The sequence below is a fragment of the Centruroides vittatus genome, unplaced genomic scaffold, assembly GCF_030686945.1.
Source record: "Centruroides vittatus isolate TY-2023 unplaced genomic scaffold, ASM3068694v2 contig_272, whole genome shotgun sequence".
Lineage (NCBI taxonomy): Eukaryota > Metazoa > Arthropoda > Arachnida > Scorpiones > Buthidae > Centruroides > Centruroides vittatus.
In genome coordinates, this window is record NW_027121732.1 from 146761 (window position 1) to 218849 (window position 72089).

Below are 72089 nucleotides of genomic sequence, written 5' to 3' on the forward strand. Positions count from 1 at the left end.
TTCGATTACAAACATATTAATAAACTGGATTAAAGTAAAAATGCCCGTTTTTCGACGCTAAATTTTTATTAATTAATTTTTTAAATTGGTGCCGAATTGACCGAGGGAGCGTGATTTCTATTTGACTGAGCAAGCGCGTGACGACGGGCTAGCTTAAATGTTGAACATTGGAGTACTTTATTATCCTTGATGTGACAGAAACCAGCTCCCACACCATTTTTTGATTTGGAGACATCAGTATATATAATGGAGCATTTGTTAAAAGTGTATTTGACTACTGCTTGTGCATGTGTGTATGACGGGTGAGGGAGGGCGCGGAAATCGGCTGAAGAGTCTATTTCATAATGTTTTGTATTTATTATTAATCTATTTGTTTTTATTGTGTTGTTTAATTCCATTTTACTTTTTATAAGTATGTCTATAGGATTTGTTATTTTTTCGTCCGATGGTTATTTTTAAGTTTAAATATTTACAGACAAATTCACCCAAGTAGGAGCTTTGCTTTGCTGACGACTCCTTCGTCAGCAAAGCAAAACAGTTTGCAATGTCCTGGTAGTTTGATATCAAATATTGTGTTCGTTAGGAAGTTCCAAAAGCCTGACCCACAGGCAGAGCCTCGGGGGCAGTCTAGGGAGATATTCCTGGTATAAGTGTTATTGTTGTGTATTAGTGTTGTGCATCTGTTTTTAAAGTAACTAACTGTTAGATCATATAAATTTTTTGGGCAGTTATATCTACTTAATGTGTAAAGTATCTTAGGAATCCAGGCATAATCAAACGCTGCAGAGATATCAAGGAATATTACTAAACAGTAATCTTTGTTATCTTGACTATTTTTAATTATTTTGGCAACTGCAGATACATCAACAGTACTACTTTGCGGGGTAAAACCAAATTGTTTTTTATTAAGTATGTTATTTTTGTGAAGGTGATAATTTATTCTGTTTATTAGTAATTTTTCCAAGATTTTTCCCATAACTGGTAGGAGACTGATCGGCCTGTAGTTTTTGGATTCACTGAGAATTTGGATGCCAGTTTTTGTAATTAATTTGCATATTGCCATCTTCCAGGCATTTGGAAAGATAGCTTGTTTTAGACAGCTATTGTAGATATTGTGCAAGATATTGGGAGTTATTTGGAATACTTGCCTTACTACCTCTGGAAGAATTTGGTCATGCCCGGGCGCCTTTTTGTTTTGAAGTGCTTTTATTACATTTTGGACCTCGTGTAACTGAAACAGGGAGTCATTTTCCTTCAGATATGGTTGATTAATGCAGAGAAGAATTGAGCTATGATTTCTATTGTCTGTGTTTTGCTCATTCTTGGATAAAAGTAGTCAAGTATTGTTTTTGCTTCATCCTCGCTAGTCATACATTTATTTCCATTTTTATCTTTTAATAATACAGTTTGTTGGTTAATATTGCTTTGGTGTTTTAAAAATTTATATACTCTGCCCCATGGGTTTTGATTTCCTACATCAGTACAGAATTCTTTCCAAGAGTGTGCTTTAGATTGTTTGATTAATTTTGATATTTATTTCTTAGCTGGGTATATGCTTGTCTTAGTGTCTCTCGTTGAGATTGTTGTTTGCAGCATTGGTACTTTCGCCTTGCAGTATCTAATAGTCTCCTCTGTAGTGTTAGTTCGCTAGTCCAGCAGAGAATTGATTGTTTATGTTTGGAGTATGTAGGGATATTTTTATCACAGCAATGTATGATTTTCTTCATGTATTACTCGACTATTTCGTTAATAGGTAGGTCTAATTGTAAATTATGTCTACTGCTTTGTGCTTCATTATTGTAATCCAAGTTAAAGCTATCCCAATTTGCCTTGTGTATATTATATTTTTTTAGTTATTGCTGTGTTCCTTTGATGTTTTCTTATGAGAAGACTAAATGTAATATATCTATGTCATGATAGTGTTTCTGTTAGCAGTGTTCACTAATCTGTAATATGCTGGCCTATATTCCCAGTGGTTAGTGTGAGGTCGATATGGCTAGAACCCTGGTGGTTATAGAAAGTAGGTGGGCCTTTAGTGTTTTGTAGTGTGATGTTGTTGTTTAGTAAGAATTTGAGAAGTGCAACGCCACGGCCGTTTCCAACCCTGTTCCACCAAGCTGTAGATCTGCAGTTTGAGTCTATTCCTATTAGTAATGAGTAGTTTGCTTTTGTTATAAGTTATTTTATGTTTGGAATCTGCTCGTTAACATTGCCACTTGGTCAGAAATAGGTGGAGTTTATTTGTAATTTCAAATTATTAATTTACAAATAAATTGTGATCATTATCTCATTGCTGAGCTCTTCTGTTAATGTAGCCCGTACTTTAGGGTTGCAAACAACAATGGCTATGCATTGATTTTTTCTGTGTACTTTGAATCGCTGTGTACTTTGAAAGCCCTTGATCTGATCTGTATGGTATGGTTCTTGAATTATCGCTATATCTGCACTGTTTTATGTGATATATTTTACCAGGTGGTCCGTAGTACAAGATCCTCTATCCAAGTTAATTTGTATGAAGTTAATTGAGTTTTTCTTTAATATTTGCATACTCTTTCTTTAGTTACCTCACACTGGTATTTAAAGACAGGACACTTGCGATTCCTGGCTTCATGATTGATATTAACTTTATCTTGCTCTCTTCGACATGATTTGTTATATTTCTCGCAGTTAATGCATTTGATCTCGTGTAACTCACACTCACATTCACGTGAAGTATGATCTGCTTTTGAACAGTTAAGGCAGTGATTTCCAGTGTTACATTCATTTCCAAGATGTCCATATTGAAAGCACTTGTTACAGCGCTTGAAGTTATAAAAGTCTCTTATCTTTGAGCTGCTCCAGCCTATTGAGATTATGTGTCCATTGTCTTTAAGTTTAAATATTTACGTTTGTAATTACTATGATTGACGTTTGTAATTATTTGTAAAACGAGAAATATCCGTGAAAAAAAAACGAGAAGCGCGCAAAAGTGTGACCTCACGCTAACAGGACCAATTGCCAATCCTATCATTAGGAGTTAAATTCCTCCATCATATCTAAGGATGGAAGAATTCAACCACCCCAAAATTTTCTGAATTGAATCCCACACACCCCAATTGTCTAATTGGATATCCTCTGTAGGGTTCTAAGAAATTTATGTTTTTAAATCAGAATGCCTCTACATCTATTATAACCCCAGGTTTATCTAAAATAATAAAATTAATTTTACATAAAATTCCAATACTAAACACAGAACATTCAAAAAAAACTTACTATTCATTTTTCGCTTGATTCCAACAATCGATACTCATTTTTAGTTGATTCCAACACGATTTTTCTGTAAAAAGCTGATGAACGCTAGTGGAGTCTTTATTTATAGGAGATTACTTCCTATTCAACATGTTTGACCTATCCACATTTTGTTAATCATATACTCCTGTGTTTATTACCCAGGGGTAGGGGATTTCTCCCTCACCCATCAACTTGACACAGCATGTTATTAGATGTAACGACCTTTCTATCGTGTTTTATCCTATATTTTCGGTAAAACCCGATAATTTTATCGAAAATTTAGTCTCAATAATGGCGAGTTCCAATGACCCAACGGTATAAAAATCTGTATTACATTCTGTTTATATGTTAGTATTTTAAGAAACACGCTATATATTAGTAATATGCAGATAAAAAATGAAGTCATTCTGAGGTCGATAACCAGACATCTCATGTCGACCTTCGAAGATGGATGTTCTGTGATGACCTCAACAGCTAAACTACATCTGAGATGTCACCTCCATTCCAGAATGTAATCTGCTTTTTGAAATGTCACCTACTTTTTAGACATGACCTTTAATTAAATACATATTTTTATGAAAGTCTGATTGTTAATAAAATTAATTTACTTCTTTAGAATATAGAGTTGTTTTGTGGGAATGGGCTGACATCTAAAACGATTGTGACCACAGTATTTTTCTCTGTTTTATTGCAGACACATCATAATTTGAGATTTATTGTAATTAAATAAAATGCGTTAGTATTATTTTTACTGACAATATCAAGCTCTTTATTCCTCTCTGTTTTATTTACAAACACTATAAATTTAACAGAAATAATCTATAATTTTAGAAAATGCATGAATAATCTTTAGATATTGCTAATAAAAATAAAGCAACTCTCCATGGTTGATGACACTCCTGTCTGACCTACTTTTTAAAACCCTCATCAAGAAAGTTTATTCATTTTTATATAATTACTTTTTTAAAACTAACTTGGCTTTTATTTAAATTATCTTTTTTATTATTCAATTTACCTTTCATGGGTAAAATATTATGTTATTTAAATATTAACCAAAAAGGTTAAAGTAAACAATTAATATTTTAAGGTAATATTGTTATTGTATAACAACTTTTCTTAAACATTTAATAAAATAAATTTCAATTTCTTTAAATTTATAAACAAACTGTTCAAACTTTTCTAACTAAAATTTATTGTTGTATATTAAATATTTTTTATTAATAAAAATTTAAGATTTGTTTTAATTTTTCACATTATTTAGTTTTGTTTTATTTGTTGTTTTATATTTTTGTGTGCTCTAGTTCTTGTGGGAGAGAAAGGAGGCCTGGTAAGAAGAAATTGTCTAGGGACCCAAAGTGAGTTAATTAATTACACCCAGATTCTGTGAGATGCCCTCCAGTGGAATTTTTTGTCGCATTTTTAATGAAATTTTTCAAAAAATTTCAAAAAATTTAAGTTCTTCAATTTCATCGAGCTGTGAAAAATGCAATAAAAAACATTTTTATTGCGCGCCGAGTTTACTCGGAAAAATGTCGAAAAATTGCCGGCATCTGGCATACTCCACACCACCTTTCGAGTAGGAAAAATTCCGCGAAAAAACACACTCACGATAATCGCTATCATTGATCATTGTCATTGCCAGCATCTTTTTCACTATCAATTCTTTTTCTCCGAATAACTTTTTTTATTTCAAGAAAAAGATCGATTCTAGCCCGACTTTGAAGCGGGATGTCACAACTGATTATTATACTCAGCGAAATCTCATTATACTCTAAGAAAAATAACGTTGTCCCGCGAGAAATAACAGTGACAAAAATTTTCAAAATTAATTTTACTAATACAAATTGCGTTAATTGTACAACTTTTGTTTCTTTCGTAAGAATTTCATTTAGGTATTGTCGCAAATGCATTTTTTTGATGAAATTTCTAGAATATTTTTAGTTATAAATAAAAGAATTTACAAATTCGACATCATGTCGTAAATTGCCGAATTTTCTATGGTCCACCCATTATTTTTTTGCTTGCTTCATTTCATGAACAGAAAACATTTATATCTAAACTATCAGCAAAGAATTTTGATGGATTGAATAATATTTTGAGCGATGACAATTTTTATATTAGGTGATCTAGTTAAGTCTAACAAACGATTATATCACATTAAAAATTAAAAATAAAATTAATATATAAAGATCTAACAAAACTATCTGTTAAATCTTAAAAACAACATTCTTGTGAGTAAAAGGGAATAAAAACTTTGTCACTTGGCCGATTTACGACTCAGAAAGAAGCAATTGAAAATAGAGTCATAAAACAATTAACGTTTATTTACTTTCGCGGTAGGGGATAATGCGGGGTCTGTGGACAAATTTTCTTGTAGTAGTATGAAATTTCAACTGACTTCACTTGAATGAGTCATATTTCTTTCCCATTTACAAATAAACCCATTGCCAATCGGTGAAATAAGAGATAAATTATAGCGAGTTGAAATTTGATATGTTTATTTTTTGCATTTTACGTATAAAATTACATTAAATTCGACACAAAAAAGCATTTGTGTCAATATAAAAATATTTTCACTATTTAAAAGTAAAGAAAATAAAGAAAACTAAGATGTAATAATAATTTTTGAAGCGAAGCCAAAAATATTTACAATTTTAAGATAAAAAATGGAGTCTGTTGGACTCCTTGTGACTGAAAGTAAGTCGAAAAAATCATGTTACTGCAGCCCTGTCAATTCTTCTACTAAAACAGAACAGTCTAAAAGAATCATGTCTTCCAATGGTGGAAAGTAATTTTTATTTTAAAAATATTAATACCAAATTTAATTTTTTATAAACTAATTGTAGAATTTGATTTTGATTTCGAAAAAAAAAGTAAGGAAAGAGGTTTTAAACCAAAAACCACTTAGTCTGGTGAATGCAAAAAGATGAAATTCGATTTGGATCTAACAGCTGATAAAAGTAAGCAGATAAGAATTCCAGATTTTAAGATTAAACCAAAGATTAGTCAAACCAAAAAGCTAGAAATACAGGAGTTTCAGACAAATTTATACATCTGTCACAAAATCCAAGGAATCGTATTCACCAAATACCGTATTTTACAGAATATAAGGTGCACTTTTTTCTTCGAAAAATTGCCTCCAAAATTCAGGTGCGTCATATAGTCCGTAGCGTCTTATAGGTATTTTTTTTTTTTTTAAATTGCTTAAAAATTAAGGTGCATCTTATAGTCCATAGCGTCTTATAGTCAGTAAAATACGGTAAGTATATCAACATGATAGAAACTATAAACAAGCATTTGATGCAATGGACAGCATTTGGAGAACTATATGACATTTTAATTATGTTTGATAAAGAAGTTCTACATTTAATAGTACGTTTTTATTAATTTGTTGTGAAACCGTGTTGTATTATCTTAGAAGCGTTGAACACGAGATTGTGTTAGTAACAATCACATGGTTTTTTCCACCTTTATTTAATTGAGTAATTTCTTCACAATTCAAATGATGATAACTGAGTTCTTATTTCCCCAACTGAAAATTGTGAAGAAATTACTCAACTAAATAAAGGTGGAAAAACCATGTGATTGTTACTAACACAATCTCGTGTTCAACACTTCTAGTATGTTATTATCATATAATTTTAAGTACTGTATATAGAAAAATTTATTGTGTTGTGATATTTATTGTATAATACTTTTCAAATTACGATTTAAAAGTACAGTGGTGCCTCGTATAACGTACGCCTCGAATAACGGACGCTGCGAACAACGGACTTTCTGTTTGGCCGTTACGTGACTCGAGCAGCGGACTGGCTGCGAACAACGGACCTTCCGGCATAATTGGTGACTGCTCAATGGGTGCGTTCTTTAATAGCTCGTTTTCTCAATATTCGTTCCCCGTAGTAGCGGGTCGCTCTGCGTCTCCGCTACTACGAGAGTGCGCTTCTGTTTGTAGGCATTTAGGAACGACGGTGAAAGAAAGAAAGATGGCAGCGCCCGCACTATCGATAGTATCGTGATGGAGGAATCAATAATTCTAAAATATGAGCTTTTAAAGGCAAAAGAAGGATCCCAATTGTAAAATTTAACCATAAAATGGATTATTTGTTGAAAGAGCATTCAAAATAGCCACGAAAAAAATAGAATGCCAGCTACCATTCGAAAAAAATTCGTAAAGACACTTACATCACCGCGTGCGCTAACTTGCGCTTTCATAATTTCTAAATTTTCATTCATAAAACCACATAATGGACCCGGAAACGAAACTATCTGAGCCATGCAGGACGCCATGTTGCTTTCCACCTTAGACTACTGCTACAAGCGACAGTGGCGGACCGCCCCGAGCGGCACTTATAGGGGACGGCAAAATTTTACAATAAATAATAATATACCTAAATAAGGGGCGGCGAAATTTTCCTCCCACGCTACGCCACTGACAAGCGGACGTTTTTGCCGTTCCATGGCGCGCGCTCCCACCGGAATTTTTAAACGGATGTCGCTCGCGCAGAGTTACGCGGAGAAATAAAAGAACGCACCTGATGTTCATTTTTTTAATGATACAGTACGGTTATTTTATGCTGCGGAACGAATTAGATGTTTTAACATGTATTTCTATGGGAAAATGCGTTTCGTATAACGGACGTTTCACTTAACGGACGTGCACCTGGAACGGATTAAGTACGTTATATGAAGCATCACTGTATATGGTTTAATCTATATAAATAGAAATGTAATTTCTTTTGTTCCTAATAGCTAATCTCCGAAAGTTCTTCACCGATTGCTTTGAAATTTTCACACAACGTCCCATTCGAATACGGGCGTGTTTTTATATAATTTAGATGTCGAAATTCCCCCTGGGGAAGAGGGACAAGATTAAGGATTTTATATCCAACAGATGGCGCTAACTCTGCAAATACGACAACCTAGTTTGCTTTACTGTGAGGCATTATTTGGATTAACTAAAGCAGATCGTCAACAGAATATACACTAAAAAGGAATTTTTCGATATTCCCCTTCGGGGATGGGATAAAATTAAGGTTTACCATGAAGAACTCCGCTTCTATTATACTATTTTAGATGCGGATTTTTGCATTTTTGATTGCGTTTTAATAGGGTACCTCAACAGAATATACATTAAAGAGGGATTTTTGATTTTCCCCCTGCGGAGGAGTGGGACAGGATTAAGGTTTTCTGTGAAGAACTAGACTTCTATTATACTATTTTAGATGGGGTTTTTTGCGTTTTTGATTGTGTTTTAATAGGGTACATCAAGAGAATGTACACTAAAGGGGTTTATCGAAATCCCCCCGCAGGAAAAGTGTTATACATTTATGATAGATCCATTTGGACCCACACAATGCGTGGCTGGGTCCGCTAGTAGTATAATATAATCATAAGTTTTCTATACAAATTTTATTGTATAATGGTTTTATCATATAACATTAAGTATATAGAAAAATTTATTGTGGTAATATAACACTTTTTATGTATATAGAAAATATTGTTGTGTGATTTAATAATGATATAATCGTAATTTTTATACACAAAATTTATTGTATAACAGTTTTATCATATAATGGTTTAATTGTATTATTTAAATTTTTAGTTTCTATAAACAAAAATGGCTTTCACATTTTTATGAAGAAAAAAAGCCTTTAAAGAGAATTTCAGAACTTATAGCGCATTTACCTCTAATTATACAGATCCTAGTATTTTACTTGAAAATATCAGGTACTATTTATAATATTTTGACTAATGATGATTTAATTTCAAGGATGAAATTTTTATTAAATTTAAAGATACAATTTATAAAATATCCAGATAATGAAAATTATAACGTATCAGCATGTGTTTTTCTCCAGTCGAATAAAACATATTTTATCTCAGTATATGATCGATGAAAGCTTAACAATTGCTTTCGATACAATTTTAAACTTCATCGATCAGTTTATAAAAAATGGATCAGGATGGATTATTAAGTAAATTATATTTTTAGATATTCATTTAGGAATTTATCAGGCTGAGAGTGGGATGTGGTAATATCATTCTTTCAAAGCAGTAGTGTAGTGATAATTACTGTTTTTATACTGTATAATTGCAAGTTTGTATCCAAATACGAACAACAAAAATTAAATTTCTTCGTATAGAAAATTTTCAAAAAAAATATTTAAATACAAATACTCTAAAATTTCCTGTAAATATTAAAAACATCCCATCATTCGAAAAAAATAATGGTTTAAAAATTCAGGTAAATTGGATATGAAAAAAATTAATTTATCCTATTTATATAAGTAAATGTCAATTCAAAAAAGAAATTAATTTGTTATTGTATAAATCCCATTATTTTCTAATTAAAAACTTTAACAGACTATTGTCAGAAAAATCAGGAACATGAAAATTTTGTAAACGATGTCTTATAAGCTTTCAAAAAAGCCATACTGTAAAAGAGTATGTAAAATTATGTTCTAATTATAAATATCAAAAAGTTTCTACCCCAACTGGAGAAAAGATAATTGCTAAATTTAAATGTTATGAGAAGCAATTATATAATCCCATGGTAATTTATTCTGATCTTGAATCAAATAATACTAATCAATTCTAGAAGACGTTCCTGTAAACGCCGTAGATCTAAATTCTAGTTTCACTAAAACTATTCAGATTCATAAACCTATATGTTATTCTATCGTTATTATGGAAAATGATGATGCTTTATTATATTCTTATTTTTATTGTGATAAAGATTCTGTTAAGCATTTTTTATTTGATATCCACAATCAATTAAATATTTTATTAGATAAAATAAATAGTTATGTAGAAATGAATATAGATACTATTCCTGATAATTGTAGACATTGCTGTCATATATGTGAGAAGGGTTTAATTACAATGATATAAGAGTAAGAGAACACAATCATTTAACAGGTAATTATCATGAATTAACTCATACGCTGTAATTTAAATTATAGATTTAAAAAATTTATTCCTCTTATACTACATAATTTTACAGGTTATGATTCCCATTGGATTTTCAAAAATATCTCTTCTAAACTATTTTCGAGAATTCAGGGTATTTCCGTAAATTCTGAAAAATTACATTTACATTAGATCATTTTAAATTTATAGATAGTTATCAATTATTAAATTCTTCACTAACTACTTTAACAAAAAATGCAAATTATAAATTTCTTATTTTTAATAAACTTTTTTATAATAATGAAAACAAAAATTTATTATAAAGAAAAGGAATTATTTCCTTATTCTTATTTTAAAAAAGAAGATATTTTATACACGAGATGTTTACCATCAAAAATATATGTTTATAATGAATTATCAAAAGAAAACATTAGCGATAATGATTATGAGCATGCAAAATTAGTTTGAAAAAAGTTTTGTTGTAAAATTTTTAAAGATTAAAGATTATTTAACCACTGTGCAATGACCAACATATATATCTGTCAAGGGCGATTGTGTGGCAGTGGTGAGGGACAGGTATACCTGTTAAATTCTCTTCACCAAAAACTACCGCAGAAAAATATTCACATAAAAAATGAATTATGTAACAATAAAAAAAGACTTCTTTACTAGACATAACTGTTTACAAAGTCTTTTTCTGAAATGGTAATGAGAGAAAGATGTGTGAAAAATACTTTAAAAATTTCCCACGTTTATTCTCCACTACTTTGGGGTAGCACTATACCTGACTATCCCACTGTTGAAAGGTTAAAATTATATCAATAAGTAAACACGTTATTATTAGCTGATATATTCCAAAATTTTAGAAAATTAAGTTTAAGTATTATAATTTATATACTGTATATTTCATAATGGCTCCAATCTTAACCTGAAATTGCATATTGAATGACAAAAATTAGGTTACAATTATTTAAAAATATTAATATGTATCTATTTATTGAAAGAGGGATTTGAAAGGAGATAAGTTTTACAGGAAAAAAATTTACAAAAAACAAATAACCCTCTAATCCCAAAAACCTATGATAAAAATCAACCCTCATAATTATATTGTTTCCATAGATGCTAATAATCTCTATGGATATGTGATGACTTCTTATTTACCTGTAAATAATTTCAGATGGTTATTGCAAGATGAGATAAATGCTTTAGTCATTCACAATAGTCCTGATAGAAATAATATAGGATATATTTTAGAGGTTGATTTCAAATATTAACCAAATGTTCATGATAGGCATAATGATTTACCATTAGCTCCTGAACATGTTAATATTCTCTATGATTTATTATAAAATTATCAAAAATCGATATTAACTGAATTAAACTTAAAATATAACGATAATAATAAGAAATTAATTTCTACTTTTTTTGATAAACAAAATTATGTAAATTCATTATAGAAATTTGGCGTTTTATATAAAAGAAGGGTTAATATTACCTGAAATTCATCGAGTGCTCGCATTTAACCAAAAGGCTTGGCTTAAAAAAGACAGAAATTGACAAATGATTTTGATAAATCTTTTTTTAAAATTTATGAATAACAGCTTCTTTGGTAAAACCTGTCAGAATGTTCGCAAACATTTAAATTTAAAATCCGCCATGAGTGAAAATTAATGTCAAAAATATTTATCTCAATCATCTGTCAAAAATTTCCAAAATATAAATGATAATCTCATGATTTTTAAAATGAAAAAAATTAACTTGTGTTTGAATAAACTAATTTATATAGGTTTTTGTGTATTAGAATTAAGTAAATTACATATGTATCAAACATTTTATAGAATATTTAAAAATAAATATGGTGAAAATCTGAATTTATTATACACAGATACAGACTTACTAACACTTCAAATTTATACAAATAATTTATATGACCACTTTAAATCATTTCCAGACATTTTCGATTTTAACAACTACCAAACACACATAAATTATTTGATGTCACAAAAAAAATAAACTAGGGTATTTTAAAGATGAAATATCATCAAAACCAATAATAGAATTTAGTTCATTAAAACCAAAATGTATTCATATATTTTTGATAATCAAAATAAAAAAACAGATAAAGAAATTAAAAAATCAGTTATTAAAACTTTCAACCTCAAAAAATATAAAAAAGCTTTATTTAATCCAGAACTGTTGAGACATCAACAATATGGGATTAAAACTAAAAATCGTGTTCTGACAACATATTTTCAGAATAAAATATCACTTTTACAGTTTTATGATAAAAAATTTATTTCTGATAATGGCATAGATGTGATATTATTCAGACATTATAATGTTTAGGTTTTAATTCTTCCAGAATCTATGGTATCATCCACTTTTCAGAATGGTTACATATTATTGTACAAGAGTAAATGAAAATTCAAAAATCTGTTTAATACATGCTGTTTCAAGTAAAACGTATTTTTGTTTTAAAAAAGCTGTGAATAAAGCCAGATTATTTAAATTACCAGAAAATAAAAAATGGTATGGTAAATTTTTTATAATAACTAACCAAATAACAATACTACTATGTAATAAAAATTTTATAAAAAGTGGTTGTGTTAATTAAAGTAATTATAAAATGTATTAGAATTAATTGTAATAATCACTATTCTACTTTTTAAAAAATGTTGTAAAAAATTGGTATTGTAAACCATACTATGTTTATATATATATATAAAAGTATATCCTAATACAATTTTTTTTTCTGATAGAATACAAATACGTTATTCTGTTTAATTGGAAAAAATCCTCGAGTTTACCAATGGATGAAAATAACATCCAATGTTTCAAAAAATACATTAAATAAAAAAATATAAGTCAAAGAACTGATTTAACTTGTGACTTTATTTCTGTATTTGCAGACAAGTTAAATTAGGAATTAATATGGAAAAATTATATATTTACTACTACATTCATTGAAAAACATTAGACATGCAAAATGGTATTTAATTTCAAAACATCAAGTAATAGACAAAGAATTTATAGAAAATTTTTTTTGAAATATCATAATTGGAATATAATTGCAAAATTTCAACTTTTCTCCAATAATTTTAAGAAATATATTCATAAATTAAATATGAGAATAGTTTTAAAATGTCAATGATTAAAATACGATACTATATGAAAATTTAAAGGTTATCTTTACTGGGATATAGTTTCTCATTATCAAATACTGGAGGAAGGTTATATTCACAATTTCAAAAAATTATCTTTTCTGGTGCTATGTTCTAAAATATCAAAAACTCAATCAAAAATATATCTCACTGATAAATCACAAAGTTTGCTAGTCTATATACGTCACGATATTAGTAACATCACTGATGATATAATAGAAGAATTAAATAAATTGAATAAAGATGAAGAAGAAGAAGAAGAAGAAGAAGAAGAAGAAGATTAACATAATTTGATGAAGAAAATCTGTAACACTATATTAATTAAAATAAAAAAAATACATAAATCTGTAAGGATGTGGACTAATGTAGCCTCGTGTCAAAATGAAAGAACAAAGAACACCACTTAACACGTCACCCAACTTAGTTCATGGTACAGACTGTACAGTAGAGGGCGCGATTTTCAAATTATAATCTATATTGTATCAGTCTTTATTTTTTATAATTTAATTTAAAACATATCATTACTTTACATTGGATTATAAAATTTAATTTGTATAGAATTTAAAGTGTATCGAATCTATACCAGTGGTCGGCAACCTTCCTGACTTCACACACCACTAAACTCACAATTTTGAATCCCGCGAACTACTATCGTAAATTTTTTTAAACGATACAAAGTGTGTAGTACACTCAAACCTGTTTTTGTGCGGTCTTTTTTTGTGCGATTTGTTTTGTGCGATTTTGTATTGTGCGGTATATGAATTTCAATCAAATTGGTATACCACACAAAAATTATCGCACAAAACAAATCGCACATAAAAACATTGCACAAAAACAGATTTGAGTATATAATAATGATCATAAAAGTTTATTTTTACTATATTAATATGAAACTCGCATGTTTAATTATAACAAATTAATGCAAGCCTAAAGTTCATTGCTGCATGTTTGAAATAAGTTTATGGATTCTTAGCGCTTTTCCACGAAGAATTACAATCGCACTCACAATATTGTTTATTGTTCATTATTTATTGATAACAGTCATTTCGTATTTGGTTTCAGATGCAAATAAAAAACCCCAAAGAGTGAAAAAGAGCAACTAAGCATTTTGCATTTTTTTCACAATACATCGTGTAACCTTTACTTGAACAATGTCCAAAATTCTTAACGGACCACCCAAATTTTCTCGCGGACCACCGGTTGCCAACCGTTGATCTATACTACTACTACCTTATCAAATGACTAAATTAAATTATCATTATGCATTAACAGATTTCTTTAAATATTTATTTCGATAATATGTTGTAATATAAAAACAATTCCAATAATTTTAAAAGATAATACACGTACTTACAGAAATAAGTTTTTATAAATACCATATTTTTCTACTGGTGATGTATAGCTATTTATCTATCTACATGACTAATATGTGTTCTGAAATAACAGGCTATCCTTACAGACATAACAATGCATAATTAGTTGTACTTGTTTATTTTACACCCATAGTTATATAGTCAGAAACATCTGAAATAGAATTTCTGTAGATTTCCAAATCTGAAAGTCAAACTGATGTAACTGTGGAATAGCGTATGAAGTTCTATTTGATGTTAAGCCAAAGTGAACAGAGTAGAAAAATTTATCGATCAGTCGTAATGGTGAAACAGTTAATTTCAATAGAATAACTGTAATTTCTATAGAAATAAACGATAGAAAAAAAAGCTAAATAGTTCCAAGTCGCGCGAGTATTGTATTAACTGTTCCAATTGCAGGAGTACTATTGTTTATCAGCTCGTTAGTTGTATGTTAATATTTATTTTGATACTATATTCTTCAACTAGTACAAAAATAACATTATTTGCTGCCATGTGATTCTAAACAGAATTCAATAATAGATATAAGTGTGATATCCTCTTAACAGTAAAACAGTCGGTCTCGGCTCTACCAGTTAGTTGTGGAGATAAACCGTGGGAATTTTTTTAAGAATTTTCCCACGCGTTTTTCTCGTTTCCGTTTAGGAAAAAAAATTTTTAAACAGTTACGTCTTGTAAAGAAAAAATCGTTCTTTATTGTCACATAATTTTTTTATATATGAATTTTTTTCGCGGTAATTTTTTGCTAAAATTTTTTTTTTCAAATTTATATTAAATTCTCTTTTGATTTTCCATCCGATACGATTTTTTCAAAACTTTTGAATTTATTTTCAATTTTATAAAATTTTTTAAAGTTTTAGGCATTTAAGTAATGACGATTTTTTCCAACCTGCGAATCAAATTCAAGAAAATGTAATTGACAGTTAACGAATTTCATCCACAACAATAGAAGACGTAAAGGTTGTTATGACTACAACTGGCGGCCTTTCCCCCCAGACTGAAATGTGGGTGAAGGTCGTCTCGTGTTCTACTTTCTGTAGAAGTGACGTAATCATTGCAAATAAAAGAAAATTTCAGTATATCTTTTATTTAAAATTTTAAAATTCGTTGTTCAAATTTACACCGAAATATTAAAGCAGATTAAAATATTAGCATTTTGTAAATAAACTTACTTCACATATAATAAATTTAAATGAATTAATCTATAAGAAACAACAAAACAATAAAGAAATGTAGAAATATTTTTATATTCATCTTCACATTTATAACATATGTTATCGTCATTGACCGATATTTAATTTTAAAAACAATTTTCACAATTGGCATGCATCAGAAAAAGAAAGCATAACTTCCCTAAAACACACTTCATTGAGAAGGTCCGCTTCACTCTGAAAAAGCCGACAGTTTTATGTCAGAAATCCAATGTGTGACCTACTTTCTCTAACGTAGTAAAACAAAGTAAGTTGCAGTACAACAATACACATAAACATAAATAAATTAGTAGCCCAATAATACATACTTTCATGTAAATCCATATGTTATATCCAAAAGTCAGTTTTCCCAAATTGTCGAAAAATAAATTATTTTCAACTTTTCTTTCTGAATTTAGAACTAATTCACAGTAAACTTTATGCCTTAAAATATCCATTGCAATCAACGCAAAATGTATGAATCCACGTAATAAAAAATTATCGCAGTGAACTTCGAAAAAACGAGAAACACAGAATTATTAAACCGCACTTTACGAAATCTGGCGCGAACTGTCCTATACAATAAACAAAACGAAAATGCTCTTGTCCAATGTCATCAGGTGACAAAAAGTTTCTAAATAAACGCTAAAAGTTTTAAAGAATTCTTTCACAAAAACCGATGAATTTAATTAATACACAATAACTAAATCTGTTTAATAAAGGTTAATAATTTTCCATTATAATTATGCAAATTAGATATAAAAAAGATCATCGCGCAAATTCTCCCGCGAACCATGGATGACTCTTACGTCATCTGGATTGAAGTTTCCTGCAAAATACTGAAAATTTTTATATAATTATTTTACTAATTCAGCCAAATTTAAATAATATAAAATGTCTAGATCTGTTTAATAAAGATTAGTAATGTACTATCATTAATATGCAAATTAGATATGACAAAGATCACTGTGGAAAAATTCCCGCCAAGATAAAAATAGCTTTCGGTCACGTGATCACCAAGAAATACGCCTTAAATTTAATGTTTGTGTACAAATTAATACATTTTAACTAATGTCATCGTTTAAAATTTAATGTTTCTGTAAAAATTAGTAAATTGTAACAAATTTCATCAAAGACAACAGAATAATTTTCAGCTTATAAAAACTCTACAATAAATGATTATTTCTTCGAAAGACGTCGATATGCACGAATAAATAATAAATATGCAATAATGCTTTTATCCATTTTAAGTGGATATTGTAAACATTAAGCTATTTAATTTGTTTGGCTTTTATAATTTAGTTTCCGAATATTTTACTGTGAAATTCCATTTAGTAAACAGAAACAAAGACAAGCTATTAATTATAAACAGGACAATAGAATAATTTTTACGTAAATTGAGTGAAAATACAGAAAAAAACGAATTATATCAAAGATGGGGACAAACAAGCTTACATCCCCAGAACAGAGCTTATAATTCGTTGTTATTTTCAGCCTGTTTCTACTTCGACTGTTTTTTGTTGGTAAAAAGTTAATGTTTTAAGATGTTCTTAGTGAAGAAACATAAAAGTATCGAAATATAATATTCACACACACAAAAATATTCATGTATGTCGACATTAGAAATTTGAAATCAATTATAGAATGTCCTGGATAGAGATATCGTGTGATTGTCTGTTTCTTCTGTCTTATTTTGTTTTTCTACGTGAAAATAAGATATCTTTTATAACTATTGATAATATAAACATTTTGTTTCTTTATATATTACCTTCAATTACAGCTGCAAACTTTAACACATGGAGCATGTGAGAAAGTATTATTGTATAGATTATTACATTTTTATGAATACACCTGAGACTCGTGACAATATAGGCCTATATTAACCTACTTTAAGTGTCAATATTTTATTTAGAATCATTTTAAACGTTATTATTACATCAAATTATGAAATGGAATGTTCCAAGTATAGGAGTAAGAGGGAGGGGAAAGAAGCCATGCGTGGGGAAAAAATGAGTTTTTATCTAAATTATAATAAAATTTACTTATATTTACGATAAATATCGATAATTTTCTTTTGGAGAAATGTATCTTGATAAAATTAATTATCTATATGAATGAAACTTTCAATAATACATTAGTTACAATGACTGACGTTCCTTTCTTACCCTTTCTGTAGTATGTCTTATTATTAAACATAGTTTTCTAGATTATAGCATAATAATGTGTAAAAAAAAAGGAAAATTCTGTTAATTTGTAAACGCAGATACTATCACATAACAAGCATACTGTATCCTCTGTATATTTAAAGTCAGTTATTCGCGATTGAATTTTTCTAGATAAGCCTGTTTAATCCGTAATTTATTTGACAGAAAGAAATTGTTTATGGCCGTATTTCATTTATATAATGTTTTTTTCGTGATATTATTTCTAATATCGGAAAAAAATATACATTTCTAATATGGACATACATCAATATTTTTAATTCTGAATATTATATTTCGATACTTTTATCTTTCTTCACTAACAACAAAGTACTTTTATTTTAAAAAATAAGTTTTTACCAACAAAAAACAGTCGAAGTAGAAACAGGCTGAAATTGACAACGAATTATAAGCTCTGTTCTGGGGATGTAAGCTTGTTTGTCCCCATCTTTGATATAATTCGTTTTTTTCTGTATTTTCACTCAATTTACGTAAAAATTATTCTATTGTCCTGTTTATAACTAATAGCTTGTCTTTGTTTCTGTTTACTAAATGGAATTTCACAGTAAAATATTCGGAAACTAAATTATAAAAGCCAAACAAATTAAATAGCTTAATGTTTACAATATCCACTTAAAATGGATAAAAGCATTATTGCATATTTATTATTTATTCGTGCATATCGACGTCTTTCGAAGAAATAATCATTTATTGTAGAGTTTTTATAAGCTGAAAATTATTCTGTTGTCTTTGATGAAATTTGTTACAATTTACTAATTTTTACAGAAACATTAAATTTTAAACGATGACATTAGTTAAAATGTATTAATTTGTACACAAACATTAAATTTAAGGCGTATTTCTTGGTGATCACGTGACCGAAAGCTATTTTTATCTTGGCGGGAATTTTTCCACAGTGATCTTTGTCATATCTAATTTGCATATTAATGATAGTACATTACTAATCTTTATTAAACAGATCTAGACATTTTATATTATTTAAATTTGGCTGAATTAGTAAAATAATTATATAAAAATTTTCAGTATTTTGCAGGAAACTTCAATCCAGATGACGTAAGAGTCATCCATGGTTCGCGGGAGAATTTGCGCGATGATCTTTTTTATATCTAATTTGCATAATTATAATGGAAAATTATTAACCTTTATTAAACAGATTTAGTTATTGTGTATTAATTAAATTCATCGGTTTTTGTGAAAGAATTCTTTAAAACTTTTAGCGTTTATTTAGAAACTTTTTGTCACCTGATGACATTGGACAAGAGCATTTTCGTTTTGTTTATTGTATACGACAGTTCGCGCCAGATTTCGTAAAGTGCGGTTTAATAATTCTGTGTTTCTCGTTTTTTCGAAGTTCACTGCGATAATTTTTTATTACGTGGATTCATACATTTTGCGTTGATTGCAATGGATATTTTAAGGCATAAAGTTTACTGTGAATTAGTTCTAAATTCAGAAAGAAAAGTTGAAAATAATTTATTTTTCGACAATTTGGGAGAACTGATCTTTGTTTGGATGTAAATGAAGGCATGTAAATTTATTTGTGCATATAATTATCTAGTTCTAATTTCGAAACATTTATGGCATTTAGTGTTTATAAGCGTGTTATTTAGACATGTCTACCAATTTAGTGCTAAAACGTAGAACTACGTCAAAGAAGAATACAAACTTTAATTAGCAAGTAGTATCTTTATTAGAAAACTTATTTGTTGGTAGATTTTTTTACATTTAAAGTGTAATTAGATGAAACTAAATGGATGTGAACATAGAAAGTTGAATATGGCAAGAGTAATAGATAAAACTATTATTACATATTACTCGATCAGAAAAATTTATACTTGAAGAATTTTGTTTTGATAATTATTGCCTAGGGTTTATGTCGAAAATATTTTTCAGTTATATTTGTAATTACAGTTAATTCGAATAGTAATGGCGCTTAAATATTTATAGAATTAATTGAAGTTTTCGAATTTTGTTTTGAGGAAACTGAGGAAGGCAAGAGTATCTACAGTTGTATAATGAACTGAATTTAAGTAAATTAGGTGACTTTGTATGTTTCGATGTAGTTTTTTATAATATTACGATATACGAACTTTCGATTTTGTAAATTGTATTATACTAAAAAATAAAGTTTTTCGTTATTCTCCTACTTAATGATGTATTTATAATGTTTCTGAACTAAATAATACTTATTAAATTGAAATCCGAGCATTACAAAGTACTATGAATATTAGAGAAGACCGTTTTACTATAAACTACTACGTTTTACTACAGCTTACTCCAATGTTGATTCTACGAAAAGTAGGTCAGACAAGGACCGTTAGACTAATGACGTAGGCTGTTTACTTTTTCCGGTCGCATCGGTGCACTCCCGATAGCGTCATTTACAGAAGTCACACCTACTTTTTTCTGACGCGAGCCAATTAGGAATATTAATTTTTTTAACCAATCAGATGACGGCGGGAGATTTAAATTCGATTTATGTCGATAGATGGCCGTCTAAAATTTCATATTTATTTTAATTTTCTTTCTTTTATTGTAATTTCTCGAGAACTAAAGGATATTCCAAAACAAAGTTGGAGAACCCAACTACTCGTGAAAATTCTACGACTTCACGAAATGGTCCAGGTATTTTATAAGAATTTTTGAACGGCTATTTCTGTCCCTCACCACTGCCACTCGATCGCCTTGGACGGCTATTTCCGTCCCTCACTGTTAAGAGGATATTATTGTTAATGTAAGATTTCAAAAAAGAGAAAACGCATTATTTAAAATTCAGAGATTATTTTAGATGTGAAAATAGTAATAGTTTCGTTTATAAATATTTTTCTCTTAACATGTATATACAGTACAACATCATTTATCCGAAAGTCGGTTAACCGAAAGCTGTCCAGTCGGACTGTGTCGTGCTGAATCGAACGTTTTTGACACTAGATTAACTTCTAAAGCATAATTTTTTTGTTTTTATATTTTTCGACATATTTATTTTGTTTGTAGAAAATAAAGAAATAAATTTTAACAAAACAATAGCCTCGATTATTATTATAAAAATTTTCGTTAGGCTAAAAATCGACGAAAATTCAACACGAACAACACGCAGCAGAGAAAAATTCAACACGAAGACACGCAACAAAGAAAAATTTCAACATCGGATAGGTTAATATATTTTTTCTTACATAATCGGTTATCCGAACAACCCAGTCCCCAATTGATTCAGATAAACGATGCTCTACTGTATATATTATACGTATAGATAGAGCAATTTTGTAGTCTCATTTATGGGGACTACAAAATAGCTCTATTGAGTTCATCATGCATGGCTCTACAATTGGTAAAATGATATAGATTTAACTAATAACGTCTGTGTTGATTTTCTGCTTTTTAACTTTTTTTGATAATTCCAAAATAAACATAATGACTGATAAAGCATATCCAATCAGAAGAAACATAAAGGCTCCAACTAAATCCTGAACAGAAAGGGGTTTTACTTCAGTATCTGTTTCTTTCATTATCAACTTTTTATTTCTAAGTAAATTGACTTGAGTATTAATTGCTTGTAAAACTAATCCCGCTTCTGTTAACCTGTGGATTCTATAAAAAACGAAATTGTCAAAAATGAAAAACATTCAAATGAGAATTAATCTCATTGAATTAAGTTTAAATATTCACAAATGTTTAAATATTTTACTTACACCACATTGATTTCCTTTTTATATCGGTATCCTTTAACTATGGCATATATTTCATATTGAGTGTAAAGAGTATCTTTTGACGTTATATATTGATCTGCCCCTAATGCACTCATGTACATCCATCCATCACACTCATACTCAATGAGAGCGTGTTTGGGCTTCAGAAGATATTCAAAGATATCGTCAGTCGGTTTCACATTTAAAACTTTACCTTCCATTGTTAATTTTTTCAATTCAAACAATAGAGGTGACTTTTCTGTTGCATCCTGTCAAAATTGACATCTATGTTTTATAAGTTTATAAAAACTGATTTAGTCATAGTACTGTAGAATATATTTTACCAAAACATATTTTCCTACTCCTGTATGGAATAAAATAGATGCTGTATAATGCCCCTTTTTCATTTCTTCGATCAATTCGGGAAAAGTTTCGGGCACATATTCGTAACCGGAAAAGGTTAGAAAAGACATGAGAGCGCCACTGTAACTAGACACTAAAATAAACATAGACATTAACCAACACAAAACCACTATCCTGGAGTATCCTTGAGCTTCAAACAAATCGTTTCCTGTAACAAACGACAAGAAATAATTTTATATAATATGTATTTATTTTCAATACTTATTACAAATATGTAAGTCTATTGCCTACCTTGATTAGCAAATGACGAAAAAAGTGCCCATAAAACATCATACATTTTAATACGTTTTGTGTCGTTTATTTTTGAATTCAAATTTAAAATGAGGTAATAAAATAATCCAGCAACAATAAACGTGATCAATATGGCTATCCACACCTTTATGTCAAAATATAGGGAAATTGTATGTTTAATACAGCTTGATATAATATGACAGAGACTTATTTAAGAACTCAAATATAAAAGCATTTGATATAAATCTACATTATTAACGAACAATTATTTCAATAAACCAACCAAAGCCGAATTTTTAGGCTGCAATCAGCAATAAATTATGAGATAATTTGGCATTAGAAGAAGGCATTAGACGCAATCTCTTGCTAAAATTAATAATTATAATTTAATTAAATAATTTAGAAAGAACTGGAAGAGAAGAATCGGCCCGAAATAGGATTCGAACCTGCAACTTCTGCTCACAATACAGATGCACTGCCAATTACGCTACCCGGACCACCGTTTTGATCTCCTCTTCTAGTAAATATAAGCTTATGTTATGACCATCGACGGCCATTACAATGCCGGCTGGGGACACATCAAGCGCCCACGTCTTCCCAAGGCACTCAACCGACTCTCGCAACCCTGGCAAGGCGCATATATAAACATTAACAAACATCAACAGCCAACCCGATATATTAAAGCAATAAACCAACCAAAGCCGAATTTTCGGGCTGGAATTATTTATTGGGACATCATCACAATACCAGGCTGATGTATTTAACCTTATTTTTTAAAATTTGCTTAATTTAAAATATATACTCTCGCGTAAGGGCATGCACTTTTCAAAGCTAATACGTGGCACCAGTACCGGACTTATGAATTCGTTTCTTCCTGTTCTGTCTGTCACACTTAAAATTACATTTTTACTTATTTAAATATCATTGAAATGGCAGTTTAGTTGTTGTGTACTTCAGTGTAATGTCCATAATAAAAAACGACCATGTTTGAAATTCGCAAATTTCCAAATAACCCAATAGAAAAAAAAATTATTACTGGTATTTAAACTTATGTATTGGGAGCCCTCTAAACGTATTTGCGTTATTACTCAATGTTTAATACAATAAATTCGAAATTCAAATTAAAAATCGCGTTGTTTTTTCGGTCGTTTAACAGTATAAACAAAAATCAGAGTCCAATTTTATAAGCTATTATAACGGTATACATCGAATAGAGGAGGTCTGCAAACCTATTAGACCCCACTGACAATGAACATATCTTATATCATAATTCTTTTAATTTTTTCCTTAATTCAAAAACTTACATTTTTTAAATCTAGATTATTATAAGCAGATCAAAACTTCTGCTTAGTTTCTACTATTTTATGACTTCCAGAAATTAAGTATACATCAAACTGCCACTAGCATCACCAGTAACAAGATGTAAACAGTGCACTCCCCATTAGTACTATCATGCCCCTGTACAGCATACTTTTCCTGATAGTAGAGAATCATGCAGGTCATCTATATCAGTGTTTCTCAAACTTTTTGGTCCGCGACCCCCTTTTGCACTTAAAAATTTCAAACGACCCCCGAAGAATGAGTATGTGTAGAAAAACATCTCGGAGGGAGGGGGTTAATTTAAATTCAGGAGGAGTTAACTTCTTTTGTTTAATTAATCTATTCCATGTTGAAATTTCTCTCCGTTGCGTGTCGCTTTGCGTTGAATTTTTGTCAATGTTACAACTAACGAAATTTTTTTTAAAATTATTTCTTTATTTCTCACAAACAAAATATATTGAAAAATATAAAAACAAAAAACATTATATTTCGGAAGTTAATCTAGTCTCAAAACGTTCCGATTCAGCACACCACGGCCCTCAGAAAAACAAGCAAAACTTACCACTCACGATGGGAAAAAAGTCTCGTTCAAATACTGACTCGTCCTTAAGCACCCTCTCATGGTCGCGCCAGGCTGCCAGCTAAAAACGCATATCAACTAAAATAATATCAGAGTATCCCAAGAAATAGCCAAATATTGCAGCGCCACAGCACTAGCGGAAATTCGAATTTGCCGACTGAAACGCTTTCGGTTGATCGGTTTTCGGATAATCAACGCTCTACTAAGTCGACTTGCCTACAGACGCAACGCTGCTAGCGAACACCGTTCCAAATGACAACGCTATTCTATCATAGTTTAGGCAGAGAGTGGAACTCTGGGGATTCCTCAATAGCGCACAAATTTATGAATATTATATTTAGGCTCGTATTTAAATATTTGTTTTTATTATTTATATGTGCAATTTACTTAAGTAAAAATTATTTTATATATTTTTTATTTCTATTATTTCTAAACATGAATCCATAGTAAATTTATAAAATATTTGAAAAAATAATTGATCTGGCATCAATTTTTCAGCGACCCCCCAAATATTTTTCACGACTCCCATGGGGGTCGCGACCCCCACTTTGAGAATCACTGATCTATATAACTTTTTTCAAAAGAAAATTTTAAATTAAAATAAAGTATATAGTTAATCCGGACTTGCTTTATCTAGCATTTCCATGTTTAGTTTCGACTTTCATCTATGTAACTACTTTTTCTCAAAATTAAGGACAGACAGCAGGCAGAGAACAGCTTAATTATAAATTACAATTTCTTCAAATTGCAACCCAATAAATGTAATTCACTAAGAATACATGTATACATAAAGAAGAGTGTCTGTAATCTGGCATATATCGGACCGGCAGTTTAGTTTACATGGAAAAATGGCCCACTATTTAGGTGTTAGAAACGTAGAGAAAACCCGAAAAACTCCACGTGGCTAACCCTTTAGGAAAGCGTGATACTATCATCCATATATCCCATTCATGGTTAGTTTTTTAATATTGTATTTATTTTTATAAACATTAATTTATGTTTACAAATATACTGCTCTATATAAAATAAGCTTTAACTTTACAAAATAGATAAAATCATATTTACTGGTAGGTCGAAGGGATAAATTACGGCCAACATTTTTGACAGTTCATTAGGTTTAGCAGTAAAAAACTTCACTGGTAAAACATCTCGAGTATTACTGTAATCGACAGCATCGATTCTATCGTATGAAATTCCAGTCGGCAATCCGAGATCTGTCTCCTAAATATAATTGTAATATGATAATAATGATTTTTAAAATATGATAAGTAATTAACTAAATATTAATTATAACAGTGAGTAAAACAAATACGTTTCTTTGAACGTATCCAATGCGGCCCGTCCAGGAACCATTTTCCAATTTCAAACCTTCAGCTACTTCTTCAACTATCTTCAAACTAAAGTAAATTGGAGATGTTAAATTTTTATAATATTAATTTTATTCGATGTTTGAAAATTATTTATTTAGGAAAAAATGTATGCTATATTCTCTTAGTTATAATAAACTTGCAAACATGGAATTTTTAGAAATTTTAAAACAACGAATTATATACTAATTTTTATACGTTAAAAAATCGTGCAACAAGTTGCGTAACTTTCCAGGCTGTTGTCAGATTTTACTTAAAAATAACTTTTATATTAATAATAATATTTATAAAACAAAACGCTTAATTTTGAAGATAGAGATGAGTTTCTAAAAATATTGTAAATGAGAATAACGATTACAATTTTTCATTAAGTTTGACCTACTCAAGATATTGCACATGGTCTCCTTCTATTTCCCTATTCCTTCAAACTTTAATTATCAATATTTAATTACATGAATGCCCTTTATATACAAATTACCATTCGGTTTCATAATCTTTATCCCATCCTGAGATATTAAACGAAATAAACGCTATCACAAACACATCTAAACACATACACACCCATATTAATCACTATAATGTCTACCCATTATGGAAAATGACAAAGATGGGGGAATTGTAATAAATTTCACGTTCTTTATTGAAATTTATTATTTTTCACCGGTCATTATGAATACTGCTATCATCTGTGAAGCAAAGTGAGGATAATGATACTTTGAGAAGGGATCATGTGGTAAAAGTAAAAGTAGTTAACTCATAAGTGCAATTTAACATTCACATAAACTATTCTTTAATAAATATTTTAGAAACGAAAATATATTTATGGTTTCTGTTTCAAACTATTTTGAACTTAATCATCCAAATATCCTTGGTTAAAAAGAACTTCAAAACGTCGTGAAGGATTTTAGATCCAAATTGATTCAGATTTTATGAATGTTTCTAATTCATATTGATAACTCATTGTTTATTCACCATTTTTTCATATTGTGAGAATGAGAGAGTGGAGAGCCTTCATATTCGATTATTTATTTATTTTATTTAACATATGTTGGTACAGTTTTAGATTTTCCCACTTGATTAATAATTCAATGTAATATTTTAGCTACAAAATAGACCAAAAGTCATTGTATTTTGTAGGAAATGCAAGTAGAACTTTCCTTAGAGAGTTCTTATCGCAATTATCTGACGAACATCAGTCTCTTGCGTAAGTTGTATGTCCTGACAGATGATCAGAACACAAAAAGCTGATTGGAGGAACTTAGAATAAAAAAGGAACAAGTTCACGAGTTCGAGACAGTCTGTGGAAGAAGAGATTTGCCATGCTTAACAGGCAGTTCGAGGAAAGAAGGAATCTGCCATATTGACCACAGTCCATGACCAGAAGGAACCTGCCATAAGAGGAAGAAGAAGATAGTTTCGCTCTGACTTTGCAGCATTCATCTCATATTCTCCACGTTTGATCGACAGAGGTATTATCATAATTTTTAATCGATTGTTCTCGCGTTTAGATGTATACAATAGTTTATATTTTGTATCTCGATTAATGCATCTTTTTGTTATATTTTATCTAATTAAATTTTTTTTGTTATTTGTTAACCTTTCTAATTCACTGGGTTAGTTATGTACAGACATTCACCACGCTACGATGAAATTTACCCGCGATTCCTCCTGCTCGATAAAATAGAGCCCTCTGTTTAACATAGCACGTAACATCACTAGTTCAGGCGGGAAACTTCTACCCTAGCCGGTATTAGTGCTGACATCTGAAGGATCAAAGATCCCGAGGACATTCTATAAGAAGCCATCCGTTTAGGCATGAGTAGGTCTAACGGTTCTAAGGACTAGAGGGTATTAACCTTGTTGACCATGGTCTCACAATATTAATCAATAATTAATAAGAAGAATTAATTCTGCCAATAATTGTAAAAACTGATGTCAGCCATAAAACATTTCATTTCAGAAACACAATAGAATGCCATAGTTACACGTCTAAAAGCCAGAAGCTCTACAATGTAAAAGCACATGTTCTAGAACAACGGTCGGCAACCGCTGGTCCGCGAGAAAATTTTGGTGGTCCGTGGAGAAATTTGGACATTGATCAACTAAAGACTACACAAAGTATTACGAAAGAAATGCAAAATGCTTAGTTGCTTTTTCACTCATTGGAGGTCTCTATTCCAATCTAAAACCAAATACGAAGTGACTGCTATCAATAAATAATGAACAATAAACAATATTGTGAGTGCGATAGTCGTCTTTCGTGGAAAAGCGCTAAGAATCCATAAACTTTTTTAAACAAGCAGCAATGATCAAGTTTAGACTATTTACAAAAAATTTTACATTTTTGAGTCTTTCTTTTAATCCTTTACACTACCACCAGAGAGCTAGAAGCAGTTATAAATTGGAAAAGGATAGTATGGTGAGAAGAACTCTTTGTGTTTTTAATGGAAAAGTGTCAGAACCTCTAATAAAAGGCTGACACTGGATCGTTTTTAACTTTGTGAATTTTTTACCTATTTTACCTTTGTAACTGTTACTTCTGGAGTAGTGTAAAGGATTAAAAGATAGACTCAAAAATGTAAACATTTTTTGTAAATAGTCTAAACTTCATAATATGAAGAAATAATATCCTGAGTCAACATTGAAAGCAGCAATGAACTTTAGGCTTGCGTTAATTTGTTATAACTAAACACGCGAGTTTCATATTAATATAGTAAAATTGAACTTTTATGATCATTATTATACAGATTTTGTATCGCGTAAAAAAAATTCACGATAGTGGTCTGCGGGATTCAAAATTCTGAGTTTAGTGGTCCGTGAGGTCAGAAAGGTTGCCGACCGCTATTCTAGAAGACCATAGTTCCAATTAAGATCGATTCAGAAATTTTGCTTCACTCGAATATGTCCAAGTCAAGTACCAGATATACTCTAGAATAAATAAATGGCAAAGAATAACGGTCAAATTGTAAAGAAATACGATAGATTTCGTTTTACTTTCTCGACTGTAATTTATATAACACGGAAAATTATTGTAATCGTGTTAAATCTGACCCTCCGGGTTTTTTTGCAAATCGTCCAGCCCGAACGCCAAAAAGTAAAAAAGAAAAAAATCCGTGTATATTTTTAAGTGTGTATGTGTTCACATCTATTTCGTTTAATATCTCAGCATGGAGTGAAGATTAATAATCGAAATTTGAAATGATAACTTGTATACAGTATAAGAAAAATGAATGCTATTATGTTTTGTAATTAAGGTTTGAAAGGTGGTAAGATAGAGGGGGGTCATATGCTCTATCTCGGGTGGGGTCCAACTTAATAAAAATTTTCATCGTTATCGACATTTATAATATTTTTAAAAATTAATCTCTACCCTCAAAATCTTTTATTCTGATTAATATTATAAAAGTGATTTTTTAAGTAAAATCTCATAACAACCGTAAAAGTTATATAACTCGTTGCTGGAATCTGTAAAATGGAATAAATTTATATAATAAATACAACCATGTCAATAACTGCTTGAATATCAAATAAACAGCCGCATTCCTTCATCGGGCTAGTAATGCAAAATAATTAATAATTAATTTGGCAGAAGGTAGGCGCTTAAGCATCCATCACTTGTTAATTTAAAGATAACAAATATTTTAATGCTATAAATTCATCATAACTATTTAATAATAAATTAGTAAATGAAATTCAAGCGTAATAAAGTCCAGAAATTCAAATTCAAATCGCTAAGATAAAACAGTTTAACCAACGATGGCAAAATTTATGCACGAATCTGAAAATTTTAAATCACTTTACAATTATTTAATAATCCTAATCTAGGTAATGAAGTATTCCTTTTAATTAATTTTATACATATAATGGAAACGCTAATTAAGATTAATCACAAATTACTTGAATCCAAAATGTTCTTGTAAAATTAAAAGAGCGTCTGATACACATCCTCTATTTTTGATAAGTACATATGTACCGTTAATAACTTCGTATTGGAAAATATGTTGCATCTGAAATGAATCAAAACAGAAATATTTTAGTTTGAATTTTTTCTTCTATAAAAATTTTATTTATAACTAGCGGTTATGTGTCTTCTCATATCGTTTAAAATAAATTTTAAAATATAAAAATCTATAAAATTTTTGCATTAAGGTTTATCATACCTGAAACGTTGCAACACGAACAGTGACATTTTCCATGAGTCTGTTCATTTCGGTCTGAAATGTAAAAGTTACAATGAGTTTTCACAAAAAATTTCGCTTTGTATTTATATTGTAAAAAAGATTACTTCTTTTGTGGATTTTTCCTATAATCGTGTATATGAACACTACAATTCTGTTAAATTTGGTTTATATGTTATGTGTTTTAAATAGTGACTGTTTTTGCATATAAAAAATACATATAAACATTAAAAATATACGTACAATTAAATACTTCAGTAATTTGTAGCCGTTTATTCTGTTTAAAAAAAAATATATATATTCTTTTTAATTAACTAATCCATAAATTTTAGAGAAATTGGGTATACTATAGATTACCACCTATGGAATTTCTGTACTTTGAATATATATTTGAACTCAGAGGACCGAGACGAGTTCAACGGTACTCTACTTTTGGGCCGGAGGCAGAAAGTAAGAAAGTTATCATACTTTTTTCGGCGATCGCGCAATGATAGGGAGTCGCATCGCTCTCTCCGCTAAGCCTATTGCGTGTTTAACAGGCAGTCCGGCAAGTCGGCCATATATACCTTCAACACAGGCAGACGTTGATTTACGAGCACACTGATCGTCTACAGTTCGAGTTAAGTCCATTTTGCACACCCTCGCGCTCGTCAACCTCGGGGGCTACGGCTCCTCAGTCTCGCTATCAGTCGGCTAGTACTACGAGCCGACCGTGCTATCGCGATCAGGAGTCGCGATGCTTGAACAAAAGGGGAAAAAGGAACTGGCGTTCGACTGTTCGTGCTCCTGACGGACTCCCCCCGGGAGGGAAGCCGCCGGCAGGCCGCCGATTGTTTAACATCACTAGTTATTGATTCACGGTAGTTCTTGAACAAAAGAAAAAGAAGGAAGTAGCGTTCGACTGTTCGTGCAATTACTTGCCTTTCAGAGTGTTTTTTTTAATTTGTTTGCAGACTTTACCGCGAGTTGGCAGCATTAGCAACTACGGTGCCGTCTGCATGAAAGCATTAAAAAAGTATGATGACTTAAAAACTATGATAACTTTCTTATTTTTCGTCTCCGGTCCAAAACTAGAGTATCATTGAACTAGTATCGGTCCCCTCAGTTCAGATACATACTCAAAGTCCCGAAATTCCATAGGTGGTAATCTATAGAATCCCCTAAAAATTTTCTATTGTAATAACACTCCATACAGCTTTACATTATACAGTGTGAGTCGAAAAGTTTTCATACAGAAAGACAATCCGTGTTTTTGTATGGAATTTATCAGTAATGCGTGTGTGCACATACTATCAGAGGTGTTGTAACGAAGGATCGAGAGTCGAATCTTTTTTATGGAGTCGAGAATCAGAGTGATTTTTTTTTTTTTTTTTTTTTTTTTTTAACTCTTTCCGCCCTGTGGGCACTAAGAAGGCCTCTTTTAGTAGGCCCATTATGGGTTCGGCCAGGCCCACAATGGGGCGACCGGGTGGTGAGGGACGGGGCCCGACATATCCGAACGGACCACCCCCCGAAAAATTCCTGGGGATTATTCGACCCGTTCGGATTCGATCCCGGGTCCCCCAGAGCGGTAGGCTGCCACCTTTACCGCTCGGCCAGGAGTCGAGAATCAGAGTGAAAATTGGAACACTTATCGACTCACGACTTTTTAATTTCTGCTTAGTTTGTTAAAATTTTCTTATTTCATACATAAATCACTTACAAAGTATGGAGACTTTTATGCCACATATTTACGTCCGAGCTTTACGTGTAAAATGTAACAGCAATCCACGTCTACGTTTTCTAATTACTTTCGGATATCTTCTTACTTAATAAAAGGCAGTTTGATTAGAAACTTCATTAATGAAATTACGTTGTAATATACGAAATCGTATTTATATTATATATTTTTCTGCTACATTTGGCTAATAATATACATTTGTTAATGAATACTTTTATGTCGCTGTTTTTATGAAATAACGTTATGAAAAATAAAATGTTTACTTTATTCTTTTAATATTTATTATGTTTTAAATTCAACTTAAACTACTAGTATTATATAATTTGCTCTCACACGAGCAAATTATATAATACTAGTAGTTTAAGATAAATTTAATTATCAAATTAATGCTACAATTAATTATCAAAAATATTAATTTTTGATTAAATAAAATGGTAACAAAAGTGCAGATTTTAGAACAGATAAGAAAATAACAAGATCTTTACAAAAATAAACCAGCAATGAGTTGTTCAACTTTCCTGGCAACATTTAAAATTTTAGTGACGCCATCTGTTATCATATTTTATTTTTAAAACTTGTTTTATTTTTAACTGTTATAAAACGGCAAAAAGTTTCATTTTAAAGGTCGCAATGCTTTTAAATGCTAGTAACAAGTAAAATCGTCATTAAGTCCGACCTTACTGGAGATACACATCCCTATTTTCTCCACTTGCCCGCTTGAATTTTAACCACCAAAATCGAAAACCATTAATCCACCTAATAATCAAACCTCCCTACGACAGTTCATAAATTTTCGACAAAAAGCGCAGGAGATATTAAGTTTCAAATACGGTGAACAAAATCGTGCTTTCCCACACAGTAACATTCATACATACAGAAATTACATTAGAAATTATTATTATTTTTATTTTTTATTTTTTCATTTTCTCAACGTTTCAAGGTGTTCTAAGTCGAAAAAATGTAAAAATGTAAGAAAGATCATTTTCTGCATCGTCGCCATACCTTGCTTCTGTATAGGCCTAACAGCCAGGATAGTAATAACATTTCCCTCTCAACGACCCTCTTCCTGGACAGACAACTCTTACAGAGAAAAAAGGAGAAAATTTAGGATTGGATAATGATATGTTGCTCCATCCGACTTTTTTGCTCATGTCTTGATTAGAAAGAGAAAGCATGGAAAGCAATAAAAAGACCACAAAAGGTCAACTAGGTTGACTTGTTCTGCCCAAGGAGGAGACTTGCTCTCTCTCCAATTTACAATATCTAGTTCGTTGTGCACTTTCATGATCATCTCTGAGTCCAGTCCAGTCCTATCAACACCTTAACCATTCCAACCGCTACGAAAATCGCCCTTTGGCCCAATAACCGTTTGTAAGGAATCAGAGAAGAAATAGAAACTTAATTCAACAAAAATAGTCGCCATTGAAGACATTAAATCGCTAATTTAAACCTAATCTACACATGATAAGAACGTAAACTCTTTCCCCGTGGTTAGGCGGAAATACATTAGTTTATAACTTAAATCAGTCAGAAAAGGCCGAAAGCCATGCGTATTTTTATTATTTTGTTATGTGTAGTTAGAATGTTGTATAATCCAGTAAAATCTAGTTATTATTTTCGTTAATTCAGTAGTTGAGTGTCTTACTTCCGGATCTTCCTGCCTCTCTAACATTTCCCTCCTTTATCCTTTAATCCGTAAAAGACCTACATACCTGGCCGCTCGCGAGTTCGAAGGTTCCTGTTTGATTAAATTCATTAAACTATTATTATCTACATTAAATTATTTTAATTTGATCAACAAACGACTTAATTGATTAGATTTAAATTAATATTTAAGTTAAGATTATTGCTTTACTTATTACAATTTCGGAACTTAAGATATTATACTTTTTATAAATCTAATATAATTGTAATATAATAAATAATAACTTACCGTTTATAAAACAAAATATTCTAAGTTGTTTATTAGAACGCCGATTCGTTGCGGTAATATCACTGCAAAATTAATCACCTTAATGACAAGTAACGCTTTATACAGTAATTTATTTTAAAGAGAAATCAATAGAATCAACATATAAAACTTTTATTTCTAAAACAAAAAAAACTAATTACTTAATGCAAATTTGTATACGCTATTTAATTAAATTGGAATATAAAAATCTATTTAAAAATATTTTTTGTGTTCAGTCGATCACTACATTTAATTTAAACCTTTAAAATCGTATTATTAACTTTGAGAAGAATTGTGAAAAATAAACGGAATTTTGTCTTCATTTTTATTATTTAATCTTCAAATAACAGTTTTAATTTTAATCAGGCCTGAACAACATATGGGCCACCAAAGAATTTCAAGTGTCACGCGAAAAATGTAGAGAATGTAAAAGAAATTAAATGTATAACGAGTGTGTTAATGTCATTTGATGATAAATAAAAGTATTAACATTTATAACAGGACTTTTTATATTTCTATTTTTCTCTGATTAAAAAAAACAAAACGTGCATTTTAATTTTACATTTTTTTTAACCAGAGTACAGTAAAAAAAAACAATTCGAATGAGAAAGGGAAGGGATGATTTAAATTTGTAATTATTTTGTACTGAATTGGAGGTACAGTAGAGAGTCGTTAATCGGAACCCCGGTAATCGGAATCGCCGGTAATCGAAACGATTTTCAGTCGGACTGTGTCGTGCTGAATCGAACGTTTTTGATACTAGATTTACTTCTAAAGTATAATTTTCATGTTTTTATATTCTTCAATATATTTATTTTGTTCGTACAAAATGCAGAAATAATTTTTAACGATACGATAGCCTCGATTATTATTATAAAAATTTTCGTTAGGCTTAAAATCGACGAAAATTCAACACGAAGCGACACGCAACGGAGAAAAATTCAACACGAAGCGACACGCAACGGAGAAAAATTTGAACATCGGACAGGTTAATGTATTTTTTCGTACATAATGGGTAATCGGAACAAATCACTATTCTGAACAACTCCAGTTCCCAATTGATTCCGATTAACGACTCTCTACTGTATATTTTATATGCCGTAAAATACGGTAAATTTCCTCTTATTAACTAGGAAAATTGGCACAGTGCTGGGAAAACTGTTAGAAATCAAAAGTGCGGTGGACGTGTGGTAAGCGGCTCAATTAGTCGTCTTCTTAACTGCAGCAGGTTTCGTTGTAGTAGCTGGTAACAACTTTATTAAACAGAAATTAGAAGATAACTGTTTAGATCTGGGGATGAGGACGATACAGCACTTATCGATAGGCTCGATTAGTCATACATTGCTTTTGTTGACGTCATATTTACAGGGAAAAAAATGCATAAAATCATAGAGTTAAAATTTCAAGAACTCTGGAACGTTAGTTTAAATACCGTTGCTAGTAAAATGTCTTTCGATATTATAATGTCTCGAAAAACGTTTTATTGGTGTTAAAGACTAATTTCCTTAGTGCGTTTTGAACGAAAATTATCGATTTTTTTGTTAGATATTAGACTGTATATCAAAAAAAAATTCTTCTAATAAAAAGTATTCAATAATGCATATGCTTTTCATTCAACTCCAATAATCCATATCAATACATTCATAATTGAAGAAAATACATTACAACAATAAAATGCATGAGTCTATATCAAATTTCAAGTGACTATAAGTCTTATATGTTACTTCTAGATATTTAAAAGATAAAATTATTATAATAAAGATTCCTCTATAAAAAAATTTTTAATATGTAAGCATAAGTTAAGACAAAAAGAATAGAACAGAAAAGCAAAATATATATATATATATACGGTATATCTGAATGACGATATTAAGCTTGTAACAATACATGTGAACATGACACAACTTTCTTTTTAAATACGGTTTTTATTGGGACTAATATGATGCTCATTGTAAGTACATACATCATGCGCACAATAAAAAGGTTGGAAGGAGAGGATAAACGATTCGGTGTTCTTCTCAGAACCTGGTTAGGACCTTCATCCGGCCGACAAGTTAATCTGATTAATTAACATATCAAAATAACGATTCTTATAAATTATGAAGCTTCGTTATTTTGTGAGGTAAATCCCGGGGTCGCATACCAAGGAAAATTCGTTAGCATGTCAAGTTTGGCACGAGTGCCAACTACTGGCCAATAATGTTTTATGGGTGTTAACTTTAACAATCTAAACGGAACTATTACAATAATTAAATTTGTTAAAATTTAAGTTTCTATTGAAATATTTTTATATTAAAAAATAGCTAAATATTGCCAAAATTATTTAATTTACAGCTTTTGTTTAAATCATACTTAAAAAAGAAAATTACTTACCAGCAATACAAGAACTTAATAATCCTGTGTTGTTTGACCAGTTGATAACTTACCATTACACAGTTGTATTATTAAGTTTCTATAGTGACACGCATTCCTGGAAAGTTCAATAAGTTTTAGACACGGGTTTTATTCTTTTCAGTTATATATAATAATATAACAAATATATAATTCTAAATATTAAAATATTTATGCTTATACAATTTCTTAAAGCATTGTAATGCTTGAATACTTACTGAATGGCTTATTGTATATATATTCAAATTAATCATATTGTGATGTTTTGGCATGTGAATATTTCATATATTTTGAAGTAAAAGGAAATAAACCTATTTCTATTCAAATATAAAATTTTTATTTGATAAAACTAACATATTTTTAGGTATCTTTATCTATTGTTTTACTATTTGATACAAAATTTATATTAAATAAAACTACTTTTATAAAATGTAGGATATTTTATTGTGTTAATTTTCATAATATCTATTATAGAAAGAATATAAATTTTCATATACTTTTGTAATATTATTTTTTATACAAGTTTAAAATATTATTTCAATACACAATTTACCCATACGTTGATTTATATTTTTACAAGTAGCCCTGGTAAGCGTTCTTGCAGCAGCGGTATCATTCCCTGGTATAAATAAAAAAAATTCATATAAATAATAAATTTCTATTACAAATAAAAATGATAATGTATATACTGTGCTAAAAATATATATACTATTGATTTAAATAATAGCTGAAGAACATCCCCCTAGTAAGCGTTCTAGACATTCCGTGACAGATGACAGATGGGGGTCAGGGATATACAGTGGGATCAATGGCTTATATAAGTAGATGCTGTTTTTGTTCTTTAACAATTGTTTCTCTTCGTCTACAGTTTTTAACTAAGCATTGTTTTTTTTTATTATAAATTTAACTTCTACGTTCTAACGCAATATTAAATTATAAATGTTAATAACGAGTAAAATCGTCATTCAGTCTGACCCTACTAGAGATATGAACGATTCCCCTTATCTCCCCGCTCCCTTGACCTTTAATCGCCAAAATTTAACAAGTCAATCCCCCTAACAAACAAACCTCACTGCCAAATTTCAGAAATTTTTGATAGAAAGCACAGGAGTTATTGAGCTTCAAACAGGGTGAACAAAATCGTCCTCTCACCCATACATACATTTTTTGCCGGATTGCCATATTTTCCCTGTGTTATGAATAACAGCCGGAAAAGAAATAAAAAAAACTGTTGGGAAAGTAATAAAAAACAGTACCTGTTGTGTTTATGCTTCTAACTTTTGTACTTCTGTTTAAAATTAAAAAAAAAACACGCATATTACTTGGAAAGGGGATAATTTACCGATAGAAAAATATTATGAGAATTCGACAGTAGAAAATAATTTTATATAATCACTTAAAAGTGAGTTCAATTATTTAACGATTTAAAGTAACATTTTAACGGTAAAAATCATACATATGTAACTTTTCTGTCAAAAAGGGAAATCCAATTTCCCTTCACAAGAGCTTGCCTCTAATTTTGACGAACATCTGGACGTCTAACTCATTAGTACGTCCCGTCAGCTGATACAAAATCTGAATTTCTATTGGAAGAAACGTACGCATAAAAACTGCGATTTCCCACGATTCGAGGCAGTCACCGGTAGTAAGAAGCTACCATAATAACAAGCAGTCACCGATAGTAAGTACTGTACCTTTCAGAATAACAAGCAGTCGACGATTATACAGGACTGCAATAGAGACGGCCACAGAAGGTAGACGACCATATAGAAGGAACTACCATATTCTCACTCTGCCGAATATCGCCAATTAACCTCCTCATACGAAGTATATTAATCAAGCTACGATTGTGCGACAGTGCGACAAATAGAGCAACCATTGTCAACTGAGGTAGTATTTTTTATTCATGTAAACTTTCTTTCCGTGTTCAGAGGAGTACGTAGTTAGACATCGATATAACGATAGATTGTTTTTTTATGTATTTCTTTATTTTTATTCATTCATTAAACCTTTGTTAGTTATTTGTTAACTTGTGTGTTCTTTTGTTTAAATGGCTACCCTGTCAGAACTTACCCGCGACTCTCCGCGCTCGAATAATAGCCCTTCTAAACGCTATCCATTGATCCAGTGAGTAGAACTAACGGTTCTGACGATTAAAGGGTTTTCGAGTCTAATCTCGAACGAACCCCGTTGTATTCTCACAATATTGTGCGTATTAGTTACCCTCTGTTTCCTTTGGATCGATATCCTGTTTATGTCATGCTACTAACAATCATTCTCACTCCTTTTAATTACTTCTGCGAGTTTTTTTTTCTTTGGTTTATTGCGGGGTTACTTTTCATATATTTCGTTTGTTTATGCTAAGTTCATTTTTTCTAAAGGGGTTGGTAACAGTTACTCACTTTGACGGTTATCGACTAGCAATTTTTTCTCTCTGTATTAAATTTACTTAAATAAAAAACTTTTTAACAAAAATTTGTGTTTATATTTTGCTGAATTTAAGTTTAAAACAGAAACAGTAGAGGATAAGAACAATTATTTAATTTTACAATTAAAATTTTAAGATTTTTGATAACGCTTTTTATTGTATACACCTCGGTCATTTTGATTTGCATGAATATAAAAAACTTAGTTTTTTCAACTCTGAGAATAATCAATTCACTATTATTATTAGAAAGATGTCAAATGAAAGATTTTTAGAAGAGAATTATAAAATGATTGCACAAAAAAAACTAAAACAGAAATTATTCCCATTGTAATAAAATTTTATTCATAAGGTATACCATAATATTTTACATTAATTTGCAATAAGTTTAATTTTAATATTAAAAGCATTTACACTTACATTATTAATATAAATCTCATACTTCTGCTTTATTAAAAAATTAAATGCATTAATTCATTAGATATTGATAAATATAAATTCTACTAAAGAATCGATTGAAATTCAAATACAGATATCTCTCGCACAATACGGTTCGAAAATTGACGTTATTTCCCGTACAATACGATTTGGGAAATCCTCCGTACAAAATTTCACAATTTTTGTGTATAAACTCCGTTATTAGATTTTTCTATTCAAGTAAGCATGCATTCTGTTTTAAAATTTGCCTACGGATTTTAGAATATTGAAATTTTCAATTTGCTCTGTGCCTTTTGTCAAGTTTACTTTAATGAAAACTGACAGTCATTTTTTTTTCTTTGTCCTAGCTTTCCTACCAACAGAGTGTCATTATCGTTGCTTTCAGCATTTAAGACTGTCACTGTGTTTTCTTTTCATTCATTAATCTTTATATTTAGTAAGGTTCATGTAAACATTTTTAGATAAGTACTATTAAACTTTTTTAAAGCATACATAAACAATTATTCATAAAATGACAAAAGCTCTGTACTCGAACAATTCGGTATTCGAACACAAATTTTGAAAATGAAATCGCTCGGTATTCGACTGAACAAACGCGACTCGCTAGAATAAATTTCCGATTAATAACATATTTTTATTTTGTTATCCATAAAAAATTATGATAAAAATTTTACAAAACGAAGACAGTGCTGATATTTCTGATTAATGTCAACAATAGGCTGAGAATATGACAACAATTTGTAAAAAGAAAACACCCTTGTTTAAATAAAATTAATATTAACGCGTAATACAGTACTTTTAATTGTGATTGTTAGTTAATTATTAATTGGAAATAAATTATTGATTGTTTTAATGAACATATTTCTCTTATAATGAAAAAGAATAGCATACTTATCGAACTTCTGGAACGTAACCAGATGTATTGCACTAGTTCTTTGTTTCTTATAGTACAGATTCGCGTTATACGACACTTTTTTCCAATGTAACTACCTATTTTATATTAATAATAAAAAATAAACAAATTCATTTGATTACACAGAGAAACTAAATTGTAAAAACAAATTTTCATTTTTATGTTACAATAAGTAATTTACTTAGTTGTTATTAACTATAACGTTACACATTAAGTATATTTTTACTCTAAATTATTTTATTTAAAATATATAAATGACGCATTTATATCTTATACGAAGTATTAAAATAATAAAGATCCAAGTATTGAGTGAGAAAAATTGCCGAGAAAAATTTAAATTTGAATTGTAAATTATCATCTACTGCAAATCAGTGCAATCTGTAATATGGAAAAATTGAGGCAAAGAGATAATCGGTACTTTTTCACTTTAACAGACTGAATCGAAGCATTTCATTAAATAAAATGCGGAAATTTTAAAGAATGTTATAAATGTTATATCACTACCTTTTTGTCTCGTCAACTTATGCACCCATTCCGGCGTTTTGCGAAGTTGTTCATATTTTTGTAATTAAAACCAATTCCTTGTAAAAACGATCTTACTTTTACATGTTATTTTACATCCATTTGAACCACTTATTGAAAATTTTAATTAGAATTTAATACAAACAGAATCGTTAGTAAGAAAAAAATAGGCATTGTTAACATTTAAAATGACACGGAGCATTTTGATAATAATAAACATTATTCAAAACAGAGAAATGGCACGTAAATTTATTAACCGATAGGATACAAGGTGAAATTGTATGTTGCATCATACGTGAAAGTTTAGATTAATTTACGTTAGAAAGGCATTTTACATATATTTACAGGCATATGCATTAATAGATATAATAAAAATGATTACGGATTGCAGAAAAATCAAATCAAATGTTGTCTCGACTAAAGACTTCCAAGATAGGGACTTAACACATGATGTTAATTTTTAACACAATTAAAATTGAGTAAAAATATCTTTGAAATCCGTCAATAATTTCAAAATATAAAATTAACAGAAGTAGCATATCCTATTTAAAGTGCATTCAATGTAATATTGTGTCATATCGTAATACATTTATAAAAACAATGTAATATTTTATATAAATAGATATATAGTTAAACCAAAACATAATTCATTCCTAAATGTTGTTCTAAAACCGAAACAAATCTTCCGATAAGAAACAATGTGAAATGGATTAGTTTGTTCCCGGCTCCTAAAACTAAATTTTTGTTTTACCTTTCCAGTTAAATTTCATGCATAAAAATGCTTACAAATGCAATGTAATATTATTTATAATAAATTTTTGTTAAACACCTTTAAAGACGAATTTTTGGATGCCATTTATGTTATATCAATATCAATTAACGCAGTTTTTAATTAATTAATTAGATTTAAATTCAACTCCAGCGCATGCTGGAAAACAGAAGTATCTTTCCAGCATGGGCATTGAAATTAATTTATTTGGCATCTAATTTTTATATTTATAATTATAATACTGTATTTACTTTTAATGTAATTTAAATGGCAACGTCATCGATGATTTGTGTCGTGATGTCTAATGACAAAGGCGATCTCGGCGCCACTAACTTTGGAGTAGCTTGTTCGATAACTGGGACAATTATGAGTTCGAAATTTTGTTTGTAAATTAAATTGTTCGAAAATTGGGGCATTCGAAAACTGAGTTTTGACTGTATATAAATGTTATATAGTTATATTGTCTTAAATATCTCAAGTTATATTAAAGAAATGTATTTGTAATTAATTATTTCAAAATGAATATTAACACCATACAGTAAAAATATAGTGTATATTCGTAAGAACGTTTTTATTTTTAGTTTTAACTAATTAATTAATATTGTTTAAGTCATAAAGACTACTTTTCCGTTTTTTAACTTTTCTTGACAATTCCAAAATAAACATAATAATCGATAAAGCATAACCGATCAGAAGAAATATAAAAGCCCCAACTAAATCCTGGAGAGAAAGCGGTTTTGCTTCAACTTCACTGTTCTTCCTCACCAGTTTTTTATTTCGGACTAAATTCTCTTGGATACGATCTAACTGTGGAATTATCCCCGATTCCGTTAATCTGCTCATTCTGTAAAGAATTTAATTATCGAAAACAAAATTTAATGAGAAAGAATTCACAAATATTTGTATATTTTACTTACACCGTATTGATTTCCTTTTTATATCGGTATCTTTTAGCTATTGCATATATTTCGAATTGAGTGTAGAGAGTATCTTTCGATAGCAAATACTGATCTTCTCCTAATGCACTCATGTACATCAGTCCATCACCTTCATACTCGATAAGAGCGTGTTTAGGTTTCAAAAGATATTCGTAAACATCGTCAGTCGGTTTTACATTTAGAACTTTACCTTCCATTGTTAATTTTTTCAATTCGAAAAACACAGGTGATTCTTCTGTTGCATCCTTTTAAAATTAAGATTTTTAATCATATTATTATCTCACGAAAGTAGAATTAGTCACAGTAGAATATATTTTACCAAAATATATTTTCCTACTCCTGTATGGAATAAAACAGATGCTGTATAATGTCCCTTTTTCATTTCTTCGATCAATTCGGGGAAAGTTTCGGGCACATATTCGTAACCGGAAAAGGTTAGAAAAGACATGAGAGCGCCACTGTAACTAGACACTAATATAAACAGGGAAAGTAACCAGCAAAATACCACTATTCTGGAGTATCCTTGAACTTCAAACAAATCGCTGCCTGTAATAAACGAGGGAGAATAATATTATATATAGATTTTTAATAAATATTAAAATATATGAGTATTACTTACCTTGATTAGAAAATGTCGAAAAAAGTGCCCATAAAATATCATACATTTTAATGCGTTTCGTGTTGTTTATTTTTGAATTCAAATTTAAGATAAAGTAAAAAGACAATCCAGCAACGATAAAAGCGATCAACATGGCGATCCATACCTTTATATTAAAATATTGAGATATTATACGCTTAACAGTGATTAATATAAGAAAAAAATGCATTAGTTCTTTCTAAAAATCAAATATTAAAACTTTTGGCAGTATATTTGTTTTATTAATAAGCTACTCTGGTGTTCTAAAATATTGTACGTCTACTGAGTTTATATGATTCAGCAGAATGTAAATCTAGTTGCATAAAATAATAATAGAGTAGTAAATTTGCATTATAATGATATATGTGTCATTTTGACATCCTGAGTGGCTACGTACACAGTGTGATGGCTACTTACTGTATGAGGTAATACCTTTATCAATATTCATTGAAACAAGAAGCTTTAATATATTCTTTAACAATGTAGAGTTATTGTGCTTTTCGTACTGTTAATAATACACTTAAGAAGTGTTATGTCGCTGGTCAGCACTATTTCGCGGCTGGCCACATGAAATTTTCCGAGTTTTCTTCCAGTTTATACCATTTAAATATGAACCAATTTCCCATTGAAAGCCCTCCCAGGAGGCATCCTCCTTCGGTAGACCGCCCACGTGTCCCGTTGACGTAACTAAATAAACCGATAAATGAAACCGCCAAAAGAAAACGATAGAAATTAGTGTTTACTTTTGTTTCTCTTTTTTTAACGTTTCGACCAAAAGCCACGGCTAACAAGTTGAACCTTATTTAAGTTCTTGGTCTTATAGTTGTACTTTTATAATTGATAATATATTTTTGTAGTCAGAAATCTACAAGTAAAAGTTTTTAACTCAATAAACAAATAAAATCATATTTACCGATAACTGGAAAGGATAAATTATGGCCAACATTTTTGATAGTTCATTGGGTTTAGCAGTCATAAACTTCACTGCCAAAACATCTCGAGTAATACTATAATCGACAGCATCGATTCTATCGTATGAAATTCCAGTCGGTAATCCGAGATCTGTCTCCTAAATGTAATTAAAATATAGTATAAATATCTAAATAAATATTATTCATAACAATAACTTTAAAAAAATACATTTCTTTGAACGTATCCGATGCGGCCTGTCCAGGAACCATTATCCAGTCTTAAACCTTCTTCTACTTCTTCAACTAACTCCAAACTATATAATTAATTACAAACGTTAGATTTATAATATTAATTATATTTAGCACATAAAATAATTATTTACAAAACAGTGAATGCCTGTTTTTATTTACTGGTATCATGCTACCAGTATCTTCGAGCTTTCTTTTTGGAAAATTCTAAAAAATATTCCACACATCTAATCTTCACGTGATATTGTTCAATGGAAATCGGAGCCAGAGATTGGAAAAATTGTTTTCGAGAATACCTTATCTGTAAGATTATCAGATTAATTTTTAATAATTTTCGATTTAGAGAAAGGGCATAACTGGCAACTGTGACTGTAATTGTCAAAAAATATATGCATGCTGAGCACATATCAGGTAACCTATTGGCCAATAAATGATTTTCTACAATCACAAATTTAAATAGGCTCTATGGACATCTTTAAAGGTACTACTAACTTGTAATAGTTGTTTATCTACCTCAAAAGAGAGGTGGTTGTGGCAAGTATTAGAAAATTTTGATGCAGCAGAATTTAGTACGTTGTCTTTCATTTCAGTCAAATTTCCAAAATATTTAATTGAAAGTTATTAGAAATTAACTTTGCCTTTTGGCAGTTTTAACTAGTTAATATCTTTGCCTCAATCGTAATCGTAACAATGACATCAAATATATCGAAGTATTTTCAAAATGCCTTCTTCGTCTCTCTCTTCTGATGATCGTCCAATTATTGTAATTTGAGTCAAATTTTTCATAACATCAGAGTATGAAACGAAAGGCTTTGACCTAGCCATTTCTGGAATCCAATTAGAATCATTTTCAGTGGTAGGACCTGCCAGTGGCTCCAACCAGTGCCGAATGGGTAAAAATTACTGAGCACCGGTAGCTGGTCAGGTTCGTGCCTCGCCAACGAGCTGGCCATGTGGAGCTTTTCGGGTTTTCTTCCCGTTTGTAAACCGAAATAGGATCCACTTTTGCTTAGAAAGTCCTCCCGGAAGGCATCCCTCCTCGGCAGATCGCCCATATGTCGCGTTGCCGTATACAAATAAGCCAATCTAAACCAGTGGTAGGACGAAATGTCGTTAAAGAGATATGTGGGAGGATTTTAACTTCTGACTATTGTTTAAAGCTATGGGCGAAAGTGAAGTTCTTCAAGAATCTCTTAAAACAATCGTATTTCTTTTACATTATTTACGAAATCGAGAACTGAAAATTTCGAAACTCTCGAAGAAAAATTAAATTAATCAAAACTATTTAAATAAAAACAGTAAAAAGCAAATATAAACGAGCGTAATGACAAAATATAATTTTTTGTAGTTTCTAGTTTGGTAAGTATCAGAACGCTAAAGTATGTAGCACTTGTTTTGGAACATCTATCGGTTACCATCAACCGTCCTAATATATTTAATATTCCATGTAAAGCACTGTCCAGTGACGCAAAAATTTGAATTAGACATGAGCCTACACTGCCTACCTAAATTAGCTAAATATAGGATACATGTAAGTTTAAGACTAAACGGATAAACGCTTTGCTTAAGTGCCAAAGCCATTAATTAAAACCTTCCATAAAATTTTATATTAGACTATGTTATTCAAGAAGAAAATCCTGTTAGATGCACCCAGTGCCGTAACTAGGGCGGTGCAAGCAGTACCCAGGCACAGAGCGCAGAAATGACCTGGACCAAGTCATAGTTTTGGGGCGTAGTTTACGAAGCTTGCACCGAGCGCATAAAGGCTAGTTATGGCGCTGGAGGCAAGTACCATCTTTTCCTCCTCTGCAGTTACACCTCTGGATCTGACTGAACTATGATGAACCACAATCAGATTCCATCCTTCATCATCTTTGGTCAGACTGACCAAAGATGAAGAAGGATGGAATCCGAAATACTATTAAGTGCCCGACCAACCCACTATGGATGTGATTTAAAAGGGTCTTAATCCTGTAGGATGGAAAGAAGCATAAAAAAGACAAAAAAAAGAAAAATAATTCTAACAAGCTTGACAAATACTTTTTTTACTTTCCGCATTTTATTGACTTTTATTGATTAGTTTAAATATCTCAAATGAAGAGGTTTTCGATTTCGATACAATGGAATACAGTGATACTTACTCACTTTACTCGTACTTAAATAAACACTGGTTCTGTTGACATAAATTTCTCTTAATTGTCTATTAAAAACCCGAGGGTGGAAATGTAGAAATTAAGGTAAGTCTTAAATGCAGTGAATGTGATAAATAAATTTACAACTAATGAAAAAGATGATTGGCAAATATTAGATTTTTAAATTGTATTGAATCTACTTTATAAGAAGAATCAAACGAATAAAATATACATTGTAGTAAATTATAAATATAATATGTGACTAATATTAATTATAAGTTACTTGAATCCAAGATGTTCTTGTGTAATTAAAAGAGCATCTGATATACATCCTCCATGTTTGATAAGTACATATGTACCATTAATAACTTCATATTTGAAAATATGCTCCATCTGAAATTTAAAAAAACAGCATATATTAATTTTCATTTATAATTTTTATAGCTTTTAACTGAAACAGTCAATCATTAAGTAAAGAAAAACCCATCCATTACTAATCAGTCCTCCATATTTTAAGCCTGCGAGATCTCACAATTGGCAATAAAAAAAAAAGTCCAGAGAGGTACCTTAACCGTTTGGCCGATGGCCGAACGGTTAAGGTACCTTTCTGAGGGACCTAGGAATAAATCCGGACAAGTCAAATAACCCAGATTTTTTGAGAGATGATGGTCCGTCCCGGATATGTCAGGCTTTCACCACCCGTTGCACTATTGTGGGCCTGACCGAACCTACAATGGGCCTGATAAAAAGGCCTTTTTAGTGCCCACAGGGCTAAAAGAGTAAAACTGGGGTTCTCATTAATATTCCTACGATAACATTTACAATATGTAGACTTAGATTTTCAGCAATTCATTAATATAATATTTCTACTTGTGGATTCGTAAATATTGGTCGCGTAACTTTCTTATCTTGTATACTAGACTCTTAACAACCTTTATGTCACCAGTAAACTATTTAATTATAAACAAACGTTTTCGACCGTAAAACTTCCGGTCTTCATCAGGTTAATCGCATCTTTGGAGTTGATGCAGTTATTGCGTAACCCTGCATTGTATATTTCTAGAGTTTCTAGCGAACGTATGTGTTCTCTTCGGTGTGATATTTTAATTATTTGCGCGTTATGTAGGTCCGCTCTTATGCCCGGGGTCGAAGCATAAGTAGATAGGGCAGTGGTGACTTTGTTATGATCAATGTCATACTTGTGTTCGCGCAATCGCTTATCTAGAGAACGTATCGTAGAGCCAATATACACCAGGTCCCTTTGAAATCTGTGGTCCCATAATGGGACAGAATATACTCCTGGAGCCAATCTTTTGTCTATACGATCTTTGCAGTTGCGGAAGATGTCATAAATCGTGTTACGCCTCTTATACGCAATTTTTTTGTTCGTAATTGCCGCAATTTCTCTATAAATAGGGTTCAGGTGGTGGTTATATTCAACTATATTTGTATTATCTTGTATCTTGAATTTATCGTAAACATAACTTAGAAATCTCTCTTCTAATTGGAGAATGTTATCTCGAAAACCCTTCTTAATTTACAGTGGGTGATCATATTATTAGAGCCACAACGTAAAAAATACATTTTTTCAACTTACACCATAATAAAAGCATGAAACTTAGAGAAATGTCTAAATTTGTTTATTTACATATTTCGAAGGGGTTTTATTAAAAAAATAAAAATATAAATCAGGTGTTTATATTTATATTTCTAGAACTAAAAATAAATGTAGGAAAATATCTTTAATGTTTTGTTGAACTGCCTTTTGTAGCAATCACCGCGTCAACTCTTCTAGGCATAGTTTGTATGCATTTCGAGCAATTTTTTTTTATTTCTTTACTTCTGTGCCACACTTATTAAACGCTCTATCAGTTGCTGCTTGTTGGTGATAAGATCCCTGGAAATTTCTCTCTTTAGCAGCTCCCAAAGGTTTTCTATAGGATTAAGGTCTGGGCCATTTCAAAACCTCAATTTGTTTATCTGCCAGGTATTTTGTGACTTTTTTAGCCTTGTGGCAAGGAGCAGAGTCATGCATAAACAAAAAGTCACCATTTGGATACCATTCCTCAACTTGGGGAAGCATATTGGTGTCTAAGACCTTCATATATTGATCTTGTCTCGTCGTGCCCGCTACAATGTACAGGCGGCCAGTACATTGACTACTGATGACAGACCACACTATAATGCTTACAGGGTGTTTTACTCTTCTTACTATACAGTCATCGCGGTACTTCTCCCCAGTTCGTCTCCTTACAAACTCTGAATCGAAGACTCTCAGAGAAACAAACATGAAAAAATCAGCAGAGTCATTAAAACCTTCAAAATATGATTTTAAAAAAGGCATTTAATTTATAATTTGGTATAAAACCATAGGTTTACCTTTTCCCAATCTTGAACAGTCCAGTTTCTGTGATCTTTTGCCCACTGCAATCGCTTTGCCATCATAGTGGGCGTAAGCCGCGGCTTTTTTGCGGGACGCCGACACGCAAGCCCAAGTTCTTTAAGACGACGACGAGTCGTCATTGGTGATATATTTATATTAGCATCCTAAATCTTTTTTATCAACAATTTCAGAGGTGTCTTTCTGTTCTCCATACAGATATTTTTTATTTGACGCTTATCTCTGGGTGTAGTAATTTTTTTTCGGCCACATTTCCCCTTTCGGTTCGAAATTAAATCCACATTAGTGTCGAGTTTCTTCTTAATTCTATCAACAGAAGCCCTTGAAACCCTTGCAATTGATGCAATTTGTCTATTTGAATGCTCTGTATTTAAAATGAGAGTTTTAATTTCACTAATTTTCCTAGGGGTGAGGTCATTAACTTTCCCCATGACTAAAATAACCTAAAAATAATGAAAAGCTCATAATTATAACAACTTTTATATAAAATGGCATTATAACATCATATTAAACATTACATACCTTAACAACAATATTACCCCCAAAACGAGTCAATAAAACGTTTTTAAAACACAAAAAACTATGAATTAAGCAGATGATACTCAAACGGCGACAAACTGTTAAATGAGAGCGTTATAGCAAAATGGCATGCAATAGCATGCCATTTTGCTATAACGCTCTCATTTATTATTGCCAGCGATAAAATAATCAACTAATTTGAAATGTATACGTATCCGCTAGGACCAAAAACATATACAGTCAAACCTGTTTTTATGCGCTCTTTTTATGTGCGATTTTTATTTGTGCGATTTTTTTAATGCGAATTTTTAATTTGTGCGGTTTTTTTTGTGCGATTTTTTATTTGTGCGGTATAGTTGGCGACTAGTCTCGTGCGATTCGTCATGTCTCACGTTGACTTATTATAGCTAAATAAACTTATTATAGCATAAATGCACTTATTATAGTAATATTATTGCATGAATATGCGAAAAATGAAATAATTTACTTTTTAAGTCAACAAAACACCACCTGGACAAAAATATGTAAAACAGACGATAGACCAGACGATGCAGTCAAGTGCTGACATCTGTTGTCAATAAATTCTATTTCGTACGGTTTTGAGTTATTTTCTATGTGAGACTTTTTTATGCGGTCCCTGTTGACCGCATAAAAAAAAAATTTTTAATTGTGTTGCGAAAACTATTTTTTACAGCCATTCGTGAAGTTTCGTGCGATTTTTTTTAATGCGTCTTTTTTAATGCGGTTCCTATCCCCCGCATAAAAACAGGTTTGACTGTATAGTAATAAGACTTGATTATGAATTTTGTATTGAAATGTCTACAGTATTAGTGATTATTTGTCAGTTTTAGCAAGTGGCTTTAATAATATGATCACCCACTGTAAATATGAGAATATTGAGAAAATGAAGTACTTGTCCCCTAGGATTCGAGTAAAAAATTCCACAAATTATAATCATAAAAGTGATTAAAAAATATGAACTTCATTCCCTCGATTATGTGCGCTTTGTCTGTCTTTTTGTACTGGTACAATATTGTGTTCTGTAATCTACTTGTAAAATACCCCCCAAAAAGTTAAATAAAAATATATTATGGTAATTATTAGTCTCCAATCTTTGCTCCCCCTAAAAAATTTTCATATTAGGGGAACTGTTGATTGGATGGGACAGGGGAACTGTTTGACTATGACGACAGACATACTAATTTAACTTTGTACTTTTATGCGCATGAAATTACTTTTTCGTTACGAATATCTACAAAACTTTGTATAGTTCGTTAAGTATTTTGCATGCGGTCCAAAGACGGGAGAAGCACGAAAGCAAGAGATAACGTGTCAAGGTCATGAACAGATTATAGGGATTTAACACTTCTCATTTAGAAGAAAAATATTAAATTAAAAAGAAATAATGTATTTATTTTGTACCTATTCAGTTCCTCTTTGGTCTATATACTTATATTGTAAAAATGAATAAACTTTGTTATAAAAAATACTGTGATTTTTAAATCACCTATGAATAGGTCAGGCTAGTGTTAATCCCAAGTGAAATAATCAGCGGCGTGCCGTCATTGGAAGCGATGGAAGCGCCGCTTCCCTTGTATTTTCTAAAATAAAAATTTTCATATTTTAACGTACTTTGAATTAATTAAAATTAATATTTTATTATAACTGCATTATCTATCTTATTACAAATTTCTATACTACATGTGAAAAAAAAAGATAAGATTGCTATTGTATATTCGAATGTCAGTGGCGGAATGGAAGCGCTTACGAGACAGCTTTCACGGCGAGAATAATTCAATGGTGTAAAGCAGCCAGAGGGCATTCGCGCATGTGCTTTACAGAGCACCAACCTCAGCGGGTTTAGCTGGTGAAAGCTACACACGTGTAAAGGTTGGTATCTACAGACACCGTACGTGGCAGACACGTAACAGCACAGACATAAAAATATTATTACATACATTTTCAATGGGCATATTTACATATACCGCGCGTGAGCAGATCGTGTCCGCACAGACACGGGCCGGCACCGGCCAGCATTGTCTGCGAGAATGTTTTGTCTGTGCCGGCCCGGGTCTGTACAACTCTGTGGGAGTCGGCACGGTTAGTATGAACGCCATAGTTGACACGCAGACAGTGCTTGGTTAAAATGATGAATAAAGAGAAATTAATTGAATTAGTTCGGGAATATACATTTCTTTATGATTTAAGTGCGTGCACTTCCTAGTATGCCTGAAGGCGTCTGTGCATGCTGGGTTGTAGATGTGAAAACTATTGTCTGTGCCGTGTCTGCCACGTACGGTGTCCAAGGCCTGATTTACATAGGGTCATTTGGGGCCGGTGCCCAGAACCCAAATGGGTCATTGTCAAAAATGTATCATTGTTTGTATCGTATCAATTTGTATTATGTATGTATTATTTGTATTTTAGAACTAAAATACATAAATTGTTTATTTTTGTCATTTCCAGTATTTGTTTAAAACTTTTATGGAAATGTGAGGTTCCAGACAGGTCTGACCCGTCACGAAAGACGCGAAAAAACGGTTAATTTAGAGAAAAATTTATTAGTTTAAAAAAACAGGTAAAAGTCGTTTGTAGTCGGACACCCATTGTTTATATCAAACTGCCAGACAGAAACCATAAATCGCGGAAGGAAGTCGTCCTATGATCGGTGGAAGATCGAATTCGTCTTCAATTTTGACTTTTCTCGCGCTCCAGGCAGCGTCGTAACTAGTGTTTTATGCGCCCGGTGCGAGTTTCTGTAACTACGCCCCAAAACTACGATATAAAACTCGGTCCAGATCATTTCTACGCCTCCCCAGGGTCTGCGCCCTGTGCCTGGGCTCCGCTGGCACCGCCCTAGTTACTGCACTGGCTCCAGGTAAGAGTCTCGTTACATTTAGTAACGAGGGACCAACCACTCGGGAAGCGTGATTCAGGGAGAACGACCAATTGAAATGGATGAAAGAAAGAACGGAGATTGATATACTCTCCACAATCGAGGACACCTGGCACTCGGTTAACGTTCCGAATAACCAAAACGCCGTGTGTAAATGCACAAAAAAATAAAAAAAACAATTTCTCGTCTATTGTGCCAACCTGTAACCCGTGCCACTTTGGACTTAGACCGTGTCCCCGACTCTAGCGGACGAAGTCTCCCCGTGCCTTACAGACTTGTCGACGCCACTGTCCCGGGCCATCTTCGATTGACCATCGAAGAACCACATTGACGCCCAGGACGTCCGAACAGTTGATTGTCCTAAAGAAAACTATTTCGTACATAGTGTAAGTTTATTTATGTTAAAATAAACAGTTTTTGTCAGATACTTGTTGTCTTTGTCTCTTCCGCCACCACGCACGTACGAATGAACCCTAGACCAGTGATTCTCAAACTTTTTCAATCCACCGCCCCCTTTGTCTATAAAGTTATACCCAACGCTCCCTAACCCATTTTCTCTTGTGTGAGAAAGGATTGGAAACATTCTTAGGAAGACTTTTCTATGAATCTCACACTTTGTGCCCTTACCGTACATTGTTCTCAACATTTGGAAACCATTAAACGCAATGTTTTCTCTTATCCGTTTAGCAGAGAAAAGGGAACGGCTGTCAGTGACCCCAACTTTTTCCTTTGGTCATCATTCAGTACCCTGCCTCCAGCGCCCCCTAGATTTACTCACCGCCCACAAGGGGGAGTTATCGCCCACTTTGAGAAACGCTGCCCTAGACCATTACTGACCCGCAATTAACCGATTGCCTCTGGAAGTCGGCCTTTTACAGAAACACAGCTTCCCTATCATCACATGTCACGGCACGCCACTGATGTAAAATAATTTTTGTATGGGAATGTAATCAGGAAACATTAACGACGTCATATACTATTGTCTAGACCGAGTGCGCTGTTGATTTCAAAAAGGTTTGCCACCCCTACGTTAAAGTTGATATATTGTAAGTGTTCCCCGACTTCAAAAAGATTGAGTACTACGGATAGAAGCCCATAAGTTCAGCATGGCCAACAATTGAATGGCTGGGTGGTGAAGGACGGGGGCCGTCATATCCGGATGGACCATCTTGGGGATTTTTCGATCCCAACAGGTAGGCCGCCACCTTGACCGCTCGGCCATCCGGCCAAAATTATATTACATTAATAATATACTGGCGATCTCGGCGCCACTGACTTCTCAATTGGTAGCCTATCATTGATTGATCGGGCTGTCGACTTTCTTTAAGAGTCGCACGAGAAAACCCTCCCTTGTTCGTTCCACGTGCAAAACAACGTGTTTCAAGATGACAAAACGAAGATTTCTCTGTAAAATAATTAACTCTTTGTGGTTACCGTTAAGACAATGATAAGAAATATGTTTAGAAAAAGTGAATGTTTATGAATTTATGTAAATTTAAAACAGGATAAGTAAAAACTTGCAATGGAGAATGTTGTTGCTAGAACAAATTTACAAATTGTCAGCAATAATTTAATTATTAATTATACATTAATATAATTGTGAAGAATTTGATTTATAAATTGCAAAAATTTCTGTGAAAATATCAATATACCGATTGACAAAACAATAAACAATCGACAATACAAATAATAAAAATGTAATATGATAATCAGGCGTCTTATTTGTTTGATTTCATTTAATGCGGACAGACGAAATTCGCCAATCTCCGGACTAAATGGAGGCGGAAACCCAAATTCTCCGAGCCTTGACCTCCTCGTGGTGCCCCCTGGGTTATCTCTTTTCTGCCTCACTCCCGTGTGATCTGACCAGGACTTTTTAACTTTTAACTTTTACTTTTAACTTTTAACTTTAACTTTTAACTTTAACTTTCTTTCTTCCTCCTGGTCGGTGTCGGGCAGTGGGTCAGATTGGAATAATGCAAACAAGGCAGGGGTACTCCTCCCCGTCGTGTCTCCACCTTGTCGTGGTGGGGAGGCTTGGTGATCTGTGCTGCAGTGTCTCGATGAGATTTTTCGTCAGAGTGTCGCGGCCGGATCCAACTAAGAGAGACACATGCCTAAACTTAGAAGGCACGGTGCAGAGGTAGCGTTCTGCCTCAAATTTAAGTACGCCTTGAAAAGACGTATGGCTGCTGACAACCACTCTTTTTATTACTGGAATTTTATTACTTCAGTGTTTGCTATAACGATGTTTTCCTGTACATTAACCATAATAATTTATTTATTTCAAATACAATAAAAAATGTCGTTGGACAATAGATTTCACTTTGATTTCAATAAAAAGTAAAAATACTCTTTAAAAACAATTTAAAAGTCAAAATATATGCATAGTAGCAGATGAGCCCAGCGTTTCTCGGGAAAAAAGTAACGATAGCGTATGATTAAGATTATTAGATTATAGTCGATCTTACCCCTTTACACCGGGGAAAGAATTTTTGAAATTTCCGTGGACCCTGGTCCTAAAACGAATTAGTTAGAAAACAAATGAAGGACAATCTACTTAATACTAAGTTTAACATATTTAGATTTTTACAGCTATGGCGAGAAACGTTTAAAATTTACAACAACCCTGTCTCGTTCTTTGAGGTACACTAGTGATGCGACAAGAGGCATTTGACATTGACCGGTACTGACACCCTCGGGATTTGGCAAGCACGCACTGCACACCTACCTGGACCGTCTCTGATTCCATCATTAGCCACTCGTATCGAGCTATTTGACTAAGTGGATTGTTTTAAAATTTAAAAAGTAAAGAATGTTTCATGTTAATTTTATGTACGTTTCTTTACAAAGTTACATTTAATTATAATTTTCTATAAAGGTATATTAATACAATTGAACAATATATTGTACCAGGTATGTATATCCACAGCACATTTTATTTCACCAAGTAAGTTTTTATAATTTATTTTTAATTTTAGTCCTTATATCGTGGCTAGCAATTCAGAATGTAATTGTGATATTAAAAATACATTTAAAGAAGTCTACAGTTTTTACTGGCTTATCGAACAAATGAATACGAATGGACCCTAGACCAGGGATGGGCAACCTTTTTCTATGTAAGGGCCGCATTTTAAGACTTTTGAACTGATGCGGGCCGCATACAAGAGAAAGAGAAAAAAAAATGTTGGGAAATCAGAATTATTTATTCATATATAATTATAAATTAGCATAGGTATACTTAATTTAGCTTCTGGAACTGATGTAAGCGTAATATATTGGAAATATTTGGTTAAATATTCGTCACTGCTAGTTTTAAATTAGTTTCGATGTGTCTGTTAGCCGGTTTCTTGTTTTAATTTTTACTAAATTCATTGCGGGGAAAAACTATTGACATACTTAAAAAATGTATATTTCATAATTCAAGTTGCTGACTTGCAACTCGGTAAGTATTATTTTGGTAAATGTAATTCCTAAAACGGCTCTTTACGAAGAAAAGGTTGCCGACCCCTGCCTGCCCTAGACCATCACTGACAAGCAATTAACTAATTGCCCCTGAAAGTCGGCTTCTTAAAAAAACACAGCTTCCCTATCATCAAATGTCACGGCACACCACTGGAAATAATACAAAGTTTTAGAATGGTTGTGCCGAACACTAATTCAAAATATAACAACTTCGGATTGTGGAAATGGATCTACTAGAAATTTAGTTCAATATATTAAGAAGTGTGATTGTATGAATAAAAGAACTTCGTCCTTGACAAGCTCACGTAAGATGGCGTTAGGGGGGGCTAAATTAAAGCGACTTGTCGCTCTGTATAAGCAGTGAATTTTTACCTGTGTTCTGCAACTTCTCTACTTACATAATAAACGTTCCGAAAGTTAAAATAATCTCTTAAATAAGTTAAATAATATTAATATATTAGGCCTATACATTACTAAATTTTTGATGCAAGATATAATACGTTAACGTATATAGGTAAAAGTATATATGATCAATCAAGAAAAATAGAATAAGAAAATCGGTTTTGGCAGTATAAACTTTTCATGGAGTGGTCGATGGGAATGCGGATTAATTCGTATGAAATTGAAAGAGGTGGAATGTCAGGAGCTGAATCTGCCTGTCCAGGGAGTGGAAATAGCCGAGACTATTGGTAATTTGAGAGAGAAAACAGCAGTGGATCCTGATTTGATTTCGGTTAGTTTTTTAAAACGGCTGCCAGATGAAGCAAATGACCACCTTGCTCTTAGTTTTAATTATGTCTACAAAAGTGGAAACTTTCCGGATCTGTGGAATTCGGTATAAGTCCGGATGATTTATAAAAGGGGGACAAGTCAAATCCTAGTAAATATAGACCGATTGCTATTTTATCAACGCCTAGAAAATAATTTCTAATCTATTTTATGAATGCTTTCTATTTTTATCTATTTCATAATCTACTTTATCAACGCTTAGGAATACCTATATTGGCAAAAGGATTTGAACGGTAGACAAGAGGGAACCATTTGAACTCTCCATTCCAGTTTGCATTTGCTAAAAGAAGTGGTACGGAAATAGCAATTTTTATGCTGTCATCAATTGTACAAATTCATCTATCGAAAAAAAGACAAAAGGTTTAAGACAATTGATTTAAATCAGTACAGAAACCGGGCATGCAGTTACAATGGAAGTGGTCATTTTGCACAGTCAAACACAAATTTGTGTATACAGTAGAGAGGCGTTATTCCGAATCAATTTGGGACAGGGGTTGTTCGGATTAGTGATTTGTTCGGATAACCGATTATGTACGAAAAAATATATTAAGTTTCAGATAAAATAGACAAGTACAAGTTTCAGTACAAGTTTCAGATAAAATTATGTACATTTTGTTAAATTTGTAAATATTTATAAAACTGATAATATGTGTTATTTTAAAACATATTACTGCTATACAGTCAAACCTGTTTTTATGCGGTGGATAGGGACCGCATTAAAAAAAACGCATAAAAAAATCGCACGAAACTTCACGAGTGGCTATAAAAAATAGTTTTCGCAACACAATTAAAAAAATATTTTTATGCGGTTAATAGGGACCGCATAAAAAAAGTCTCACATAGAAAATAACTCAAAACCGTACGAAATAGAATTTATTGACAACAGATGTCAGCACTTGACTGCATCGTCTCGTCTATCGTCTGTTTTACGTATTTTTGTCCAGGTGGTGTTTTGTTGACTTAAAAAGTAAATTATTTCATTTTTCGCATATTCATGCAATAATATTACAATAATAAGTTCATTTATGCTATAATAAGTTTATTTAGCTATAATAAGTCAACGTGAGACATGACAAATCGCACGAGACTAGTCGCCAACTATACCGCACAAATAAAAAATCGCATAAAAAAAATCGCACAAATAAAAAATCGCATTAAAAAGACCGCATAAAAACAGGTTTGACTGTATATTTATGAAAAATTTCTGAAATTTTGCAGGGAGGATTGTTTATAATGGGGATTGATGCTATTCAATTTTGTGGTTAAAGATCGACGGGGTGGAAAGATAAAAGGAGTCGTATGTCATATCTCGAGTAGGGTAAGACTTTACTCGAGGACCTTATAACTTGTCCTTCCTTCAGTAAAATTATTATGCGGTATAATTACTACTCATAAAATGATTTTGCTTTTCTTATAATTATAAGAAACTTATATAATAGTTTTTTAATTATTATTTAACAATATTAATAAGCAAACAACGCATTAAAAGAGTAATTTCGATTTGCCTCTATCTTCAAATACAGGAAATACCGGTTCATAATTTTAGTATGTAGATCAATTGTATGCAATAAATCTGTATAAAACTTTTTCGCTTTATATAATATAAATGTCATAAAATATAATATTTTATTTCGTATATTATTTATAACACATTGTATCTTTAAAAGTTAAAAAGTCGCTATTGACTTTTGTATAATAAAGTTAAACTGCATTTATTTTAATATACAGTAATTGAATGCTTATAAGAAAAATCATCTATATACAATTTTTAACATATTTTTCTTGTTTTACTTAAGAAAGTTATTTAGTAAATGATGATGACGATGGAAAAATTTTGTAATTTATTGAAAATAAACTAAAAACTTTGATGTACAAATTATTTTGTATGAAGATCACTTTTATTCAAAATTTAATATTGTAATAAAGAAAACAAGTACAGTCAAACCTGTTTTTATGCGCTCTTTTTATGTGCGATTTTTATTTGTGCGATTTTTTTAATGCGAATTTTTAATTTATGCGGTTTTTTTGTGCGATTTTTATTTGTGCGGTATAGTTGGCGACTAGTTTCGTGCGATTCGTCATGTCTCACGTTGACTTATTATAGCTAAATAAACTTATTATAGCATAAATGCACTTATTATAGTAATATTATTGCATGAATATGCGAAAAATGAAATAATTTACTTTTTAAGTCAACAAAACACCACCTGGACAAAAATATGTAAAACAGACGATAGACCAGACGATGCAGTCAAGTGCTGACATCTGTTGTCAATAAATTATATTTCGTACGGTTTTGAGTTATTTTCTATGTGAGACTTTTTTATGCGGTCCCTGTTGACCGCATAAAAAAAAATATTTTTAATTGTGTTGCGAAAACTATTTTTTACAGCCATTCGTGAAGTTTCGTGCGATTTTTTTTAATGCGTCTTTTTTAATGCGGTTCCTATCCCCCGCATAAAAACAGGTTTGACTGTATTTACTATAAAAATCCGTGTACAGTAAAACCTGTCAAAATCAGCACCTGAATAAAACGGAAAAAATTCTTCAAAACAGAGCGATTTGGTGTGTTTAAAAAAAAAGAGAAGAAAAGAAAAACCTGTTTAAAATGAAAACCTGTCAAACTGGAAAAAAATATTCAGTACTGTGTAATTCCGGTTTACACAGGTTTTACCGTTTTGGCTTTTTATGGGAAATATATTTATACTGAACTGAGTATCATCAAATTATTTAAACATTAAACATTTTCAGAACCATGTTTTTAGGAGTTTCTTATAAAGTCACTTCTTATTCATTAAAATTATTGTTTCATTAATTATTTAGTCAAAATTATTAACTGAAAAATAATTAGTGATAAATAAACGTTATAAAAAAATTGAAATTAAATTAACGTCTTGTGTAATAAAAAATAAAGCATTATAAATCCGAGATAACTTGTTCACAGTTCAACAGAAATTCTCCAAACTCTGCAAAAATATATAGCAACTCTCTATCTTTATATTTTAAAAAACAGCACTTAAAAATATGAAAATAACTCTTTGTTATTAAGCGTCTAAGATTAAGCGTTTTTTTATTATATCTTATCTGAGAGTTAATTATATTTTTCGAAAAATAATTTATGCACACGCCAGAATTCTACTGAGCATTGTGACATCAAAGTCATCAAAATCTAACGTGGAATTGTTTTTTCAAAACTCGGAAAACGTGCAAACGTTACCCCAGTAGCCAAAGCTTTGTCCAGGTAATTTTGTTGATGAAATTTCTTATTTGGGAATATAGTTTACTGTTACTTTAAGACTAAAGCTGTCAAAAAATAAATAATTTAATCTACTTACAGTCAATAAAGAACATCAACTTAGTAAAAAGTCAATTCCAGTTGTTTTCCTCAATTGTATTAGGCCCACCAGTGGCCAAGAGGTTTCGTTCACTGAACACTGGGAGTTCGGTCGTGAGTTCGCGCCTCGCCAGTATGGGCTGGCCACGTGGAGTTTACCGGGTTTTCTCCACGTCTGTAATACCTGAAGAGGGGCCAGTTACCCTCACAAAGACCTCCCAGAAAGCATCGCCCAAGTGTTGTGTTGCCATTACTTAATAAAACAAACAAACTCAATATGCTATGCTCTTTCAGTGTGAGGAATTGATTGGTTTAGCCACCTTTAGAAAATTCAATTGATTCACATAAGGAAATTATATTGTCTGGACAGAGCAGTTCCTGGTTATGCTGCATGTCATGACAAAAATAGCCTTTCTCAGTGATAAGGATCATAAAATTTTATAAAAGAATTACTTATAGTAATAACGTTCTGATTAATTCTACTTTGGTTGAGCTTAAGAGAATATATAAGGTAAAAAGGAATTATCATAATAATTGGTTTATTTGTTTGTTTTATTAATTAAGTTATGGCAACGCAATACATGGGACAATCTACCGAGGGGAATGGTCTTTTAAGGTTAATTGGCCCCTATCCAGAAGTTACAGACGTAGAGAAAATTCTACGTGACCAGCCTGATCTAGAGAGGCACGAACCCACAACCGACCTCCCAGTATTCAGGGTACAGAACCGATTGGCCACTGGTGAACCGTAATCGGTTGAACATATTTGGTTTGTTATCAGGTAGATTTGGAATTTCACACGTTTTATTTAACCTTTCGGAAGATGACTGGAATTATGAATTTGCTATTTTAGGATAAAATATGTTTAATAGTGTATTGGACCAAGAAAGGAATAGATTATCAAATTCAAAACATCATTCACGCACTTTTATTCACTTCCAAATTCCACACAATATGAAGAGGTTAAATGCATTTCAGATCAAGCTGTTTTTACGTATTAGTGGACAGGTATTGTTTGGATATTAAACATAGTTTGTGTTAATTATGTGAGAATCTAGGAGCTGTTTTTATATAATTTATAACAAAAATTTGCATTATTAGAAACTTTTCTTTATTCCCACGGAATTAGAAAACAGACAAACGGGTGTTGGTTTAACAGAAACAATCAACTAAGAAACTCATGTTAAAAGTGGGGTCTTTGACGCAACAAGTCCCTTTCCGCTCTCATCAATCTGAGAAAGTTTCGAAAGTTAAACAATTTCACGGTGTGATTCTGACAACAAGTCAGATTCCCACTGTCCTAGCCGGTCTATCGATGACACATTGAGGGGGGTCATCATTACAAAACATAAGATCACAAGACCAAATTCCCACACTGGAGAGGGATATATCGGACAGACATACGTTGGGGCAGACATGCTCAGAAGACGACAACACAGAGTCGTCCCGCCATAGTCATAGTCCCCAAGGAATATCTTTCACTCTGTGCCTAGTGCAAGTGTCTTCCCAAACGTCTCCCCGGTCTTCTACGGATAATTTACCTCCGAGAAAAACGGCCACTACGGTAAAGAGGTATGATAGAACCAACATATGTAAACTCTCTCTCGGTCGACTTAAATCTTAAGTTTAGAGGCAGTATATATCGGATCGTATAGAGATGCATGTGCCATACGCTATACGTATAATTGTAATCGTAGTTATTGTACCGTACATCGCTTTATTTTCCTATTAAAGTTGTTGTTTAGTTAAACTGGCGTTGACTCCATAAACCAGTCACCCTATCGACTTATCCGCGACCCTTCCACTCGACTTATAGCCCTCCTAGCCATCCAGTGACAACGTGAGCGGGTTTTACTAACCGACACCGATCAAAGGGGTTTAGAGCTTTACTCTCTACCTCCGGCTTCTCACAATTATGTCAAGAACAATTTTCAGTTTACCATCAGATTTGTTTATGTTCGGACAGTGAAAAGCTTAGAATACAATTTGGAATTTCTAGCAATTTGCAATTTCTTTGGAATTTCAATCATACTGTTAATTGAAGAAGAAATTTTACAGGGATCTATTTCAATTGGATTCAATTATGATTTGTATATAGTTTCTTCACCAAATATACTACCCTGCAAAAAGATTAGTGAAGAAACCAATGATATGGTCTGTCTGGCAGTTTATAGCTAATCTTTATATAACAGAGAAAGTATTTATTCATTTTCACAGAGTCAAATTCTAATTTATAGGTTTCTTTATGTTTGTTGTGACTCTCTTTAAAGTTCCCCTTGTAACAGGAATAATTCCAAAATATGCTAATAAAATACTTGATTTGATTTTAATAATGCCACCGATAAAACGAGTTTCAATTGCCCAAAAGAGTGTAGAAGCGAACAGAAAAGGGTCATTAATAGATAGTGAAAGTATTGAAGATCGTGAAGCCCGTCTTGAACAAAAGTGTTTGAGAAGGTCTCAATTAAGGGCAAATCAGACATTCTCAAGCGAATAATGTACCCGGTGAAGTTTTTAAACTCTTTGAAACCAACTAGATTACCACCACATAACCCAGAGCTAAAGGTTGGAGCACATGTAATAGTTTTTCAAAATTTGGACCCACCAAAGTTATGCAATGGGGTGAGAATGGTCGAAAAAATATTGATGCTGGATGTCATCGAGGCAAAAGTAGTAACAGGAAGCGCAGCAGATGTGTTAATTCCAAGAAAACCATTAATTCCCACGGATCTGCCATTTCAGTTTTAAGCGGCTGCAATTTCCAGTCAGATTAGCCTTTTCGATGACTATAAACAAAGCGCAAGGACAATCATTAAAAGTGGTTGGTGTGGACTTGGAAAGCCCATGCTTTTTTCCATACGTGGCTTGCTGTTGAGTCAGAAGTCCTAAAAGATTATTTCTGTATGCACCGGAAGGAAAAACAAAAAATATTGTTTATCGAAAAGCTCTAAAAAATTAACAAACGCAGATGTATTGTATATAACAGAAAATCAGATGTAAGAGTAAATTACGTATAAGCTTTTCTAAGGAATAAAAGTAAATTCAAAATCATATATAAATCTTTTATCTTTGTCCTATTTTACTCGAGTAATGTCGTGTACATAAAGCTGGTATATAATAAACTCTTTCACGTTATTTATTATTTTGTGGAAAAAAACGTTTATTTTCAGGGTTAAAATTTTTAACAACTAATACTACGTCTATATATTCATGAATCTTATAGTTATACAAGAGTTGTTTCTTAACAATCACATACAAATATTGTAATATTCATTCAGATTGATCGTACCTGAAACGTTGCAACACGAACAGTAACATCTTGCATGAGTTTCTTCATTTCGGTCTGAAATTTACGAGAAAAGTTCTAATTAGTTTTTAAATCGATCTATTTTGTATTCATCTCATAAAACATTTCATCTCGTAAATCTTCTTTATTGTTATTTTGTTATGAAGGTTGACCTATATACATTGTTTTTAAAATGTGACTATACTTTACTGCATGATTATTAAGTTAAGTACATAATTCACGTATACAGTAAAAAGTGGCTGCACTCTACTAACATTTCTTAATAATATTCAAATACTTTCTTAATTAAAAGGCAGTTTAAATAGAAACTTCATTAGCAAAACACACTCATATTTGTGATTTTTTTAAATGAAAAGATTATTAAAAATTGCATCGTTTTTTCTCTACATTTTGACATTCAAGGAGTCTAAAAACGTAAGGAAATTCCCTTACAAAATTGTGTGTGTATAGACTATATGTATGTGTGTGGACGTCTATTTTGCATTATACATTATATCTCAGGACTGTCATATATGGGGCATTAATGCTATTAAATTTTGGTATTTTGCTATTAAGAGATTGAGGGATGGAGATGATCACATATCTTCAGGCAGTTAGACTTATGAAAATTTTACTCGTTATTGCGTTTTACAATTTTAAAAACTTCACCCTATCCCAAAATAAGGTTTCCGTCTTTTTATAATTATCAATAATATAAAATGTATTTTTTAATCAATTTTCATAATAGAAGGCGCTACATAATTTTGTAAAGAGGTATTATTTTGGCCCACCAGTGGCCGAGCTGTTCCGTTCCCTGAACACTGGGAATTCGGTCATGGGTTCGCGCCTCGCCTGGACAGGCTGGCCATGTGGAGTTTTTTCGGGTTTTATCCATGTCTATAAAGCCTGAATAGGGGCCAGACAAGGTATTCTTTTTTGAAAAATAGAAAAATTTATTATAATTCAATAAAATTACGTCTTTTAAGCTTTTATTATTATTTAAATTTTATATCGTAGTATAATTGAAAATTATCACAATTCCTTCCTGGTCCCCTTAACCCCTATTCGACTGACAAAAAAAAACACACACACAAAATTGTAACGTATCCACAGAGATTATAATTAGACCTATTAAAAATAACTTAATTTATTTCAAAATCAAACTTAAAGTAAGAAATATGTAAAATATACGAGCAATTATTTATCGTGCCATCATTACAATGCCGGGCTACAATTTCTAATCATCTTTTAATTAAAATATCACGAGATTTCTAGCCCAGACCATAAGTTTGTATATAGGTAATCGGGCTTCTAACCCCTAACCTTTCCATGTCTGGTCTCGATTTTCATCAGTCTAACTTCTTTCTCGAGATTAACAAAGGTCTGATTGACAGACAGGTGGACTATCGTTTATGTCTGTTCTAATTTGAAAATTACAGCCCAAAACCCCGTCAAAATTTCACTAGCTTTTTACGATTTTCGTTTAGAAGCTAATGAATTTGATTCTGCAAAAGCATGAATTTAAGAAAACTGTTGATTTTAAATTACATGTGGCAGCCATATTGACTTTTCGCATACACCAGATTAAAAACGCCGCTCTAAGGCCTAAATTACATCATATAACTTCTCAAAAAGTAAAAGTTTTTCATCATTTTTCTATTATTAATTACTTATTAAAATTTTTAAATTAAAGATATTCTATTTTCTTTTGTTACTTACTTGTTATTTATAAACTTATTAGACGATATAACTTTAAACTGTTTATTAGAACAATGACTATGTTGTATCACTTGAAAGTAATCAACTTAATGACCAATAACGGTTAACGTAAGTATAATATAATTTACTCTGAAAAAATCAATAGAATAAATATACAGGTTCTTTTTCGTTTTTAAAACGTTAAAAGTTAAATATGTAATGCTACTTTATTATACTCTATTTAATTAAATTTGAATATTTTTTGTGTTCAATCGATTAGCACGTTTATTTCTAATCTTTAAATTCGTATTACAATAATTGCGAAAATTAAATGACGTTTTGTCTTTGTTTTATTATTTAATTTTTTTCAAATAACGGCTGTTTCAAGTTTAATATTAACTTAAAAGTATATTGAAGAATGCTTAAATTTATTTGTGTATTTTTTTAAGATACAGCTACGTAATTTATCATTAAAAAAGTTTTTGTTCTGTATGATTTAATACCCAGAAATAATACAGATAAATCCAGGAATATTTATTTTCCAATATTCTCGAGAAAACATGGAATAAATATTAATACAATTTGATTTAGATTCTATCGATCCAGGATTATTATTTTACTTTCCCAACCTGTTATATATCAGAGGGAAAATATGGCAATCGGTCAAAAAATGACTCCCAGATTTTTTCATTTTTGGATTCAGGGGAGCTTGAAACGTCGAGAAATTCAAAAAAAAAAAAATTCGGTTTTTTTTTTGTTTATAAGGATGTTAGTGTGTGGGGGGAGCTAATAAGGAGTAAAATCTTCATTAAGTCCGACTTTACTGGAGATATGACACACAACCCCCTACATTTCTCCATCCCTGAACTTTTAACCACGAAAATTTAATAGCATCAATTTCCCTAATACATAAACTTACAGACACACACTAACATCCATACATACAGAAAATTTTGAGGAGCCATTTTTTGACCGATCGCCATACTTTTTCTTTCTTATATTTTTCCCTCTTTACGATTGGATTTGAATGCATGTGAAATGTTTGGCTTAATCTTATTATAAATATAGACAATGTATAGACAATATTTATTAATAGGTAAATCACATGCAAAGTTTTTTCATTTTTGATTCTTTCAGCCCTGTGGCACAAAGAGGTGTTTTAATTATACCCATCATAGATTTGGACACGCACACAATGAGGCAGTCGGGTGGTGAGGGGAGGAAGCTTGACATATTCAGGACAGACCACTCTTCTGGGATGATCCCGTATCCTCAGAGCGGTGGTATGACGCTTTAAGGCCTATTTATATATGGAAATTGCCCATGTCTGAAATGATAGTGTGCTCCAATCATGTTTGTTTCAACAGTTACATAACTTAAGATTGAATAGTTTCAGATACAGTCTCGTTGATTTCAAAATGAATAAGAAATAAAGTGTTTTTAGTTGGTCAATAGAAAATATCTTCTACTTTTTAATAGATGCTGATATACTGAGTATAAATTTTAATTTTTAATTGTTTTTAATAATACTTAAAGTATTTAGCGGAATAAACAAAACGTTTCCGATTAATTATTATTCCGTTAAATACTTGTTTACGTGTTTCTGTATGTTGAAAACAAATATTAATTTAAATAATGTAATACTTGTATATATAATTACTGTAAAGGATCAATGAACTACTAGAAACAGAACTTTTAATTATAACTAATTATATTAAAACTAATATATACATTAAGTGCAGTGTTTAATATACTTGTATATGGATATGATATGTTAGGAGTATTTGGTGCGCCATACATGGCCACGTATTTTATTAACTAAACTTAGGTTCTTGAAAACTGGTAAATAAATTATCTATAAAATGGGCCGTTTGGTTGATTTATGACTTTCATAATATTTTAATGTTTACTTTTACTTAATGTCTGTCAACTGATGGTATTACGAACACGTATTCTTAATTTGAGCACATTAAAATAAACAAGTTTCCTTTCATTATAAATTAATAATGTTAAGTAGAAGTGAATAAATTGATGCAATAAAAGCTCCATTATCGCACATATTTATTTCCACATTTAAAAACAGATTAAAGACTGTTTAATCAATTTAGATTATTAAAAAGAAACCATTGAAACAAAACTGTATGAAACGAAATTAATATAAAAGAAATTGTTCGAAAGTAATTAATATGCGCAAACTTGCCCTCGCATTCTTGCCCCAAACCAATTTATTCATTTAAATTAATTATTTTAAGCCTAATGCTCAAACTTACATGCTGTTTCATGTTATAGCTATGATCATATGTTTAACCCACACATTGGCTTGTTTTCTATTACAATATTGTTCTCAATAAACGAAAACCTATAGTCATAAAATAACATCGAATTTACAATAAAATAGGTATTTTAAAGAAGGAAACTTATAAAAATTAGATATGTTTGTTTGACAATTTAAAATTAAAATAATATAAACTAATGGGTATAACGAATAAAGCACAGGGTATACTCTGTCATTGATTCTCAATTTATTTTAACACACGAAATTTGTAAAAAAAAATAAAATAAAACTTATAAAGGACATGGACAAATACAGATTCCTCATAATGAGGAATCTGTATTTGTCCATGTCCTCGAGTTGCTTAACTCTCCCGGCAACATTTAAAACCGCGTGTATGGCGTCATCTGTAATGATATTTTATTTTAAAAACTTTCTATATTTTTTTAATTATTATAAAATGGTAAAAGGTTTAATTTTGAAGGTAGAAATGGGTTTTATAAAAAATTCTAAATGCTAATAACGACTAAAATCGTCATTAAGTTCGACCCTACTAGAGATACACCCGACCCGTTTTATCTCCCCACTCCCTTCACCTTTATCCTCCAAAATTTACTAGCATAAAGTCCTATAATACACAAACTGCCCTGCAAAATTTCAAGAAGCATGGGAGTTATTAAGCTTCAAAGAAGGTAAACAAATTCAGAAGGTGAACATCCACACATACAGAAAAAAACCGAATTTTTGTAGCATTTCTGGACGTTTCAAGGTGCCCTGAGTCTAAAACAGTAAAAATCTTGGGGATCATTTTTTCACCGATCGCCATACTTTCCTTCAGTTATATATAACAGTGTCGAAAAAGTACAAATTATGTAAGGCTTTTAGTCTTTTATTACAATTCACAAAATTCAAAAAAAAAAAAAATAAATATGTGGGCTTATTATACCAACCGTCATGCAGTTTTACATATTTTATATATCGCTGTCGTCATAAATGAATACAGTGTAAAAACCTTTTTGTAGTATTGCATTTTGAATTTAAACAAATAAAACGGCAAAGCCATTCTTCGGACGAGGCTGTCTGGGAGAACACGAGTAACTCATGCACAAATCTCGCACTCGCGCCTGTTTGTAGAAACATTCTCAGCATTTCGTATTTTCTTTTGACCCGGTTCTCGGTCTCCTAACTACCTACATTTCTGGTTTATTTTATGTGCGCATGATTTGGGCACTAAATACTCTGTGCCAAATTGCAACTCCTGACACATACTCCTTCATAACTCAAAGGTGTGCAGCCGTTGATAGCAGCGCGATTTTAGAAACGAGACACTGTCTCGTCCAAAAAAAAAAAAAAAAAATATTTAATTAATGACTTGAAACTGTGTCGCGCTTGATTCTTGTTGACTACGAATACAATATAGTGCTTACGACGATCACTTGGCTTTTCTTCTCCCTGTTATTTAGTTGAACACTAAATAACAGGGAGAAGAAAAGCCAAGTGATCGTCGAACAACTAAATAACAGGGAGAAGAAAAGCAAAGTCATCGTCGAACAACTAAATAACAGGGAGAAGAAAAGCCAAGTGATCGTCGAACAACTAAATAACAGGGAGAAGAAAAGCAAAGTCATCGTCGAACAACTAAATAACAGGGAGAAGAAAAGCCAAGTGATCGTCGAACAACTAAATAACAGGGAGAAGAAAAGCCAAGTGATCGTCGTAAGCACTATATTGTGTTCGTAGTCAACAAAAAGAAATCTCTTTAGCAATATAGGATGGTTTATACGTTTGTTGTGAACTGTAATAGGCAAAAGTATTTCTGATATTGTGATTATTTGTTACTGATTACAAATATTTCTGTTTATTTAAGATCCCAAAAATATAATTTCTAACTACAGTGGGGTTTTTTAATCTAAAATAAATTTTGGCAAAGTTTTTATAGTGTATTAATTTATGATAGACACTTTAAAAGAAGTGACACATTACCCTATGGGCAAATAAAACAATTGCATGAGGTCCCCCACCAACAGAGGATCCTAAATCAATTTTTTATAAACTCATTAAAGTAGTAAAAATATCGAAATTTTAATTTGGTATCACATCGGGTGACACTAGAGTGCCCGTGTGTCGCAGGCGTAGCTCAGAACTTAGGCATCCGGAAAATTCCACGTGACCATCTCGTAAGTCAGACTAGAACCCGTGACTAACTACCAATGTTCAGTAGTTTTATCCATTTGGTCATTGATGGGAGCCATAGATTTACAGCGTAACATTCAAACTATAGTAGATAAACTTTCAAATTAGTATAAAGTACAATATTACTGTGTAAGAAATTTATGATTTTGTTTGCATTTATTTTTCGGATGCAAATTTATTTAATTTTCGGTGTCAGATATGTTCATCAAATATAAGATTTGTTCATAAAAATAGTTATTGTTTTTTTCTTTCAAAATAATAAGTAAATATTCCACAAAAGAAAATTCTATTGAAAAAGCACCATTTTCAATAATTTATGTTTTTCATGTACAGCTCCAGTAATCAATATCAAAACATTCATAATTCAAGAAAATACACAATAATAGGATATAAAAATTTCATAATGTTTATAAATTACGTCGGAATAGTTTTATTATAAAAGTATTTCATTAAATAACTTTATTAAAAGAAATTGCATTTACATTTTCTAGTATTCAAATTTAAGACAAAAACACAAAACAGAAGAGTAAATAATAAATTTAAAAATCCATCAACGAGTTGCATGAAATAATAAATAAATAATAAACAGGAAAAAAACTGGAAGTGAGGCTGAAAGAGCATGAGGCGGCAATTAGATTAAACAGAATAGAATCCCCGTGGCAACAGCACTGCAGCATAAAAAATTGTATTATTGACCGAAATAATATTAAAATACTGTATAAAGTAAAAAATCGCGAAAAACGACGTATTATAGAACATTATTGTATAAAACAACATGCAAATTGTATAAATTTAAATACCGGAGTATGCATTGATGCATGCTGGGATTGCTTGATGAATTATAAAGGTACTGGCAATGCAATAGGGTGATATCCACTGAAGAGGCTGTGTAAAAGCGAGAAATATATATGAATACAATAAAGTAAGAATCACTGAGAATAGTTTACTGGTCTTTCTCTTGTTTCAAGTCTGTCGAAGACTGAATTAAAGAGTGTTTTCACTTGTAATTTTCGAGATTTTTTTAAATTAAAAATTTCTTAGAATTGATTTTTTTAGAGTTGCATGACTTTCCCAGCAACACGCGTGTGGCGCCATCTGTTATGAGATTTTATTTTAAAAACTTTCTATATCATTAATTATTATAAAATAACAAAAAGCTTGATTTTCAGGGTAGAAATGAGTTTTATAAAAATTGTAAATGCTAATAACAAGTAAATTCTTCATAAAGTCCGATCCCACTCGATATGACACGTGACTCCCTCTAAATCTCCAACTCCACGAGTTTTAACCACCAAAATTTAATAGTATCAAGCCCCATAGTACACAAACCTCCCGGCAAAATTTCAGAAATTTTCGACATTTATTATTCTGGTAAACTAAAAATTTGTACACATGAAAATAACTTGGAAGTATTTTGAGATATGGCCTCATCCTATTAAAACTGATAATATTAAAATTGTAATATTTGATATGTGATTTTTGTTAATAACCAAATTAATAAATAAATTTGATTATGTATAAAAATAAAATTGCATTAAAAAATTCATGTTCATGCTGTATTAAGTAACTTAACTTAACTGCCTTTTATTTACTATATCCACTTTTAAACTAAATTAATTTATATAATCTGTACTCTAGTTAAAGCATTACGAGTAGTAAAAATCATATGTAAGAGATTTATTTTACCACTCAACTAAATGATCGAGACGTAAAATACTTTTTTTACCGCCACAATAAATCTAGAATTTGAGTGGAAAGTAACTAGGCTTTGGGATATCGCTACAATTTTCGTAAAAGTAATAATATTTCTGTGTACTGTTCATTAGTCAGTGGGATTTTATAGTTCTTGATTGTATGGACAAGCTGCACGCTCAGTGGCAAAAGCAGATGGCCGATCGCTTGTCTGATCAGGAGCAAACGCTGATTGCTTCACGTTATGAAGTAAGGAAATCAGTGATTGCTATGCAGAGCTGATGAAGTATGATAAAGGAGTGGCAAGCCACAATCCGTCCACAAACAATCAAGAATTGTCATTTGAACTTAATGACCAAAGATTCGGTTGTGGACGCACAGGGAAGTGGCCGTCAATTCACATCACGACCTGAAGAAAACGTGTCATTTGGGAATGGCGCCAGTGTCTACATTGAATTTTAAGATATAAATCCGTATTTTCATTTAATGAGGTACAGGTAAAATAACCTATCATCAACTTTTCTCTATAATCATAGGAATGATAGTAATTTCTCATTGCCTGGTCACTTTTCATCCAGTCCGTAGATAAGAATCCGATCCAAACTTTCGTAATTTTTTACAAGCAATCTGGATCGAGAAATTGTAGTTATCGCAAAATCCGACGATCTTCCAGCTGTAATAAAGCTAAGTTAATAATTAAATACTGACTAATTTGTCTAGGAGTTAGGCAATTATTTCATGTTAATTTTAATAATTATAATAAATTAATTTTTAATTTAGAACTTCTAAAAGAAAAGAATATGACCAGAGAGAGACATGAACCCTTTGCGTTGCCAGTTATGCTACCCGGACCTACGTCCGATTTTTCCTTCCAGAACTCAAGTCAGTGGAGTTGTTTATATAAGATTTATAGGCCTATAATATATATACACTATACCAAGATAAAATCGTTAGCTGGCTGAGTGTCATTGAGGAGAGCAGTGGGCATTTAAGTCGTCTCCAGTCTGCGCCATGAGTAACAAGGTTGATGAATGCACAATTTATGGTAGAAATAGCACCAAAAGTTGAGATAATTCTGTACAGTTGGTTATATCTAAATTAATAGTCCTAGAAACAAAGATCGATTGGAGATCTGGCTAGTGTAACTGGTAACATATTTCCACGCTAAGTTGTGGGTTCATGTCTCGTTCCGGACCAATTTCTTCTCTTCCAAAAATTCTAAATTAAAAATTATTTAGATTTATTTAAATTAACATAAAATAGCGGCCTAACCTTCTACCTCTAAACAAATTACTTGTTATCTAACTATTAACTTATCCTTCTTTATAGCCTGATAATTCTGCAGATCGCCTGGTTTTAGTTAAAGTATTAGGTTAGAAGAGTTTTTTATTTATATGTACTGCACTTATCCAGTGTTATCTGAATCTATTGTAGGTCGGCCTATACAAAAATTGAGGTGGATCACATCGATCTTATATAGCAGATCGATTATTAATTCTAACATAAGTCGGATTTATTTGATTACAGCAACACTGTATGTGGGCGAACTGCCGAGGGTAATGCCTTCCGGGAGGACTTTTATGGGAAACTGGTCCCTATTAAATGTTACAAACGTGAAGAAAACCAGGAAAACTCCAC

General features: G+C 31.4%; 2 protein-coding genes across 2 annotated transcripts; both read right to left on the reverse strand.

Annotated features, from left to right (window-relative positions):
- Positions 1 to 21469: 21469 nt before the first annotated feature.
- On the reverse strand, positions 21470 to 33302 carry LOC136971797 (glutamate receptor ionotropic, kainate glr-3-like). Its single transcript, XM_067266298.1, has 9 exons — positions 33276 to 33302; positions 29893 to 29946; positions 29630 to 29739; positions 25678 to 25762; positions 25431 to 25586; positions 24348 to 24426; positions 22156 to 22382; positions 21815 to 22080; positions 21470 to 21713 (listed from the first exon to the last, which is right to left on the reverse strand). Exons 1-9 carry the CDS (start codon positions 33300 to 33302, stop codon positions 21470 to 21472), a joined length of 1248 nt encoding a protein of 415 aa, XP_067122399.1.
- Positions 33303 to 41581: 8279 nt separating this feature from the next.
- Positions 41582 to 48348, reverse strand: LOC136971798 (glutamate receptor ionotropic, delta-1-like). The gene is made up of 8 exons (XM_067266299.1): positions 48286 to 48348; positions 46190 to 46299; positions 43755 to 43839; positions 43528 to 43683; positions 42597 to 42741; positions 42297 to 42523; positions 41957 to 42222; positions 41582 to 41883 (listed from the first exon to the last, which is right to left on the reverse strand). The coding sequence occupies exons 1-8, from the start codon at positions 48346 to 48348 to the stop codon at positions 41631 to 41633; spliced, it is 1305 nt and encodes a 434-aa protein (XP_067122400.1). The 3' UTR covers positions 41582 to 41630.
- Positions 48349 to 72089: the final 23741 nt, after the last annotated feature.

Excerpts from the sequence above, each read along its gene's own strand:
- LOC136971797 (XM_067266298.1), bottom strand. The coding sequence starts at position 33,302 with ATGTTAGAGAGGCAGGAAGATCCGGAA. Across the intron at positions 22,383-24,347 it reads CTTTTTTCCCATCGTGAGTG|GAAACGATTTGTTTGAAGCT; the intron begins GTAAGTTTTGCT and ends CGTTTGTTACAG. Across the intron at positions 21,714-21,814 it reads AAAAAGGAAATCAATGTGGT|AATCCACAGGTTAACAGAAG; the intron begins GTAAGTAAAATA and ends CGTTTTTTATAG.
- LOC136971798 (XM_067266299.1), bottom strand. The coding sequence starts at position 48,348 with ATGGCAAAGCGATTGCAGTGGGCAAAAGATCACAGAAACTGGACTGTT. Across the intron at positions 43,840-46,189 it reads CAAGAACATCTTGGATTCAA|TTTGGAGTTAGTTGAAGAAG; the intron begins GTAACTTATAAT and ends TTAATTATATAG. Across the intron at positions 42,524-42,596 it reads TTCGACATTTTCTAATCAAG|GCAGCGATTTGTTTGAAGTT; the intron begins GTAAGTAATACT and ends CGTTTATTACAG.